The 72089-nt window shown below is 37.8% G+C and overlaps 2 protein-coding genes, 2 long non-coding RNA genes and 1 pseudogene across 5 annotated transcripts; 3 read left to right on the top strand and 2 right to left on the bottom strand.

Moving 5' to 3' along the window:
* Positions 1–19405: 19405 nt before the first annotated feature.
* On the bottom strand, positions 19406–32036 carry LOC110788531 (uncharacterized). 2 transcript variants are annotated; one of them, XR_002533376.2, is made up of 10 exons: positions 31800–32036; positions 31334–31411; positions 31041–31184; positions 30803–30964; positions 21125–21915; positions 20883–21041; positions 20484–20796; positions 20258–20404; positions 20084–20191; positions 19406–20018 (listed from the first exon to the last, which is right to left on the bottom strand). It is a non-coding gene; the product is annotated as an uncharacterized lncRNA (long non-coding RNA). The 2 variants fall into 2 exon arrangements; XR_002533375.2 differs by having other exon boundaries at positions 19407–20008.
* A 10482-nt stretch (positions 32037–42518) lies between these two features.
* On the top strand, positions 42519–43934 carry LOC110788521 (uncharacterized). Its single transcript, XM_021993161.2, has one exon. It carries the CDS (start codon positions 42519–42521, stop codon positions 43932–43934), a length of 1416 nt encoding a protein of 471 aa, XP_021848853.2.
* A 6394-nt stretch (positions 43935–50328) lies between these two features.
* LOC110788522 (probable CoA ligase CCL7) lies at positions 50329–55360 on the bottom strand (annotated as a pseudogene).
* Positions 55361–55644: 284 nt separating this feature from the next.
* LOC130459903 (uncharacterized) lies at positions 55645–57339 on the top strand. The gene is made up of 3 exons (XR_008919630.1): positions 55645–55676; positions 56264–56371; positions 57244–57339. It is a non-coding gene; the product is annotated as an uncharacterized lncRNA (long non-coding RNA).
* A 114-nt stretch (positions 57340–57453) lies between these two features.
* On the top strand, positions 57454–60648 carry LOC130471798 (protein DETOXIFICATION 45, chloroplastic-like). Its single transcript, XM_056842104.1, has 3 exons — positions 57454–57559; positions 57765–57928; positions 60538–60648. Exons 1-3 carry the CDS (start codon positions 57478–57480, stop codon positions 60646–60648), a joined length of 357 nt encoding a protein of 118 aa, XP_056698082.1. The 5' UTR covers positions 57454–57477.
* Positions 60649–72089: the final 11441 nt, after the last annotated feature.

Here is a 72089-nt window from a genome sequence, read left to right as displayed (position 1 = left end):
AAGCACTCTTGCGGACTCTACAGCTGAAGCCGAGTACATTGCTGCCTCAGAAGCAACAAAGGAAGCTGATTGGATTCGGAAGTTCATCGAAGAACTTGGGGTTGTCCCCTCCATTAAAGGACCAATGGCTTTGTATTGCGACAATAGAAGAGCCATTTCCTAGGCAAAGGAGCCTAGGAGCCACCAGAAGTCCAAGCATGTACTGCGGAGATTTCACATACTTCGAGAAATCGTTGAAAGGAAAGAAATCGAGATTTGCATGGTTGGAACTGACGACAACGTCGCGGATCCATTGACTAAACCGTTGCCACAAGTGAAGCACAATGCACATGTACCAACCATGGGAATCAAGCATATTGGAGAATGGCTTTGATTTTCTATGTTTTGTTTTAGAATATCTGTTAGATCTGTGTTTAAAACAATTGGTTTAACCATTTCGTATTTATGAAATTCTTTATTTCATATTCATTTAATTTGGTTTAGTATTAAATGAAAAGTCCAAGTGATTCAAAACATTCAAATGGGATGTCAAGATGGATTCTTTGACAAAGAAACACCCATAAGTGAACTTGAATATGATGTCACAAAGGATCCCTAATCCAGGTCATTGAAAGGTGGACGACCAATGACTAATGAAGATCAGATTGCAAGTAGATTTGTAGTTCGGTTTCTTGAACTAGATTGACTGCAAGTCAGAATCTTTTGCATATATACTTATTGGATCTTGTATTGGATTGACCATGAGAACACTTTAAGAGATTAAAGTCATGTCATAAGCAGTTCTCATTATGGTGATTAGAACCATTCCTCAGAACATGAGTAATTATGATTGCTCGTTTGAGATTAGTTCGCTCTAATGCTCGCAAAACGTCGCACCGTAAAAGGACGCTATAAAAGTAGTTATTGGGCGTACTACGAATTAAAGTGAGTATTCATAGAATGCAAGAATGGATTGTCCTCCTATCTTTGATAGCATATGGTGTTGTTGTGTAACAAGGCCTCTCGGAGAGTTAGATACTGTGAAAATGCATGGTCGTGCTCAGAATGGTGAAGGCTTAACCTTCTGTAAAAGTTTAACAGTTGAACTCAGTAATCCGAGAAACACTTCTGGACCTAATAAGGATGGCTTGGATCTTACCTTATGTTCAGCAAGTAACACTACGCGACAAAGGATTGTGAATGCACACATGTATGAATGACAAGTGGGAGACTGAAGGAAATGTATCCTTCAACCAAGGTGCATTAGTCTAATACCAAGGTTCAGATTAATTACGAACAATTAATTCAGTGAGCTCAAGTGATCGGAACAGCTAGCTGGAGCAATGCTTTCGATCAGTGAGTTCTAATCTATATTAGGCTCACAGCTTACTCTTGACTGAACCTATAAGGTCACACCAATGGCATTTAATAGATCACCGGCTTTTCGGAAATTGGTTTAGAAAAACATAAATATACGATATGACGTTGGATCAGAATCGTATATCGTATCGCGAATATTCGTAAGCTAGGTGAAACGAATAATCGTATCGTACGACGGTGATTCTTCAAGTACGATACGATAAACAATAGTCTTAAGGCGTTGGTCGCGAATACGAGCCGAGACGAGGCTATCGTCCCATCGAGCCAAGCGCGCATGCGCGCAAGGCCTAACGAGCCAGCTGCTCGCTTGCAGCGAGGTGCTAGCCCGCAAGGCTTGGCCGTGTGCGCGCGCGGAGAGCAACAAGGCAACAGGCAAAGCAGCGAAGCCCAAGGCCCACGGCTGCGAAGCCCGCGTGTGCGCTGCTTTAGGCTATGGCGCGTGTGTGTGGACGGTTGAGGCCTTGTGCCTTGGCCGGTCATGTTATAACCTTAGGGTTATAACACACCACCACACACTTATGTTTTTCCAACCCTAGACTAGGCGGATCCAAATGTGTTGTGGACTATCTATGGAGGGGCGACATTTGGAGTGCTAAACTTGTTCTTGTTCGGTTTGGGAGCAGCTAGGGAAGTCACGCATCACATGTATGTATCCTACATTATGCTAACTGACTATGTGGCAATTAATTTGGATTCCTGGCTTTATGGTTTTTCCACATGAAATATATGATTTATATTTGTCATAACCTAATAGTGGTATCACGAGCCTCTAATTAATTCCATAATCAATTATAGTTAACATGGATAAATTTTATAAATTTGCAATGAATTAAAGGGGTGATTAATTTCGTGTATGTAATTAATTGCAAATTCGTGCGATTATTTGATTATGTGTTCGCAGGATTTTTCGGCAGTTTTGTCCATAATTGTCGGAATCTTATAATTTTATAATAAATTTCGCATGTAAACGACGTTTTAAAATTTTGACAAAAATCAAAGATTTGATGCCAAACCCAGAATTCCCAAATTCGAAGCCTAACTATGACTTTTTGGAGGTTTTAGTTTTTCGAACGCAAAATTTGTAATTTTTATGATGTTAAATTAAATATTTGCGAATCTTGTACGTAAATCTTGATTCTATGATTGACCTACTGTATATGTTTAACAATTTTTAAAGCCTAATCTTGTTAATTATACAACCTAATTTGTAATTGTAATTAATTTGTTGAAATTCGAATAATTTAGAATTTGTTTTGATTTTCATAATTAATCAGCAATTTAATTAGGATCATATGATTAAAAACCACCATAAAATTTGTTGAAATTGAAAAAACTTAAAATTTTATGAGCTATATTTGAATCCTTGAGAATAAATATAATTGGAAATTAATTTTCGATTTTCGCCTAAATTTATGAAATTAATATGACCAATTAATTTGTAAATAAATTTAATTATAAAATTTTTGATTTTTATGTAAATCGTTCACGAATCTTGCACGCACGAAGCAATGGAAGCTAAGTGTTACCCTTAAGGGGTGTTGGAATAGTGCGGGCATGCGACGGCGAGCAAGGGAGCTCGTCGCCCATGCGGTACTAGGCATCGAGCAAGTCACGGGCACGCGCGCGGGGCTATGCTCCTGTGCGGTGTGTGCTTTATGCATGTGAGCGAGTGGCGAGACAAAAGGCAACGAGCAACACAGGTCTCGCGCGTGAGCAGCAAGCGCTGGTACGCTCCGGCGAGCGCTGGTTTGCCCAGGGAGCACTGGTACGCTCCAGCGAGCGCTGGTTCGCGCAGGGAGCGCTGGCTCGTCCCAGCGAGCGATGCTTGCTGCGTTCCATGCGTGGCCTGCTCGGCGCTTGTGCTACGACCATCGCAAGTAGCAGGCCAATTGGCGCTGCACTCGTGCACGCGGCCCATGGGCGCTGCTACTACAAGGCTTCGACGAGGGATGGGCGCAAGCCTGTGGCTTTGTCTTAGCCCGTTGGTTCGTTTTAATTTTTCTGTTGAAAACGATTTTGACGAGGCATGGGCGCAAGCCTATGGCTTTGTCTTAGCCCGTTGGTTCGTTTTAATTTTTCTGTTGAAAACGATTTTAATTAAGTTTAATTTTGTATTTTAATTTTTCTCGAAATTTAATTTTGATTAATTTAATTATTATAAATTTATCTATACTAATTATTTTACTAAAATTTAAATCTTGATAAAATTTAAATTAATTAATTTAATCAACTGAAAATAAAAAAAAGGGATTTAAATAATATTTTATATGAGCTTTATATTTTAATTAAATTTGTAAGTTTCCGGATGGACTAGGAAATACAATTTTATGCTTAAAATTTGAAAAGCATGTAAATTTCTTGGTTTTAGTGGGAGCATTTTAGTCATTAAACTCTTGATTAGGTCTACATTCCTTTAAGGTTAAAACAACTCGATTAGAACTAATAAGGATTGAATAATTTGTAGATTATTGGAACCCTTAATTGGTTGCTGCAAATGTTTATGTGATGCATAATATGTTCTACTAACTTGCTGTGTGGGCCATTCATTGATAAATGAGTGGATGAATGGTATATTGTAAATGTACTGTTTTGCAGGTTATGGAAAGTGACTAGTATGGCCCAAATAGGATAGAAAATATGGTCTGTGTACCATTAATTTTAACGTAAAGTTGGTCTAATGCACCAAAGTTTTATTTTAAATATGGTCTGCGTACCATCAAATAGTTGTAATTAGTTTTAATTATAGCATATCCTATTTGAAGAAAATGGCGCCTCCCATGGTGAAATTCAAGACGGAGTTTCCAATCCATTTTCAAGACGGAGTTTGAAGTTGAAGCTTCAAGATGAAGTCGGGCCATACTAGATCACATTTATATCTTATGCATGCTTTAAGTTATTTATTGCTTTAAATATGTCTTAATTATGCATGAGATTATGGCTTGATTATGTTGCATGATTAAGGATTTTGGTTCACTTAAAATCTAACCAACGTAGTAAGAGCCTTAAGTTCAAAACTTTAAAATTGAGTTAAAAGGTATCATACCAAAATAACACTTACTTGGATAACCTTTAAATCAATCTTAGTAATAGTTTTCCCCCATAGCGAGGTGTTACTTATTGATCCTAATGGGGTAAGGTACACAAATAATTGTGAGTACAAGTTAGTTTTGGTGAAACTCAACGATATAAGTAAGGAGTCCTTTTATGTCGTGGCAAATGAGATAGGTTTACCTAATAAGTTCTTAGACGTACCTATCAACCAAGAGTAGCTTCTAGACTATTAGCAAAGGATTTGCTTACCTAAAATATTTTAGAATTGAGTCTAAATACACAATGTGCTTAATTTTTCAATGATTTAAGGATCTTGGAATCATTTTATTCACACCTGCCGGAACACATAACTTGAATAAAATGCTTAAGAAATATTGAATTATGCATAAATTCTAGAATTTAAGTTTATTAAGAGAAATTGTGAATGGTTATTTACTTGTTTATTATTTTCAATTGTAGTTTTAACTATGGTAAACAACAATCAAAACATCATCATGGGTTCTGAACTTATGATCAAGTTTAACCTAAAAAAATTTCTTGAATGGGAAGCTATTCTGGTTGAAGTAGTGAGACTCAATGGATTTGAGTATGTATTGTTCAATCCCATGCCAAGCTACTACGCCAGAGACATGACCCCTGAAAGACATGTCGCCTGGGATGCGGATCTTAAGAAGGTTATGAGTCTCATGCTGAACAACATCCCTGATGATTGGGCTAGGAGTTTTGTGGCTTACGAACCTTTTATGCTCATCAAGAATCTGAGGTATATCTGTCGTGGAAACACGGAGGAAAGAGACCTAAATGTGCATGAGTTGATCCAGTTAATGTCAGGCCTGAAGGTTGATTCTCATAACAGATGTTTTAGGATGGAAGTCCAAGAGACACATGTTCAGGTCCTTCGCACTAAACAAAGGGTTGGTATTCCACTAAGGTTTCATGTTAACTTTATGCTTTCATTATTTGAACGCTTAAGTCTACTAGGATCACCAATAAGCGAAAGGATGGCAGTCTCAATCTTGCTCAATTCACTCCACATTGGATTTGGTCGCTTTAAGCAACTATACATGAGTTAACCAAGAGAAGAAACAGTTGAAGAGTTTGTTCGTCTGGTCAAAAAGGCTGAAATAATACTTGACTGTGAATCCAAGGATTTACTCAAGGCTAAAGGGAGACCCTTCAAGAAAGGTGGAAAGTCCAAGGGCAATGCTGAGTCAGTTCCCAGAAAGAAGAAAAAGCAGGACAAGTCCACATCAAGCTGTCTTTAGTGTGATGGAATTGGCCATTACAAGAGAGAATGTCCAAAATATAAGGAAGATCAGAAGAACGGAAAGGTCGTTCCATCTTCAGGTATTTTTGTTATACACTGTATACTTGCTAATTCAACTTCTTGGGTATTAGATACAGGTTGTGGCTCACACTTATGTTCCAATTCACAGGGACTAAGAAGAAGTAGAAGATTAAACAAGGGTGAAGTCGACCAACGACTGGGAAATTGAGCAAGGATTGCTGCATTAGCTGTAGGAACTTATTATTTTTCGTTGCCCTCTAGGCTAGTTTTGGAACTGGGAGAATGTTTCCATGTTCCAATTCTTACTAAAAACATTATTTCTGTTTCTTGCTTCTATGGTAAGGGATTTTCCTTTTTAATAAAAGACAATAGTTGCTCGTTTTATTTTAAGGAGATGTTTTATGGATCTGCTAGATTAGTCAATGGACTTTATTTACTAGATCACGACAAACAAGTTTATAACATAAATACCAAAAAGGCCAAAAAGGATGATTCAAATCTCACCTACCTGCGGCATTGTCGATTAGGCCATATTAACATGAAGCGCATAGAAAGACTTCAAAAGGAAGGAACGTACTCTAGAACCATTTGACTTAGAGGATTATGATAAGTGCGAATCATGCTTACTTGGAAAAATGACAAAGCAACCTTACTCTAAAGTTGGAGAAAGAGCAACTGAACTATTGGGTTTAATCCATACATATGTATGTGGACCAATGAGTACAAATGCTAGAGGTGGTTTCAGCTACTTTATCACGTTCCTTGATGATTTCAGTAGATATGGTTATGTCTACCTAATGAAGCATAAGTCTGAATCCTTTGACAAATTCAAGGAATTTCAGATTGAAGTAGAGAATCAGTTAGGCAAGAAGATTAAGGCACTGCGGTCTGATAGAGGAGGTGAATATCTGAGCTATGAATTTGATGACCATTTGAAAGAATGTGGAATTCTACCAGAATTGACTCCTCCCGGAGCACCTCAATGGAACGGTGTGTCAGAATGGAGGAACAGGACCTTGCTAGACATGGTTAGATCAATCATGGGTCAGGCCGAACTTCCAATAGAATTTTGGGGACATGTACTAAACACACCGGCACTCACACTAAATAGAGCTCTGTCTAAAGCTGTCGAAAAGTTATAAGTTATGGTTTGGAAAGCCTCCAAATGTGTCTTTTCTTAAGATTTGGGGTTGTTAAGTATACGTCAAACGATAAATTTCAGACAAACTTCAACCGAAATCTGACGAATGTATCCTTGTGGGCTATCCAAAGGAAACAAAGGGGTATTACTTCTACAATACATCTGAGAACAAGGTGTTTGTTGCTCGAGATGGTATCTTTTTGGAAAGAGATCACATTTCCAAAATGACAAGTGGGAGAAAAGTAGACCTCGAAGAAATTCGAGTCGAACAACAAACTCTAGAGAATGCTCAAGATGACATTCAGGTTGAAACTCAGAGATCTTTAGAAGTATCTGGTGAGAATCAAGAACCAACTAGAAATGTAACCCCACGTAGATCGCAGAGATATAGGTCTCAACCGAAAAGATACTTAGGTATTTTGACGAACGAAAGCCACGAAGTTCTATTGCTGGAAAGTGATGAACCTGCGACTTAAAAACAAGCTATGGCGAGCCCTAGCTCCAAGCAATGGAAAGAAGCCATGCAATCTGAATTAGACTCCATGTCTGAAAACCAAGATTAGGATATGGTCGATTTTCCAGATGGCTACCAAGCCATAGGAAGCAAATGGGTTTTCAAACTAAAAAAGGACAAGGATGGGAAACTAGAGGTTTTCAAAGCTAGACTGGTTGCAAAAGGTTACAGGCAAGTCCACGGTGTGGATTATGATGAAACCTTTTCACCAGCTGCAATGCTAGAGTCTATTCGGTTAATGTTAGCAATCGCTGCATATTACGATTACGAAATATGGTGGATGGATGTCAAAACCGATTTCTTAAACGACATTTTAACAGAAACTGTGTTTATTACACATCCTGAGGGTTTTGAGGATCCAAAGAATGCTAAAAAGGTATGCATTTACGGATTGAAGCAAACATCAAGGAGCTAGAATATACGTTTTGATGAAGCAGTCAGTGACTTTGGCTTCGTCAAAAACGCAGATGAATCTTGTGTATACAAGAAGGTCAGTGGGAGAAAAATGGCTTTTCTAGTATTATATGTCGACGACATATTACTTATCGGAAATGACATTCCTATGTTAAACTCTGTCAAGATTTGGGTTGGGAAATGTTTTTCGATGAAGGATCTAGGAGAAGCACAGTACATACTGGGCATCAAGACTTACAGAGATAAATCTAAAAAGATGATTGGACTTATTCAAAGCACTTATATCAATAAGGTGCTTGAAATGTTCAAAATGGCAGACTCCAAGATAGGCTATCTACCCATGTCTCATGGAATGACTCTAAGCAAGGCTCACTGCCCAAAAACACTAGATGAGCGTAGACGAATGAGTGGGATTCCATATACATAATTGATTGGTTCAATAATGTATTCTATGATACATACACACCCGGATGTTGCGTACGCACTCAGTGCTACGAGCAGATACCAGTCAGACCCAGGAGAGGCACATTGGACTGCTGCCAAGAATATTCTGAAGTACCTGAAAAGGCACAAAGATGATTTCCTGGTCTATGGTGAAGATGATGAATTAATTGTTAAAGGCTATACGGATGCAAGTTTCCAAACCGACAAGGATGATTTCAGATCACAGTCTGGGTTTGTCTTCTGCCTTAACGGAGGTGCAGTAAGCTGGAAAAGTGCTAAGCAAAGCACCATTGCGGATTCTACAACTGAAGTGGAGTACATTGCTACACATGAAGCAGCAAAGGAAGGTATTTGGCTAAGGAAGTTCATAGGTGAACTTGGTGTAGTCTCCCCCATTAAAGGACTAATAGCTCTATATTGTGATAATAACGGAGCTATTGCACAGGCAAAAGAGCCTAAACACCACCATAGAGTCAAGCATGTACTTCGTAGATTTCACCTTCTACGAGAGTTCGTTGAAAGAAAAGAAGTCGAGATAAGCAAGATTGGAACTGACGACAATATCTCAGATCAATTAACTAAACCTCTGCCGCAAGCGAAGCACAACTCGCACACTGCAGCTATGGGAATCAAGCATGTTGGAGAATGGCTTTGATGTCCTTAATTAATGTTTTAAAGTTTTAGAGTTTAATACTTTGTAAAACATTTTGGTTAACCATTCATATAAATGAATAGATTTTGCCATTTAATTTTGTGGTTTATTAAATGATGAGTCCCTTCATTTTGACGATATATTCAAGATAGACTGTCAGGACCAGTCCTGTGACTAAGAAATGTCTATCAAGTGAACTTGAATGTCAAAAGTTGAAAATGGTCCCTGGTCGGAAGTTTTCTATAAAGGTGGACGCATAGAAAACGCTAGACGACTATAATGCAAGATGACTAGTAGTTCTGTTTCTTGAACTATGTGGACATGGCAATGTCGCAATCATTTGCATAGATACTTACTTGAGAAGACTAGTATCGGACAGACCTATGAAACTTTACTGTAAGAGATGAAAATCTGTCATAAGTAAATTCCATTACATTATTAGACACTAATCCTAAATACCTGAGTAATTTGAGGTTACTTGTTTGAGAACTGGTTACTTTGACGTTGTCAACCATCGCACCGTAAAAGGAGACTATAACGGCAACGCTCATGTAATCACCTATCAAACGAAGTCTAACCTCATGATCACAAGATTGGGATTGTCTTCCTATAATTCCGGATGAGATGCTGAAAGTTGTACAAGGCCACTCGGAGAGCTAGAAACTGAAAAATGCATGGTCGTGCTCAGATGAATCATAGGCTATGATTATCTGTTTATTTGATCAGTTGAACTCTGAAACCTAGAAATACCTCTAGACATAATAATGATGACTGCTCTTTCCTTATGTTCATGAGCAAGCATCAAGCGACAAAGGAATTAGGCAATGCACACTTGTCCAAGTATGCATTCAATACTAAGCCTAATAAACGCGGTTCATTATTAATTAATTAGACAAGTTACTAATTCAGTGAGATCAAGTGAGCTGAATGCCTATCTAGAGGCCGTTTCAGTTCGAGTAGAATTAATAATATTAATCCACAGCTTACTCTTGACTGAACCCGTAGGGTCACACAAATAGTACGTGAACGGATCAAGTATTTAAGTAAATTAAATACAATATTTATGAATATTCGGAATCGACGGATCTCGAATCCAATGGGAGCTGAAATCGTCAAAAGGCAAAATATGAATACTCCGGAAATGATGATATTGCCGGAAACGGAAATATGGATCGTAACGGAAATATAAATATTATCCAAGTCGTATATGTTGCCGGAAACGGAAACATGGTACGTATCGGAAAATATTATCGGAAATAGATATATTGTCGGAATCGGAAATATTGTCGGAAACGGAAATATTACCGGAATCGGAAATATTGTCGGAAACGGAAATAAATTCCGGAATCGGAAATATTAAATATTGTTCGAATCGGAAATGAATTCCGGAATCGGAAAACGTATCGGAAGCGCGACGTACAAAACAATCGACGGACGAGCTTGCTAGACGCAAGGCCCAGCACGAGAGCAGCAAGGCAAGCCCGGCGCGCGCGTAGCTAGCAAGGCAAGCCCAGCGCGCGAGCAGCGAGCAAGGCAAGGCCCAGCAGCAGCGCCCACGATGGGCCGCGTGCTGCTAGCGCCCAGCCTTTTGGGCTGCGTGGCTGCGAGGCTACGTACGACCAACTCCTTGGTCGTTTAGGATTGTTTGCTTAAATCGTTTTCCTAATTCTACTCGATTTAAATGTTTTGTTAAATTTGAAACACTTAGGTGTTTGATTAAACATTAAATTCTAATGGATTAATTTAACTAGAATCCTAATTGATTTAGTTATTTGAATCCTAGTAGAAATCTAAGTCGGTAATTTCCACCCTATAAATACGTGGTTCATAATCACAATTTATACACAAAAATTCAATAAGTATTCATATAGATTATGTTCCAGTGGGAATTTAATAATTTGTCTAAATTAATAATTAACCTTTCCGAATAAACATAATACCTTAGAGAATATCCTAGTTGGTTGAATTTAAGGCGGATCCGTACGTGATGTGGACTATCTACGGAGGGGCGACATTTGGAGTACTAAACTTGTTCTTGTTCGGTTCGGGAGCAGTTAGGGAAGGCACGCATCACATGTATGTATCCTAAATTATGCTAATTGACTATGTGGCAATTAATTTGGATTCCTGTCTTTATGGTTTTTCCGCATGAAATATATGATTTATATTTGTTATAACGTAATACCTAGATGTTATAAAATTCTTGCCAAGTTGATTTTATACCCTTTTGTGAATCGCATTGAAGCATTTCACATGTTTCACCTTGAGTAAATATAGCCATATTTTCTCAAATTCTTGTGAAATAGGTAAGTCATAAAATCCATCTTTGGTCTATGAACGTAATTGTCTAGAACCTTCTTACAATGGTCCATGTATATGTCATGTTCAACAAGTAAGACCCACGTGTCTTAAAATAATTAACTTTCAAAAATCCATGTCATGGAATCTTAGAATGTTGTCTTGTTGATATGGTCGTATGACATTGCCAAAGATATGTGGAACACATATCAAAATGTTTGATTTGAACCTTTTGAAGTTTGAGTGTAAAGAGATTTGTTTTTTTATTAATCAATCATATGACCTAACGCTTAAATGACCATTTCATTCAAAGAAACACTCAACGAATGTTTTTTATTTACTTTGAATGTGAGTCTTTCTGTTGTCCAAACAGAAATGGTTTATGATGATTAATGGACCATAATGCCATTAAGTTCCAGCCTTTAGAAGGACTTTAAAACAAACATGATGACCCTACAGCTAATGTAGCACGACTTTGCTCCATTTCCCACTTATAGGTCAATAACCAGACTTAGCTACTGGAGTTTGAGTTCTTAACAAGAGTTAGAGCCTCAAGCGGTAATCTAATACCATAGGAGTTTATTTGCTAAGTCGTTTCTCTTTAACGCAAATTTTTAGGTAGAAATTGAATCTTGAATTCATTTCTTCTGTTCCCGTTTCCTATCCTTTCTAGCACCTTTTCTTATAGTCCTAAAGATTTTACTCTTTGCTTAATCTTCTTACTTTGTTATGCCTACAAAGTCCTTTTCTTTTATTCACCTTGAATGACAACATCCAATGAGTCTATTTCATTTATTTAATCAAAAGAAAATTGGTTGTTAACCATTGGTTATACATGAGCCTTTAACTCAATACTTTATTATTCCAAAACTACCCAGTATTCTGAATATATGAGGACCAATTGGTCTACCATTCAAATTTTAGTTTGAAAACAACCATGAAGATCACTATAAGAAAATAGTATTCAAGATAGGCTCTCATTCTCCTTTTCTTTGAGAATCTCTCTCAAAATTTATTTCCAATCGATCGAGGAAATATCGCAGTTCTATTATCCGAACGCAATAAAGTTGAAGATTTACGATTCTATAAAATGAACTAGAAAAGAAAATTTTTATCATACTTTAATAACTTGAATAAAAGCATTCACGCAATCATTAAATCTATTAAACATTTCATTCATGCAAAATAAAACATGGTCCATAATGAATGAAACGAATCCAAGACCCTAAAAGTCTTAAATCCTTAAGCATACTTTGGCTTGTCTTAAGTCTTTTAAGATTCTAGGTAAGCAAAAACCAATTTCTAGTAATCTCCAAATTGCTCTTGGTTAATAAATTAATACCATAATTTATCCCTTTGCCACAACATATGCCATTGTTGGTTGAGTTGGAACCACAATCAACGTGCTCCTTTGGGATGCCTTACCATCTATATCTACTAAAATAACACCTCGCTTTGGCGGAAACCTACTATCTTAGGTCCTTAGATTTTTGTAAGTGCTTGATTTGGAAGGCAATTATAAACTCAATATTACTTTGGACCTACTTGTTTCTATGTTGGTTCGATTATTTAGTGAACTAAATCTAATCGAGCATACAAACAACATTCATGCATAATATACATTCATTCACAATATATATAGTGCATAAATTAATTTTGGTGAACTAGTATGGCCCAAAACTTTGTCTTGAAGCATCCAATCTTGTTCACCTTGTTAGCTTGGCATCGTCTTGAACTTTATTCAATAAGCTAACTTAAAGTTCTAATCTTCCTAGAAATACTTGAAATAATTAAAATTACATCAAAATTTCAATGGTACGCAGACCATATTTAAAACTATACATTCACAGATAAAACGGTACGCAGACCGTATTTAACTATCCCAGATTGGCCATACCAGTCACCTTGAATACCTGCAATACATAAAATATATTCTATGCATTCATCCATGAATGTCCAAAAACGAATGGCCCAAATAAATACGCAAGTGTTTACATGATTTATTTAAAAATCACGTTCACATAAAACGCGTCCAAAAAGTTTAATCAATACCGAATTATTAATCTTTAGAATTATTCTAATCAAAATTTAATTTAATTAAAATAATGGTTCCCAACGAAAATATTTAAAATTAATTATTTCATTTAATTTCATTAAATGGCTCCCACTTAAACCAATATTTTAATTTGGATAATTTAATTTTAAATATTTAAACTACCGCCCGGCCCCAGTCAAATAAAATAAAATAAATCCACCGTTAGGCATTTCATGCAATATTAAGTCTAAAGCCCAAACGAAGCAATTATGCACATATCGATGCATCGTGGGGTAGGCGAGTACCCAGCCTAACGACGTGCAGTGCCTTGTTGCCTCGCACCCACACGAGGGCGCAAGCTCATCGCGCAGGCACAAGCATCGCAGCAGCGCACAGGCCCAATGCCCGCGCCAACTGCCCATGCCTCGTTGCTGCTAGCAAGCCAAGGCCAGCGCTGCTGCCTTGCTTGCTCGCTGCTTCGTCTCTGAGCCAAGGCACTGTTGCTGCCTTGCTCGGTGCTTCGGCCAGCGCGCGCTGGCACGCCCAGCTCGCTTGTTGGCTGCCTCGCGTTACTGCGCCAATGCTACGGAGTGTAGCGCGCATGGGCTACACCCAGCCACACACGCCGCACACCCTATGTTCCGCGCCTTTGGCTCGTGCCATACGAGCCAATTAACCAAAAAATAATAATTTTTAATTTCATAGAACGTTATTTGCATGACGCTATTTTTCTTAAATTAACAAAATTAATCGTTTTATTTTTTGAAAAATAACAAAGTGAATGATTTAATTAATTTTTTCAACAATCCAATTTTGAGAAATTTATAAATATTAGCTAACAACATTCAAATTTAAAGAACGGTCAATATCAACGAAAATTTGAATATGTTTGATAATCCAATCAAAAATTTTAAATCGTTCTAAACATATAAATTTCAGATTTGTATCAAATTTGGTTTAAGTGATGATTAAAATTAATGAATCTAATCAAAATTTTAATCCTATAATTTTAAAAAGCTTCCACTTAATATGAAATTATATTCGTTTTCCCAATTAAACAAATTTTCAGATCTAAATTATTATTAAAATATATTTACGATCTAAAAATCACCAATTTAGGGAAAAATAAAATTAGGGTTTAAACATAACATTTATGGCCGAATAGTTTACCATAATTTTATAATATACCCTAGAACAGTAGGGAAAATTTTCAATTAATTTCAAGTAGTTTAGGTCGAGCAATTAATTAAAAAACTTTCCAAAATTGTTAATTTAATACATTAATTAACAAAAACACCCAAAACCTCGAACTTCGGGGCCTGTTTTTGCGATTTTGTTCTCATGATTTGATCTTAAAACACCGTTTTGAATCCGATTAAGGTCTGAAAAATTGAATTTCTCACAATTTTCGAATTCAGAACATATTCTACGATCTATCCAATAATCCCGAAATATTTCGTAAATTCATGAAAAAATTCAGAAAAATTCGACAGCACTAAAAACATATCAACATGCTAAAAAGTACTTAAATACATGTTGCTCATAATACAGTTAAATACATATTAACGCAGCGGAATAATCCCCAAAGCCAGGAATTGAAGCATGTATAAAGTACAGATTAAGCAAACTTACATTCGTAGCGTGTTTTCCCTAGTTCAACGAATCACGAACACGAACAAAGAACTTCAAATTTCGTTCCTCTACTTGGTTCACCGACACGTTCAAATCCGTCTTGAGATTCGTAGCTTAGACATCACTCAAGATATTTTAACTTTTAGGGAAGAACAGTATGAACGGAGGCAAAGAGAGAATTAGGGTTTCTCTTTGATTAGGTTAAACTGAACTTCGGGAATTAGTTTGTGTGTTGTGTTGGACTAGGAACAAAGCTTCAACCGGCCAGCTACACACGAACAAGCCCACAACAGCGCGCACAAGGCAACGGAGCCGTGGGCCTTGAGCTTCGCTGCTTGCTTGCTTCCAGCGCTGCTGTCCGCGCTCGCCTAGCCGTGGCCTTGGGCTTGCTCTCGCTGTTGGCGAGCTGCTGGCTGGTTGGGCCTTGCGTGCTTGGCTCGATGGGCCGGCAGCCTCGTCTTGCTAGTATCCGCGACCAACGCCTTACGGCTATTGTTAATCTTATAGTACTTGACGAATCAACTTCGTACGATACGATTATTCGTTTCGCCTAGCTTACGAATATTGGCGATACGATATACGATTCCGATTCAACGTCATACCGTATATTTATGTTTTTCCGAACAAATTCCCGAAAAGCTTATTTAATAAATTTCCGATTCATTTAATCCGATGATCTGTTATATGTCATTGGTGTGACCTTATTGGTTTAGTCCAGAGTAAGCTATGAGCCTAATATAGATTAGAACTCACTGGTCGAAAGCATTGCTCCAACTAGCTGTTCCGATCACTTGATCTCACTGAATTAATTGTTCGTAATTAATCTGAACCTTGGTATTAGACTAATGCACCTTGGGTGAAGGACATATTTCCTTCACTAAAGCCGTTCGCGGAAGAACCCGACCTGGTCACCCTGGCCCTGCAAGATGAAAACTTCGATCCAATTCTGCTAATCGCTCCATCACCCCAGGCTGCTACAGGAAAGGAAGGGAGTTGGTGCCAGAATATCAAATGGGTTAGCTCCAAAGGAATCAACTTTGAGATGACGATCAGACAAGAACCAGAACCTTTCGCCGATGAACTTGCAACCGGTCTAGAACCCCAGGGTCCAATCTGAGTCTTAAAGAAACCCGAAATAGCTATTACTTAGGCCAATTTATGTTGTTTTCAACAAATCTCGGATGATGCTTCCCGAGAAAACTTGTTAAACGTACTATTTATGCCCTTTCTTTTTAACAAGTGTGTTTCATATTTCTTTTCAATAAAATTAAACAAGGTTGTTAAATTCTCTACACTATCGGTCTAATTAAATCATAAACTTTGTGAATAAAATAGGGGCCCACTTTAGGCCCAACAAACGGGAACTCACTCAGTCAACCCGTAAACAACTTAAGACCAACAATTATAAACCAAACATACTTAGTACAAATGGGCGAACGGCGAAAGTAATAAATATAGACAAACGATTATTTTGAAGAAATAGGGTTCACGCAATCGCCCAAGCATCGACACATAATATGTCCAGATCTCGCCCATGTGAGCACTACTCACAAAATCGTCTTAAGTCCCAAATGCAGAATAAAATAACGAGTCATTAAGTATTTCACGCATCAGACACAAAAAATTCGCAAAGCATACTTTAAAATGGTTTAAAGAATCCTTAGTACACGACCATACTTTGCAAAATAAGTACACATCAAACAACACGATTCTGCGCGCAAAAGACCTCAAAGCGCTGGAATTTAGCAGCGCTAAAAAATTTCAGCGCTCAACATTTGTGCGCTGAAAATTTCCAGCGCTCGAGCTAAAGTGTCCGGAATTCTTTCTGCACTTTTACAGAAACATTCCGAACACTTGGGGGGTACATAATCGCATAATCTGTGCAGTTTTTTTGTGCAAACTTGAAAAAAAAAAATCTAAGGAATTCACAAAGGCAATTATTTTTTCATTCAGAATTATTTCTCTTGACCCTTATATAGAACTACGCACGACCTGATTCGAAACTAAGTTAATTAAAATCTTAGGGCGGATACGTAGGCAATCCAAAAGCGGATTCGGTCCAAATAATTTGCAAAAAAATACACAATGTTGCTAAAAAAAATACATACTCTTTATTGAATTGGAAAAACAAACACTCGCATCCCGAGTTCAAACGAAAATAAACACATTAACAAAAAAAAGGGACGTAAACTAAAGAAACAACGCAAATGAAAGGGGCACAAACCACCTCAAACTAAGCCTAGAGCATCTACTCTAAATCCTCAGGATCACCAAACAATGCCTTATGGAAGTCAGACGCCTCAGTACAATCCTTTATTGCTCCCACGTCGACCTCCATAGATGTTAAAGCCTCGCTCACCTTATCCACGCTTCCATCAACCACAGCCTAATAGGAATGGCTACAGAAATAGGCGCAGTAGCACCGGGGGCTTCAACAGTTAAGCTTGCAGAAGCAGAAGTCTTCCTGGTCCACGCCTGCTTTTTACCCTTCTCACAACGACGAACCTTACTTGGAACCAATTCATTTTTTACGGGCGCAGTAACATCGCGCCTAGTTAACCTGAGCCTAGGCCGACGATCAGCATAGGGATGCTCAGCTCTATGTTTCCTTTTTGTCTGCCTCCTCTGGGTTCTAGCACCGGCATCCCGAGACCTCAACACAGCTTCCCGATCATACTTGGGCCTATTCTGTGATTGTAATATTTCAGCAGGTTCAGCACTACGAACTTGGGCCCTCTCGGCAGCATCATCTGAACTCATCTAAACCTTGTAATTTTCAGATATAGCAATATTCCCCTTAGTAATAACATTCCAACGGGCCAAGCGGTCATAACCTTCCGCCCACCCCAAGAGACGCTGACGGGAGTAAGAACTGACACTAGGTGGAGTAGTATGCGCAAAAGGGAAGACCTGTCGATGACCGTATTGCCTCATAATGCGGTACGGAAACAAATAGGTGGGACGCACTAGCCCTGCAAGTAATGTAAAAATAGCGCGTCCCGTCCCACCTGTCATGGACTGTAGGCCCCACCACGGAATCACCAACTTGACAGAACAAAGGCCATGGGTAAGATACGAGGTCCACTTGGCCTCATTCTCTCCTTGGTGTAGATAATTCCTACTGCCAAGAGCCTGGGGACAATAGGTCCTAAGATCAGACGGAGCCTCTAAAATCCTAAGTTGTTCCACCAGCCAAATCAGAAAATTAAAACAGTAATCAGTTATCGAGGTTCGCAACAAAACCAATGGGAAAAAAGCGGACAAAAAAATTGCAGCGCCAGAAATTTGAGCGCTCCAAGTCCAAGCGCAGGAATTTTCCAGCGCTAAACATTAAAGCGCTGGAATTTTCCAGCGCTGTTACTGTTCGAAAAAAATTCATCGGCAGATAAAAAAAGGAAAAAAAAAATCGCAAACATGAACGATTTTTATCATAAACTGATTACCTGCAATAAAAAGGGGCTACCCCCGGCAGCCCCGCACTTCACATCCTTTATCAAAGTATCCGCCCAAAAATAGTCTCGGCAACCACCATAGGCATCATGGAGTACCGACTCTCCATCAAGCTGACAATCGTCATCAGTTTCGAGTCTCCAAAAATATTGTCATTGTTATGAAATAGGTAGCAGTTCAGCAGGCAAAAGCATAAGGCCCTACCACTATGTTTCTGTTCAGTTACATTGACGGTAGAGACCCTAAAATGATTAATGAGCACAGACAGGTCAACGGTATCCCCAACCAACATCTCATTGACCTTACTCTCAGATAAACCCAGGAACTCCCCCATCGTCTTTTTTCCCTTATCAGAAGTACTAGGGATTGCAGAAAACGAAGTGACAGGATGGCCTAAAATAGTAGCAAATTCCTCAGGAAGGGGAACAATTTCATTAGTACGGAAAACAAATACAAGGTGATCCGAATCCAAGAAACCCAGGGTAGCATCGAGGAAGCTAAAATCAATTTTTATTTGTTGTAAGCCTAGCAAAGCGTCTAAAGCGTATTCTTTTAACAGCATCTTATCAGTAGGGGAAAGCAAACGAAGCCATTTGCTGACAACTAGTTTCAAAGACATAGAGAGAACATGGGTCGACATGGCGGAAACAGAGAAAAGCAATCAGACAAGTGGGTTCGGGAAAACTTAAGCAATTGGACAAAGCATGCAAGGATGAAAGAATTATAAACGTCGCACCCTCTATTTATAGTCATGCCTAGCAAGAATCCGAGTTGAATCAAAACGGATATACGAATATGTAATTCCGCAGAAAAAGAATCCAGCTTGGAAAATTCCACCGCTGACAACTCAATTCAGCGCAAACTCCATCAGCCACACATATTTAGTTTCTCAAGCTTAATTAAGTTCCTACATTTATGTAAACTCTGTTACAAGACTACCTATTCGAGGACAACTAGGATTGTACTATTTTCATAAAATTTTTGTACTCGAGCTCGTTTCTAAATAAGAACTTTACCTTGGCTCAGATTCTGATAAGCATTGTTGACCCAAAAACTTAAAGCGCATCATTTTTTGTTATGTGCTTTCCGTTTTTTTAGGTGAGTCGGTATACCTGAAAAGGCAATACCTTCGGCAAAGGAAAAAATACTACAATACTGAAAAATGGCCCATTTTTCGCAAAAATCGATGCATGCACAGAGGAACAAAATAAACTTAAAGTATAATAATACAAAGTATGAAGCACGACACGGAAAATGATACATTTCCAAATACGTGTATATCGCCCACTAAGGGGGCCCAGTAAACCCCCGGAAGAAAAGGCTCATTCTCATCATCATCATCATGAGCACCACCACTCGTGCCAGCACCCTGCGAACCCTGCGGACCACCGAACAAAGTCTCGAACTAAGAAGAGTCCCAGCTCTGCGTCTGCGTCGCGGGCACCCACCCGGGACGTGAAGGCTACTGAAATGGCTGAGGCTGCCAGCCGGTCTGAAACGACAGGAATGAAGGGGCCTGCCAACCCATCGGGGACTGAGGCACCCCGAACGGCCAACCATAGCTCATCCTAGGCCCATTTGGACGTTGGTTTGGGCCTCCGACCCAAACCAACGTCCAAATAGCGCAGCCTAACATGCGACCCGGAGGCACCAGGGTCACCCTCAAACGAATAACTGTCCCTCTGAGGTGTCCGCATCTACTCTGGCACACGAGCCTGTGGACCGCCAATCTGCAAAATCCTGATACGAGTCAGCATATACATAACCAAACTGACTAAATAAGGCAAAGTTAGCAGGCGCAATACCGGAGTCGAGCCCGGGTTGCTGCAAGAGAGAGACGCCCGAACCAAGGACAACGCGCCCTTTAACCGGTTGACTATGCGCACCCCCTGGTTGACCTTCCTAGCAGACACCTGGACAACAAAAGTGTTAGCAATTCTACGCAATAAATAGGACTACCAGGCAAATAAATCACATACCACACGAACATCCGCAAGAACCAACGGATGGGGTCCGTCCTCTTCGAGAATCACAGGCACCTCCTCTATGATCCTGGCCTCGCCCGTCGTAGTATAGCGGACCGAACAACCTGGTGGCACCCAACCGCCAAGGTTAATGGGCTCAGGCTGTAACACAGACAAATAAGTCAAAAGACAAATGAAAGAACATACATGCATACCAATAAAATCACAAGGTTAAATGTACCTCGACGACATGCGGAAGAAAAATCCGGAGCTGCAGAAACTCAGCATAGCTGTGGTCGAGCAACACAAAGTCGCCCGCAGGCATACCTTGCCGCAACACTGCCCCACGGCTAACAAGGATGCCCGTAGGGAGCAGCATGCTCGAAGGACGCGATCGGGGCACCGGGATGAGCTCGTAGTCTGCCGGAGTACCCGCTCCCCCAAAAACCAAGCCAGGCCCTTAGGACCCTGGTACAAGATCCGACACCGAGACTGGAGCCGGGCCTCCCTCAACTCCTCGGTCTCTTCTAGTCTAGCCCAGCAGACCAACTCACCTGTTTGCAAAAACGAAAACAAACGGGTCAAGCGACTCGCACGAAACGAGATAAGAATAAGTAAGCAAAAAACTAAGAATACTTACCAAGTCAGGGCGCCCAACTGCAATCATGTCCCTGAAGTACTTTATGGCTGGGCGTTTCTTCAGCTTCCCAGCGGTACCCCACCAAAAGGCAGCAGGGTAACCCCCGACCACTCTACCAAACCAAGGAGCGAAGAAGGGAAAGCGCTCAAAAGCCAACAACTACAAAAGCAAAACAGTAAAAGCACATGAGTGAAAGTAAGCAACTCCTTTTGCACTCCTAAATGATAATATCAAATACGTACCTCAAGAAGTTGCGGCACGGCACACAGAGAAATGGGACGCATGAGCCTATCTGGACCGTCCAAGACCCGTACAGCCACACCAGAGGGGCGGCCCGCCGCTAGAAAATCCACCAACAAGGAGTAAGGCATCCCCTTCCCCTTGTACTTGGCCACCTCTACTGCCAAGTCTTCCCGAATACACTCCCTAACCGTCTCCTGAGACGGCATAGTAGTCTCTCTAGCAACATTAACGGGCCTACCCGTAAAGGAATGCCCCGTAAGAGCAGTATAGTCCTCAGGGGTGACAGTCATCTCCCCCAAGGAAAGTGAAAAGTGTTGGTGGTATCCCACCACCACTCAAGAAGCAGGCGCACAAACCACGTAGATACATTAGGGCCCACGACCTCCCTAAAGACCCGCACCGTCGGATACAACGAACACGCCTCCACATGAACACGAGTCCGCTCATCCAGCTTCCCCAAGCGCTCAATGAAGACCGACCCCCGTAAGGTCGACAAGCCGTATCTGTCCCAGCCTTTCCGGTACGAAACCGGGACACCACGTGATGCTCCAAGTTGTGGTGCAAGTCAAACCCATCATACTCTATGGGGTCCAAACAAAGAGGCCCGTCCTCGGGGTCAGAACCCCCTCCGGACTTCAACGGAGGAGACGGAGAGGCATCCCTCATCCTCCGAGAACGTCGAGCACGGTAGGTACCCTCTCGCCTCATCGGACGAGAAGAAGCAACCCGAGGCTGCAAGCAGTAGTCCGAAGTATCCCCCTCGGTGGAAGATCCACTACCATCCGACATGCTATATTTCGCAAAAATACGAAAACATTAGGAAATCATACCTCAAAACCAACAATGCAAAACAGTTACATTCTAAAATACCAAATGCAACAAATTATTTGGCATCAAAAAATTATGTTCCCTAAATGGGTATATTACTAAGTTCGCAATTAATGACAACAGTTTATACAGAAAAAATCAACTATGGACTAATCCAAACGTCAAAACGATGCATTTCCTATCACCCATAGGCTATGTAATGGCAAGAAAAATAACGAAAATCACCTACATTGAATTCTAATGTTAATTCGTAGGCACCCTTGGGGGCTAGTGTTGAACAAGCACAAAATCACCCAAAATAAACGTACTTGCAAAAATTAACATGTTTAGGCACTTATACATGCTATAAACATCACATACAATCAAGCAATTGCAAGAAATTGGGGCAACACATCAAAAACCCCAATTTATTTTGAGCATGAAAAACATATGAAATTCTACTCAAAATCAAGCTAAAACGCAATTAAAACTCGAAATTACTTACATATATGCGGTTTAGATCGACTTGGGAATGATTTTGGTAAAAGAATCGTGCAAAATCGAGCAAAAACGAGTAAAAACGAGTAGGAGGAGTGAGAAAATGACGAACGGCAGCAACGAGAAAAATGGCGAAATGCCTCGAACTGTTCGAATTTAAAAAGGACATCCGCTGGAAAATTCCAGCTCTCAAAGTCAAGCGCTGGAAAATTTCAGCGCTCCAAATATTTATTTCCCTCCGACAAAATTTAGGGCCATTCAGCCCAAATCTTATCAAATAACCGCTTATGTTTCTTCCGTTTTGTTTCCCGCGGAAAAGTAACGGTTTTTCAAATCATTATATTCAGTGGCCCACTAACAGGAAACTATGTCAGAAACCGCCGTATCCCACCTACGTACAGTTATTTTACTCAAAAAAATAATAATAATACTAGTTTTCAAAAAATGCGCATTTTTTAAAATAAGATATTTTACAAAGTTTTAAAAGGTTTATTCATTCCTTACTAAAAAAATGTCCAAGTTTTAAGTGTTTATTCATTCCTTGGTAAAAAAATGTCAAGGTTTTAAAGGTTTATTCATTCCTTGCTAAAAAATGTTCAAGTTTTAAAGGTTTATTCATTCCTTGCGAAAAAAATGTCAAAGTTTTAAGGTTTATTCATTCCTTGCTAAAGAATATCAAAATTTTGTGTTCCTATTCCGATTCCCGTTTTAAGGTTTATTCATTCCTTGCTAAAAAAATGTCAAAATTTTGTGTTCCGTATTCCGGTTCCCGTTTTAAGGTTTATTCATTCCTTGCTAAAAAATGTTAACATTTTGTGTTCCGTATTCCGGTTCCCGTTTTAAGGTTTATTCATTCCTTGCTAAAAAATGTCAAAGTTTTGTGTTCCGTATTCCGGTTCCCGTTTTAAGGTTTATTCATTCCTTGCTAAAAAATTTCATTTCATTCCCGAAAATTCGAAGCTAAGTGTCCATTTTCGAAAATCTCTATCTATCAAAGATGAACGTTCAAGTCAGTAAGTTCCCAATGACTCATGAGGGAACTATTGACATTTTCGGTGATGACCCTTCAGTCAAATGTTATCACTCGGGGGCTCGCGAAACCCTCGTCAAAACCTAGTTTCAACCAAGCTAGGTCACAGATGTTAGGTTAGAATAATACAATAATATAATTCATGCGGAAAAACCATAAAGCCAGAACGCAAATTAATTGCCACATAGTCAATTAACATAATTTAGGTTACATACAATGTGATGCGTGCCTTACCTAGCTACTCCCGAACCGAACAAGAACAAATCTTTCGAGCCGCAAACGTTGCCCCTCCGTAAAAAGTCCACAGCACGTTCAGACCCTCCTTAGGTTTAACCAACTAGGATTTTACTTAAGGTTTTACGTATTCGGGTTAGGCTATATTACGTTCTCCCTTGAACACAATGTAAGAATATGATTTTCAATGTATAAAATTATGAGGGCCTAGCCTCATATTTATAGGGTAGGAAATAAGGAATTTGTGTCTTACTAGGAAAAGAATTACCAACCCTACTTGGATTGAAATTCTTATCCAATTAGAATTGTAACATTAATTAAACTCTTAATTAAACCAATTCTAGTAGGACTAGGAATACTTAATCCCAAAGTTACTTGACAACTAAGTAATCGGACTTTTCTTGGAGCCACAATGGGCCACGCTGGTGCACGTACCTGCCTGGGCCCAACCGCAGCCGCAGCTCGCCAGAGGCCCAGCGCGCTGCAGCCTTGCCTTGGCGGGCTGCTGCTTGCTTGGCGGGCTGCTACGATGTTGCTGCCTTGCTTGGCGGGCTGCTATGCTGCTGCTGCCTTCCTTGGTGCTCGCGGCCCACTACGCTTCCAGGGCCATCGGCTGGGCATTGGCGCTGGGCTTCGTGCTCAGTGTTATGCGCTAGGCCTTTGCTTGTCGAGCGATGGGCTGGCTCACTTGCCGGCTTATCGCTCGTCGAGCTTCCGATTCGTTTTTCGATTCCGAAATCCATTTCTGTTTCAAACAAATATTTACGTTTCCGTTAATATTTCTGATTGCGCAAATAATTTCCTTTTCCGACAATATTTACGATTCCGGTAATATTTCCTTTTCCAGCAATATTTCCGATTCCGGCAATATTTCTATTTCCAATAATATTTTCCTATACGAAGCACGTTTCCGTTTCCGGCAACATCTACGACTTGGATAATATTTATATTTCCGTTATGAACTATATTTCCGTTTCCGACAATATCATCATTTCCGAAGTATTCTTTATTTTTTCTTTTTGACCATTTCAGCTCCCACTGGAACCGAGATCCGTCGTGTCCGAATGATCATAAATGGAGTACTTGATGAATAATATATTCACTTAAATACTTGATCCGTTCACGTACTATTTGTGTGACCCTACGGGTTCAGTCAAGAGTAAGTTGTGGATTAATATTATTAATTCCACTTGAACTAAAGCGCCCTCTAGCTAGGCATTCAGTTCACTTGATCTCACTGAATTATTTAATCACACTAATTATTAACTTGTTAATTAATATTGAACCGCATTTATTAGACTTAGCATTAAATGCAGACTTGGACCAAGGGAATTATTTCCTTCAGTCTCCCACTTGTGCATTTCCTAATTTCTTTGTCGTTTGATGACTGCTCATGAACATTAGGTAAGAGTAGTCATTCTTATTATGTCCATAGGTATTTCTCGGTTTCAGAGTTCAACTGATCAAATAAACATATAATCATAGCCTATGATTCATCTTAGCACGGCCATGCATTTTTCAGTTTCTAGCTCTCCGAGTGGCCTTGTACAACTTTCAGCATCTCATCCCGATTTATGGGAGGACAATCCCAATCTTGCGATCTTGAGATTAGACTTCGTTTGATAGGTGATTACCTGAGCGTTGCCTTTATAGCCTCCTTTTACGGTGCGACGGTTGGTCAACGTCAAAGCAACCAGTTCTCAAACAAGTAATCTCAAATCACTCAGGTATTGAGGATTAGTGTCTAATAATGTAATGAAATTTACTTATGACAGATTTTCATCTCTTACAGTAAAGTTTCATAGGTCTGTCCGATACTAGTCTTCTCAAGTAAGTATCTATGCAAATGATTGTGACATTGCCATGTCCACATAGTTTAAGAAACAGAACTACTAGTCATCTTGCATTCTAGTCGTCTAGCGTTTTCTATGCATCCACCTTTATAGAAAACTTCCGACCAGGGACCATTTTCAACTTTTGACATTCAAGTTCACTTGATAGACATTTCTTAGTCGCAGGACTTGTCCTGAGAATCTATCTTGAATATATATATTGTCAAATTGAAAGGACTCATCATTTAATACTGAACCAAGATTAAATGGAATATGAAAATATATTTCATATATGATAAATGTTCAACCCCAATGTTTTACAACCATAGGTCTTTAACCCCTCTTAAAAACAACTAATGGAATTCAAAACTTTGTTTGACCTCCAGTGCCACAATGTGAGTGTTGCTTCTTACTTGTTCCATAGGTTTAGTTATCATGCTTTGCCAATCTTAATATACTTTTCATTGAATGAATTCGAGATAGGATGATAAGATCTTTTGAGTATGTTTATTTTGTGATCTAGAGTTAAGCATGAAGGACCTTGAAGAGGTGCCTTCACCTTATATCACATGGCAATGCCAAGATTTTAGCAAGATTCAGTGTCTCTTGAAACAGAATGAAGCTAAAAGTTACATGGATGGATTTTAAAATGCGAATGGTTTTTGCATTACAATCAATCATGTATAATGTGATATATAGATCGCCAAGATGACTCGTGAACATTGGATCGTGACGAGTTTATACCAATCTCTATTGATCTGGATAAAAAATCATTGGAACAGTATCAAGAACGTCCAATACATTTGGATATGTAGGATGAGCACTTGATAAGAGGAAGTGAAGATAACTAAAGTTTTGATGCTAAATGAATTTGCCTAAGCAAAAGTTGAATCTTGTTGGTAGGCAAACCACAAATAAACAAGGGCAATTAGGCGTCGTGATTAAAAGGTGGTTACATAGGTTCTAAACCATATGTGATGCATGGGAAACTGAATCAATGATTAGTTTCCAAGTTTTCAGTTGAAAGATGTATCTCCCACATCTATGTGAACTAGTTGGAGTATTCCAAAAGGGAAGCATCATTTTAAATTCTACATAATTGAAATGAATTCATTATTGCCAAAGAAGCAATAAAAGGGAATTATTTTTAGTGGGAGTTCTTCAGTGAACTCAAGTTGATCACAAGTCTGCTACCTGGATGATTTTCTATTTTAGATATGATTATCATTCTAAACAGCAACGAAAGACTAGATCATTCTAGAAACATATTCAAAGATCTTTTCATCTTACATCGAAAGGCTTTCGATAGAAAAGATTCTAAGGATAACAAAGTATGATAAACTAAACCTCTGCATTGAATGATACACAACATTCATATGCAGATATGGAATGAAGTTTGAGTTCTATGAATGTTTTAAGTATTGGATGAAAGGCCTATATCTGTAAAACGTTAAATGCTTGATTTTGGGTTAGAGGCCCACAAATTGGTAAGCATTTGGTTTAAACATTTATCATTTATGAAATTATATTTCATAGTTCATTTAATGTTGGTTTAGTATTAAATGATAAGTCCATGTGATTCAAATCATTCAAATGGGATGTCAAGATGGATTCTTCGACAAAGAAACACCCATAAGTGAACTTGAATATTGAAGTCACAAAGGATCCCTAATCCAGGTCATTGAAAGGTGGACGACCAATGACTAATGAAGATTAGATTGCAAGTAGATTACTTAGTTCTGTTTCTTGAACTAGAGTGACTGGATGTCAGAATCTTTTGCATAGATACTTATTGGATCTTGTATCGGATTGACCATGAGAACACTTTAAGAGATTAAAGTCATGTCATAGGTAGTTCTCATTAATGGTGATTAGAAACCGTTCCTCAGAACATGAGCGATTATGTCTGCTCGTTTGAGAATTAGTTCGCTTTGAAACTAGCTAAACGTCGCACCGTAAAAGGAGGCTATAAAAGCAGTTATTGGGCGTACTATGAATCAAAGTGAGTGTTCATAGATTGCAAGAATGGATTGTCCTCCTATCTTTGATAGGTTATGGTGTTGTTGCGTAACAAGGCCTCTCGGAGAGTTAGATACTGTAAAATGCATGGCCGTACTCAGAATGGTTAGGCTTAACCTTCTGCAAAAGTTTAACAGTTGAGCTCTGTAATCCGAGAAACACTTCTGGACCTAATAAGGATGGCTTGGATCTGACCTTATGTTCAGTAAGTAACACTAAGTGACGAAGGAATGTGGATGCACACTTGTCTGAATGACAAGTGGGAGATTGAAGGAAATATGTCCTTCACCAAGGTGCATTAAGTCTAATACCAAGGTTCAGATTAATTGCGAACAATTAATTCAGTGAGATCAAGTGATCGGAACAGCTAGCTGGAGCAATGCTTCCGATCAGTGAGTTCTAATGAATATTAAGCTCACAACTTACTCTTGACTGAACCTACAAGGTCACACCAATGGCACGTAACAGATCACCGGATTAAATGAATCGGAAATTCATTTAATATCTTTTCGGGAAATTAGTTCGGAAAAACATAATTATACGATTAAACATTGGATCGTGAAATCGTATATCGTATTGCGTATATTCGTAAGCTAGGCAAGACGAATAATCGTATCGTACGACATTGGATCGTCAAGTACGAAACGATAAGTAACTTGTCGAAGGATAATTTAATCGTAATACGAAAGCAACCCACGAGCCGGAGCGCACAAGCGCAAACCCTAAGGATGAGAGAGAAACCCTAATTCTCTCTTAGCCTCCATGGATGTGTTCTTCCCAAAAGCACAAACTCTTGATCGATTGTCTAAGCTGCCATAATCAAGACGGATCTGATCGTGTCGGTGAACCAAGTAGAGGAACGACAAGTGGAGTTCTTTGTTCGTGTTCGTTGACATATTATTGTGGAAAACACGCTTCGAATGTAAGTTTGCTTAATCTGTGCTTTATACATGTTTCCTGGCTTTGGGGATTGTTCCGCACATGTTATTATGTTTAACTGTATTCCCCTACAATTAGTCCCCCCACAACAACTTATGAGAGACAACAGACAACTCTCCTAGATTAAGGTTCCACTAATAACGACATTAAAACTGCATATAAAATGCCACCTCACTGAAAGGTCATTTCAGAAACCTACTACAAGTGAAAGTTACAATTCAATACATAATCCAAATGTAATAAGAAAATGATACTCCGTACTTAATCAATCAGGATTGCTACTCAAATTCGGTTGTAATGATAAGTAAAAAAACTATCAAGGAAAAAACATGGAAATACTACATTGTTGCAAAATCAAAAATGAACTACGGAGCACCCACATTGATGCAAAATCATACCTCATAGAAAGGTTTCCAATGAAAAACGCAGAAAGTGGTCTCATAAACTTATAACTCAGACATAAGGGAAAGGCACAGAACATACATCAGATGGTAGGACAATCTTAAGATGTTAGCTCTAGCCTGGTCTTTGCTTATATTTTACCATCAAGCTGTCATGTAGAAAAAGCACTTCTAGGTGAATATCTCAATTCTCAAATCAATCATGACAAAATATAGACAAATCTTGTAGGTAATATGATCAAATAACTTGATGTTGTCTTCTTATCAGAAATAAATAAAATCTTGATGCTCTCTAGAGAATCACAACTATTTTCAGCAAAAGAAATTAGTTTCCTTGAGAATTTTTTACACCTGTCAAACTCTTTTGAAATTGACTTTCTTGGTTTAGCCATTACTTAGCAACGTCAGAAAATAGAAGGAATAGAAATTTTGGTACATCAAGAAGTGTCACTATAGCAATAATAAGATAGATAATAAACACAAGATAACATAATCACGGTCCAAAAAATATCAGAAAAACTACATTCTCTGTTATGATAAAAACCCCCTTGATAAAATGATCCTAAAGACCAGTTCCCTCTTTGTATTTTTCCTTTAGCAGTAACAAGGGGAAAGGTGTGTACGTCCAACCCCGCCTTAATCTGCTTGTTGCGGTAGCCTCTTTGAAGGAAATGGGGTAATGACAGTGATTAGTAACAAAAAGAAGGTTTCCTGTTCAGTTTAATTTTTTGATTTTGTGGAAGTCTGATAAATCTACCTCCAACGATTCTTAATTAAATAAAACACGGCCAACATTCAAAACAATTATTCAACAAACCCCTTCTCAACCTCATTTCAAAGTAATAATCAAACCATTCACATACTAAATAGTGTAGATCTGTATTAAACTATAGCAGGCGAGACAAGCTCAACCAATCATTAGAAACTGCATATCCTTCAACAAAACACGGACCGACTTTCTTGTAGCAGCTTCTCCTTTTTTTATATATAACTATTGCAATTATTGACTTGTAGCGATTCTGTAGACTTTGTCATCTGATAACTATTTATGTTTTATCAGAATTCAGAATTTCAGATGTCCTGAAACTCTGAAAGTGAGTTTATTATGAAATTGTTGAGGTTTAATCATTAACACTAATCAACAATATAACAAGGTAGACGATAGTTACATCTAGTTTAAATCTAAATTCGTTTTTAGTTGCCTCCTTTCTCCTTCCTAATGTAGAGAGCATACCCCATACGTATTATTTCGAATTTTTTATATTGGGTTCTTATGTACTCTTCAATGGATACTCAAGCGACATAGTTCGGGAGCTAATGAAAGAAAAGTGTACATTTTTCTATATCAATTCAATATCTCTTATAATCTTATATTATCACTTGTGTATACTTCATATTTTTCTTTAGAAAAAAGTCCATTGAACAGTCCGACTGTCCGAGAATGATAATAGTTAAGTTTTTAATAACCGAAACACCTTTAATGATATCAACAAATGTACTTTATATAACTGATGATGGGAATTGCAAATATTGTTGTCAACCGAGTACAAAATAACGACATACTCATTCAACATAGATGTTTGAACACAACTTCAAAACTCCCCTAGCATAATACTAACCAAAACACGTTTAATCACAACTCTTCACACGAAATCAACTCAAAATTGATAGTGAACTCCTAGACCCATACACGAATTCTAATCTATTGAGTATAAAACCATGGAAATCAATCAGCCTACATGTTTGGACACAACTTAGAAACCCCGAGAATTATACTATCATAAGGTTTTTCCTTGAAACTCTTCACAAGAAATACTTACTGATTCTACAGTATAGTTTAAGCTTATTATACATATCCCTCCTTAGGGCTACAACAGTTACTTTAGAAAAAACAAGACAGTTTCAAAAAGACGATACCTGTCTCATTACAAGATCAGTGCGGATGTGCGTTGGCCAAATTTTCTGTTGGTAACAAATGCAAGGTATTCATAAACTGCAGCTCAGACAGTTGGTTATGCTCCTCAAGCTCTGGAGGGATGGTGTCTTTGAAGTTGTTGTCAGTTTGTCACTAAGTAATCTCTAACAAAATAGATAATGGTTATTTATTATAGAAATACGAAAACGTATCGGTAGAAGATTTCATAACGGCACTCACATTCGTTCCAGTGACTCCATGTTTGCAATCTCTGTCAGAACCAATCCAGTCAAATAATTACCACTCAAATCCAGTACCTCAATCTTGGTAAGACATCCAAACTCTACTGGAATGGCAGCTGAAGGGTGTTTTTGTCGGAGTATTCTATTCAAATAGTCAAAAGAGAATCACACAACATCAAAAGAAAACTGTAGCGCATAAAGAAACCAACACTTTCTTTAATTCGGGACATTTATAAAACGATCTGAAGTGTTTGATAATTTGAACCACAATAAAACCATTGAAATACTCACATATATAGCTCTTAAATTGTCAAGGTACCCAAGCTCAAGTATCAGAGTTCCTCCAAGAGAAGTTCCACTCATTCATGTCTTTGCAGGGAAAAGAAAAATTCATTCAATAGTAAGAATATCCCAACATGACTTAATTGCAAAGAGAAATTAATTCAATAGCTTAATTGCCGAGGGAAAGTGGCAAATTAGTGTCTTGCCAAAATCATTCTTTCACTGTTTTTGACGCCAAAACAATAATAAAATAAGTGAACCAAAACCAAATTCAATGCAAGCGAAATTAAACCCTGACATTCAAGATCTAGGGAAGGAATTTTGGAGAAAACAAATAAGATAGAAACCCTAGAAATCTATTCCACTTATCTCCTAAATTAAACCTTAAAAATACAGACACTAAAGTAGTAGCACCATCTTCTACAAATTAAACTCAATTTATATCACAAAAAAAACATGAGAGGTAGACAGATACCTTTTTGCTAGCCGGCCTTTGTAAAGAAATGCGACAATGGAGGAGAGAGAAGAGCACGATTTCAATTCTCCAAGGATGAAGTGGGAGGAAGAGGGTGGTAGAAGAAGGGAGCGAAGGACTGTCTAGAGCAATTCAGAGGAAAGAAGAGAGAGTAGAGATAAGAAAGAATGTCCTCTAAAAATGAATGGTGCGGAGGAAAAAGAGAAGAAAGGAGAAAAGGACGCACGTGAAAAGGGAATATAGTATGCCCTTCTCACTTCATTCAAAACACAGCTCTATATGTTACTAATTTGTATACATGTATATATTAAATATAATTTTTAATTGCGAGCTTCTTAGGCAATAATTACTTTTACTACAACTGTATAGGTTTCCAGTGATGCTTTGTTTGGATTTTCTTATCCAAGCAGTTCACAGATATGTGGAAGACTTTCCAGTTGTATCTTATAACATAGAAATTAATATTTAATATCCCACGCAACAACTCATGTTCTTCAATCCATGTTGCCATTTCAAACCACGATGCATATAGCTCGTCCTTGCCAATGGTTAACTCCAAAGGGATCTTGCTTGATCCTTTGCCAATGTTTATGCGTGTAGCATCAATATTTAGCATATCTTCATTTCCTTGAATCAAGAACTAATCCTATTTACCTATTCAAGTACCATAAGTTTTTCTTGATCTCAATCTAGTTGATCTTTACTTAGATCAATAGAGATTGGTATATGTTCGTCATGCCTAAAGTCATACGATACATTTTTGGCGATCCTCATATTATATCATACATGATAAATTCTTTTGCAGAATAATTCCAAATTGAATTCTATTCATGTAACTTTAGCTCATTTAGTTTCAGTAGATACTGAATCCGGCTAATTTCTTTAATATATAATATAGGTGAAGAATCTCATTTAGATCCTTTGATGTTTAACTTACTAAATGCTTATACATAGTTCAAACATTGTTTACTTAGATTAATTCATATGGGTCAGATATCTCAAATGGAGTCTTTCGTGTTTGATTTAATAAATGTTATTACTTAATCTAAAACAATACTATAAGATCTTATTAAATAAATCTTAATACCCAGTATGTACTAAGTTTCGCCTTGGTCCATCATTGATGAATAATTTCAAATCTAAGTCATTAGCATTTGAATGTTATTTCAGAATAGAGAGATATATGTGTGATAAACATATGACCAATTAAGTTTTAAGTACTCCCACTAAACTTCTTATATATCTATAAGAATCATGTACATTTTATGAAACTAAAATACTTATTAGCTTCACTAAAATATAGTTCCAATTCCCAATTGCTTGCTTAAATCCATACCCTAATTTCATAAGCTAGCATTTGTTTTGAGCATTATTTGGATCCGCAAATCCTATGACATACCATGTACATAGTTTCTTCCAACATTTGATTGAGGAATATGTTTTGTCATCCAATTTCCATATGTACCAATATGCAATCATTGCTTGATTTATAGACTGGAGCATTACGATTTTGCATGATGTATCAACACAATCCACGCCATGAATTTGCTTGATACCTTTAGCAACTAATCTAGTTTTGTGTGAAGAGACACTTCCATGTTTGATAGTTTTCATCCTAAAACCAATTTGCAACCAATAGGTGTTAATCTATTCTTGCAAATCAACAAATTTTCAATTTTGTCATCAAAACATTAATTCTGTTTTATGGCCTTTAACCATCTAAAACATTTGAGTCTATATATGGCCTCTAACCATTTTAGGGAATCTAGGTTTCGTCATAGCTTTCTTACAAGTAACAAACTCAATAATCTACATGATAATAGTTTGATTGCAAGTTCTAGGTTTCTTCATTATCTAATTGAAGAATCTCATAGTTTCTGTGACCTGGATTCTATGCCTACATGGGTTTAGAACATCAAACAATAGAATATCAATAGCCACTTGAAAGTCCTTTGAATATTCTGTTCTCCTTGAAGCACTTGTAAAGTCTTCTAAGAAATGTATGTTCTTTAAAGTCACTTCTAAAGTCCTTAAAGAATAAGTGTTCGGATTTTCTGAAAAACTTCGAAAAGCCTCCGGAACGTCCGTTTATTTTTGTTGTTCGCCTCCAAGACTTTCGAGGTCTATTTTCTCCCACTTGTCATTTTGGAAAAGAATCTCCAAAAGGACACTATTTCGAGCAAACAAACATTATGTTCTCAAAATTCGTGGTAGAAACAATACCCTTGTGTCTCATTTGAATAAATCATAATGAAACATATATCTATACCTGGGCATTAGTTTGTTGGATAACAAACATTAAGCTCCCACTGAATTTAGGAACTCTTTAGATATATTGAAAAGATATTCTTAAATTACTTTTCAATAGCTTTGACGAATTTGGTTTAGTTTGGTGGTAGTTGAGAGTTTTGTTTAAAAATTATAGGAAAAATCTTTATGATTCATCATTGATCGAATCAAGTACTAATTGAATTCGATCATTCCAATTTAGATAAACCGTATCTTATGGAGCTAATTGTGAAATTACAACACACAATCATTGATGATCATTCTTGGTATAAGTAATCATCAACATGATCTAACCTAGATCTTTATGATTTCTTGCCAAATGGACGTTTTTATACTTTTCTATGAATCTTTGAACTAGCCAAACAGATTCAAACTTATATCACTTTGAGTTAATAAATCCATATTCACTCAAAACCATGTGAAATAATAAAGTCATAAAATCTTTCTTTAGCTTTAAACTCTATTGTCTAGGTGTTCTAACAATTGGTCATTTCCTTTTGTTATTTTCAACAAGTAAGACTAGTTTGTCTTGAATGATTTAGAAATCAATCAACTTTAAAAAGTCCATCAAAATAGAGCTTTTGAATGTTAACTTGTTGATATGGTCTAAGTAATAATGCTAAAAGTTAGTGGAACTCAAATCAAGAGATTCATTTGAACCTAGTAAAGTTCTTATTGTTAAAGAGTTGTTTGTTTTAATCAAGCATATATGACTCAACCCGTAAATGACCATTTCATTCAAATAAACAAACAAACGTTTTTCTTAAAAGTGAGTCTTTCTGTGTTTGAAAACAGAAATTTAGGTATGCTGATTATGGAACAAAATAGCCATTAAGTTCCAGCCTTGAAAGGACTTAAAACAAACTAGATGACCCTACAACTAATGTAGCATTGCCATGCTTTATTTCCTACTTGTAGGCCATTAGTGTAGCCTAGCTTCCATCGTTTGAGTTATTACTGAAGTAAGAACCTCAAGCGGTATATGATACCAAGGAAGTTTGATTGCTAGGTTATCTTTCTTTAAACATAAACTTATAGGTAGAAACGGAATCGTAAATTCCTTTTCACTTGTTCCTTGTTTTCCTATTTCTTGTACCCTTTCTTATAGTCTTAAGAATTGACTTCTCTAGTGTTGACTTTTATACTTTGTTAGACATGTCCAATGTCACTCCAAAAAGTTTCTTACCATTTTATTTAAGTTGAATATTTTGTTCAACAAGATGATCTTACTAGATGCTTGTAAAGTTCTCTAAGCATCGATCTATTCGAATGTCTAGGGACTAGACCCATTCGAGAATTAAATGGACAAAGATATTAAGTTGTTAACCATTGGTAAAGTTGAGTGTTAAACTCAATGCTTTATGATCACAAAACTATATTGTATTTTGAATCTACAAGCACCAATTGGTTTGCCATTCAACTTTGTTATTAAAAAACAACCATAAAAGTCTCTATCAGAAACGTACATTTTAAATTGCTCATTTTCTCTCATTTTCGTGAATTGTTCTTGGATTCACTACCAATCGAGGAAATTTACTGTTACCTTTCTAAAAGGATTTATTGCAGTAAAGATATTTAATAATAAACAATAATTAAAAACATACTTTGAAGCATGCAAAGTCTAAACATTTATCATTAGTAATAACTTTAAAAACAAACATGCAATTTAAACAAGTCATTGGCATTTTATTCGAAATATTTTGTTCCGGCAGGTGTGAAATAAATGAATCAAAGACACTTAAATCATTGAAGAATTAAGCACATTATTTTTGATTCAATTCTTAAATATTTTAGGTAAGCAGATCCTCTGCTAATAGTCTAGAAACTACTCTTGGTTGATAGGTACATCTAAGAACTTATTAGGTAAAACTATCCCATTTGCCACGACATAAAAGGACTCCTTACTTATATCGTTGAGTTTTACCAAAACAAACATGTACTCACAATTATTTGTGTACCTTACCCCTTTAGAATCAATAAGTAACATCTCGCTATGGCGGAAAACTATTACTAGATTGATGTAAAGGTTATCCAAGTAAGCGTTATTTTGGAATGACACCTTTTAACTCAATTTTTAAAGTTTGGAACTTAGGGCTCTTACTATGTTGGTTAGATTTTAAGTGAACTAAAATCCTTAATCATGCAACATAATCAAGCCACAATCTCATGCATTATTAAGACATATTTAAAGCAATAAATAACTTAAAACACGCATAAGATTTAAATGTGATCTAGTATGGCCCGACTTCATCTTGAAGCTTGAACTTCAAACTCCGTCTCGAAAATGGATTGGAAATTTCGTCTTGAATTTCATCATGGGAGGCGCCATTTTCTTCAAATAGGATATGCTATAATTAAAACTAATTACAACTATTTGATGGTACTCAGACCATATTTAAATAAAAACTTTGGTGCATAAGACCAATTTTACATTCAAATTAATGGTACGCAGACCATATTTACTATCCTATTTGGGCCATACTAGTCACTTTCCATAACCTGCAAAACAGTACATTTACAATATACCATTCATCCATTCATTTATCAATGAATGGCCCACATAGCAAGTTAGTAGAAAAAAATCATGCATCACATAAACATTTGCAGCAACTAATCAAAGGTTCCAACAATCTACAAATTATTGAACCTTATTAGTTCTAATCAAGTTGTTCTAACCTTAAAGGAATAAAGACCTAATCAAGAGTTTAATGACTAAAAGATCCCACTAAAACCAAGAATTTACATGCTTTACAAATTTAAAACATAAAATTGTATTTCCTAGTCCAACCGGAAACCTACAAATTTAATTAAAATTAAAAGCTCACATAAAATAATTTTAAATCCCTTATTTTATTTTCAGTTGATTAAAATTAATTAAATAAATTTTACCAAGGTTTTAATTTTATTAAAATAATTAGTATAAAACAAATTATAATAATTAAATTTATCAAAATTAAATTCCGAGAAAAATTTAATTACGAGATTAAATTTAATTAAAATTGTTTTCAACCGAAAATTATAAACAAAACGAAACAAGTTAATTGGCCAAGGCAAGGCACATGGGCGCAAGGCCCATGCCTCGCCGAGGCTTGCAGCGACGCAAGAGCCAACCGCACGCATGGCCGAGGCCATCGCACAGCCAATCCCTCGCCAGCGCCCATTGGCTCGACGCCATCGCTGGCTTGCTGCTGCATGCTTGCTTTCTTTGCGCGCATGGCACGAGGGTATCCATTGATTCCTAGTCGCCATCGCTGCTGGGCACAACGCGGGTTGGCAGACGTGCACGGCTCGGAAGCCATCGCACGATGCCTCGACGCCAGCACTGCTGGGTGTGTGCATCGTTGCCCATTCGCCTTGCTCGATCACTCGCACAACACACACTGCACAGTGGCTGTCCCCGCGCGCGTGGCTCGTGCATTCCTCGATGCCTTGTACCGCATGGGCGACGAGCTCCCTTGCTCGTCGTCGCATGCCCGCACTATGCAAAACCCCTTAAGGGTGACACTTAGCTTCTATTGCTTCGTGCGTGCAAATTTGTGAACGATTTATAAAAATTAAAACTTTTATATTTAAATTTAACGACAAATTAATAATTCATACGAAGTATTAATTTCACTAAATTTAGGCGAAAAAATCGAAATTTTATTATTCAAATTAATTTCCGATTACATATTTTCTTAGGAATTAAAATCTAGGTCATAAGATTTTAAAATATTTCAATTTTAACAAATTTTATGGTGGTTTTTAATCATAGGATCCTAATTAAATTATCAATTAATTATGAAAATCAAAACAAATTCTAAATTATTTGAAATTCAACAAATTAATTATAATTACAAATTAGGTTGTACAATTCACAAAATTAGACCTTAAAATTGTTAAACATATACAGTAGATCAATCATATATTCAAGATTTACATACAAGATTCGCAAATATTTAATTTAACATTATAAAAATAACAAATTTTGCATTCGAAAAACTAAAACCTCCGAAAAGTCATAGTTAGGATTCGAATTTGGGAATTCTGGGTTCTGTATCAAATCCTTGATTTTTGTCAAAATTTTAAAATGTCGTTTACATGCGAAATTCACTATAAAAACATAAGATTTCGACCATGATTGACAAAACTGCCGAAAAATCCTGCGAACATATAATCAAATAATCGCACGAATTTGCAATCAATTACATCACGAAATTAATCAATCCTTTGATTCATTGCAAATTTATAAAATTTAATCCATGTTAACTATAATTGATTATGGATTTAATTAGAGGCTCGTGCTACCACTGTTAGGTTATTAATAATACAATGATATAATTCATGAGGAAAAACCATAAAGCCATAATCAAAATTAATTGCCACGTAGTAAATTAGCATAATTTAGGTTACATACAATGTGATGCATGCCTTCCCTGCCTGCTCCCAAACCGAACAAGAACAAGTCTTTAGAGCCCCAAACGTTGCCCCTACGTAGAAAGTCCACAGCATGTTCGGATCCGGCTTAGGTTTAACCAACTAAGATTTTACTTAAGGTTTTATGTATTCGGGTTAGGCTATATTATGTTCTCCCTGTAGGGAAGAAAATAAGGAATTTGAGTCTTACTAGGAAAAGAATTACCAATCCCACTAGGATTGAAATTCTTATCCAGTTAGAATTGTAACATTAATTAAACTCTTAATTAAACCAATTCTAGTAGGACTAGGAATACTTAATCCCAAAGTTACTTGGCAACAAAGTAATCGGACTTTTCTTGGAGCCCAAGACGAAGCAACCAACGCAGCCACAATGAACCACGCTGGTGCGCGTGCCTGTCTGGGCCTAAACGTAGCCGCAGCTGGCTAGAGGCCCAGCGTGCTGCAGCCTTGCCTTGGCGAGCTGCTACGCTGCTGCGGCCTTGCTTGGCGGGCTGCTACGCTGCTGCTGCCTTGCTTGGTGCTCGCGGCCCACTGAGCATCCAGGCCCATCAGCTGGGCGCTAGCGCTGGGCTTCGTGCTCAGTGCTATGCGCTCGGCCTTTGCTTGTCGAGCGATGGGCCAGCTCGCTTACCGGCTTGTCACTCGTCGAGCTTTCGATTTGTTTTCCGATTTCGGAATCCATTTCTGTTTCGAACAAATATTCACATTTTCGTAAATATTTCCGATTCCGGAAATAATTTCATTTTCCGACAATATTTCCGATTCTGCTAATATTTCCGTTTCCGGCAATATTTTCGATTCTGGCAATATTTCTATTTCCGATAATATTTTCCGATATGAACCACGTTTCCGTTTCCGGCAACATCTACGACATGGATAATATTTATATTTCCGTTATGAACCATATTTCCGTTTCCGGCAATATCACCATTTCCGGAGTATTCTTTATTTTGCCTTTTGATGATTTCAGCTCCCACTGGAACCGAGATCCGTCGTTTCCGAATGATCATAAATGGAGTACTTAATGAATAATATATTCACTTAAATACTTGATCCTTTCATGTACTATTTGTGTGACCCTACGGGTTCAGTCAAGAGTAAGTTGTGGAATAATATTATTAATTCCACTTGAACTGAAGCGGCCTCTAGCTAGGCAAGGCCGCTTCAGTTCACTTGATCTCACTGAATTATTAACTTGTTAATTAATACTGAACCGCATTTATTATACTTAGCATTAAATGCAGACTTGGACCAAGGGCATTATTTCCTTCAATAGACGCATTCCGTCTACCAATACTTTGATTGTCGTCTTGCTCAGACTCAATCAAAGTGGGGGCTACACTACTAGAATTCGCAGTTTTAATGACAACCTATTAACTACGAAATGAATTTTTTGTCGTTAATAATCTATTTGCACTATGTTACTACGACAAGCCCTATTGTTGGAAGTAATTGGTTAAAACTAAGAATACCAAATTTAATGAGACTGTCGTTAATATGAACAAGTAAATAATAAAAAAATGGAAAAAAAACAAGTCGGCGCTAATACTCCAGCACAGCGCGATTTATTTTGGTGAAGCGGCAAATTAAATTTTCAGAACTTAATTCTCAGAATCTACAACGCGCAATTTTCTGAAAATCTTTGAAACCCTACATCCTTTCCTCATTTTTCTTCAATCATCTCCTTCCTAAAACCTAATTACAAAACTCACGATTCATATTCAATTGGAAAAGAAAATTAATTTGAAGAACAAAAAGAGAGACATAGGGGGAACGATATCAGGGGATTAAAGCTGCTATAGTTGGAGTTTGCTACAAAATCTACGAAATTGAAGGTTTAATCATCCGAATCGGTATGTTTCGAAATTAGTTTTGGGCGTTTTTTATGGTTTGGTGATGTTCATATGTTCATTGTTTCTTTATGGTTTATTGATGTTCATATGTTCAAATATCTACTTGATTTAGATTCCCTTGTTACCAAATAGGAGGCCTATGTGCTGTTAATTTCAGACCTCATGCTTTGAATTTCATAGTAATATCTGCAGTATTCAATTGGCAATGGAAGTTCCCCTCGATTCTTCCCTGCTTTGGTAAACTGTATTATGACATCTGGTTTGCCTTCAAGCGCATATTGGTATATATTCTTGATATGTTATATTGTAAATATTGCTTTCTTGCTTGTTGGAGATTATAGTAATTGATAATACATTCAGACAAATTTTACAAGAAGTTCAATCCCAGCAAGGTCAATTTGCGGTATGCTCTGTAATCTGTATATAACAAAATTACATAGAAAATTTTCCAAAGGTTTCAATATATACAATGTCCTGGAAACTCCATCATCTATGGACTTTCATATACGAGTCAGAACCTGCTTCTTGACAAAATGGTTACTCTCTGAGTCATGTGTGGCATTGGTTTCTTTCTCCCAAGGCTTGTGTTATGTTAGGAAATTTTTATTTGTTGTTATTCTTTTTTGAGTCTATTTCTAGGTTAAGCTTCCTGGTATGCGTACTCTTTTCTGTTTTTGGGCAATTTGTTAAGATTCAGAGTGGTTGGTAATTTGTTTTTTTAATTTTTTATATTTCTATTCTTGACTTGTGGTTAGTTTTTATTGCTAAATATTTGCTGATGTCTGACAAGTATGACTGGACCCGATACTGTAGAATAAACATCCTAGATATAATCTATGTATAAGCTTAAAATTGAGTTTAACCTAACTCATAATCCAGTTTAACCTTCTGCCCTCTGTGATCCTATATTTAAAATTGCAAGAAAACAGAACAAAAATATTAAAATGAATAATAAATAAATTCCAGGATTAAACTGATCCTTGACTGAATTAACAAGTTCTGCCTATATTCCATGATCACTTACACCTAAAGTAGGACACAGGCTGACAGAAAAAAGTTAGTTGATACAGAAAAGCGAAAATCCCACATTTTGGGCCCTAATGCTTTAGGAGTGGTAGTATACAACATTTCTGATCTTATTGTCTAAAACCTGATATGAAGCTAGACATAGTGATAAGAAACCTCTGCAACAACCCGATACATCTAAAAATCTAATACACCCTTCAGTTAGGTTTGATTCCCATCCAAAGTTTGAAAAAATATAGTATTGTCGTTTTCCCATCCTAAGAATTAGGCTTGTATGCGTATAATATTTTTCATAAAGTTTTATATACTTTTAAGTGTATTAGACCTTCCTTGGTTGACTTATATGACCAAGAAATCTAGTCGAGTCAGTATTCATTGACTCAATATACTATTTGTGCGAAATTTTATGCTAGCCTGTATTTGCTGAAAATTGTCGTATTAGGTGTTGGATTATTGTACCTCTTACATTTATCATGATCGTGGACCGGTTTTTTTAAAATAACATATTCTTGTCTTTGTTGATTCTCTAGGTAATTTTTTGGTGCCATTTTATTATTATACTTGGTGAAAATGACTCTCTGTAAGGATTGGATTTCCATTAAAGATTACATTGGTGATCCAACATATGCCGAGGGAGTTAATAATTTTTTAGACTATGCTTTTCAAAAGTTGAAAACTGAGACAATTCATTTCCCTTGTACCAAATGTATGATTGGAGAATCCGGTGATTGTGAGAAAGTAAGGGAACATCTACTTGTTTTTGGAATAATTAAAAGATACACCTTCTGGTATCATCATGGTGAGGGGTTGGATGAGTCAGAAATCGTGTCTGAGGGAGAAGACCATGATGAAATTTTTGATATTCTAAGGGATTTATATCCTGCGTTCAATGATGCTAGTCCCTCTGTTGATGTCAATGATGTCGAGGAGCCAAATGCGGACGCTAAAAGTTTTTATAACCTATTGAAGGATTCACAAGATCCTGTCTATGAAGGTGCTAAGAGTTCTACAATGTCTGTAATCTTGGAGCTTCTTCATATTAAGACTCTTGGTCGTTGGACCAATGAGTCTTTTAGCATGCTTCTCAAATTTTTGAAGAATCGGCTTTTACCTACAGAATAGGCTTTTACCAATGAGTCTTTTAGCATGCTTCTCAACTTTACCAGATTCTTACAAAGAGTCAAAAAAGATCATGAGAAACCTCAGACTTTCCTATGAAAAGATCGATGCATGTGTTAATGATTGCATGTTATATTGGAAGGAGAAGGAGAAGCTAGATGCATGCAATATTTGCGATGCATCGAGATGGAAAACTAACAAACACAGTGGGAAAGACGAGTGTAAGTCAAATGGTAAAAAAATACCTCACAAGATATTACGCTACTTCCCACTAAAACCGAGGCTTCAAAGATTATTCATGTGTTCAAAGACTGCTTCTTTGATGAGGTGGCATGATGGTAAAAAGAAGAAAGATGGTACGATGCGACATCCTGTTGATGCAGCCGCGTGGGAGTCATTTGACAAGGAGTTTCCCGAGTTTGCATCAGATCCTAGAAATGTTAGGTTGGGGCTTGCCAGTGATGGTTTTCAACCCTTTGCAAACTCGAAAACACCTTATAGTATTTGGCCTGTAGTACTTATGCCATATAACTTACCTCCATATCTTTGTATGAAGCAGTCTAATATACTTCTTTCGATGCTTATTCCTAGTCCTAAAGGACCCGGTGATGCAATTGACATATATTTGCAACCATTGATCGAGGAATTAAAAGATCTATGGGACACTGGTGTCGAGACCTTCGATCCAGCAACTCAACATCATTTTAATTTACGTGCAGCACTAATGTGGACCATTAATGATTTTCCAGCATATGCCATGTTGTCAGGATGGAGTACTAAAGGGTATTTGGCATGCCCTCGTTGCCTTAAGGATACACGATCAATGACACTATCTCATGGGGGCAAAGAATGCTACATGGAGCATAGATTTTATTTGCCAAAGAACCATAGATGGCGGAAGGATAAGGATTCATTTGACGGAAAAGTTGAGCATGGTCTACCTCCTGAACCTTGTTCAATTGATGAAATTCTTCTTCAACTCGAGGATCTCGAGAACATTGTTTTGTCCAAGGATCCACATGTGAAGACGAAAATAAATCATGAGCTTAGGGGTGATAATTGGAATAAGAAAAGTATTTTCTTTGAGCTTCCATACTGGAGGAAACATTTGTTACGGCACAATTTAGACGTGATGCATATTGAGAAAAATATATGTGATAGTGTTCTTGGGACAATTATGAACATCAAAGGGAAGACTAAAGACACTATAAAATCACGTCATGACTTGGAAGCTATGGGGATAAGGCCCACATTGCACCCAGTCAAAGAAGGGGACAAATATAAGATGCCTCCAGCACCGTTTACTTTTTTTCCTGCCGAGAAGCAAAGATTTTGTAAATTTTTGAAAGAGTTAAAAGTACCTGACGGTTTTTCATCGAATATATATGTTAGTGTGTCAACACTAAGGAAGGAAAAATTTCAGGTTTAAAGAGCCATGATTGCCATGTAATACTCAAACATTTTCTTCCTTTGGCAATACGTGGTCTACTCACACCACTTGTACGCGAAGCACTGATTGAGCTATCAAGGTACTTTACCTTATTATGTGCTAAAGTACTTAAAGTGAGTGAATTGAAGCAACTAGAGACCCAAATTCTTATCACTCTCTGAAAATTAGAGAAGGTTTTTCCTCCCTCGTTTTTTGATGTGATGATGCATTTGCCAATTCATCTAGCCAATGAAGCTATGATCGGAGGTCCTGTTCAGATCAGATGGATGTATCCTATTGAACAATATATGTATATGCTTAAATCTTATGTACGAAATAGGGCTCATCCAGAAGCTTCAATTGCGGAGGGCTATTTAGCAGATGAGTGTATGACCCTTTGCTCAAGGTATATGCATAATATAGAAACAAGATTTAATTGCCAGGAACGAAATATGATAATGCAAACGGCAGTGATGTAGCCTTGGATATTTTCAGCCATTCTGGAAGAGGTTTAGGAGCTCCAACTGTTATAAGTGTTCCCAGGCGTAAAATGGATCAAGCTCACGATTACATTTTGAAGAACTGCGACGAGGTTCAACCTTTCCTACAGTAAGAGCCTAAGAGTAAATATCTTTTCTTCATATTCACAAAAAATTTCTTTATATATTTATATACTTTTTTGCTTACAGAGAGTATTCTGAAACTCATCCAATAGATGATTCTGGGATCACCGAAGAGGAATGGAGCGAGAATTTTAGAAAATGGTTTAAGGATGAAGTAAGGAATATATTTTAATACTTCGTATTTGATTTCCAAACAAGTGAATTTTTTTATTAATTACTTTTTTTCATTATTTAATTTTGGTAGGTTGCGCTCTTATATGAGAATAATAAGAGCAAGGAAATGGAAAATCTCCTCTCACTTTCACGTGGACCAACTGAATATGTAACATCTTTTATTGGTTATGTTGTAAATGGATACAGATTTCGTACACAAAACCGTGATAAGAATTTGAGAACACAAAATAGTGGCATGGTTGTGTTAGGAAATACGGGTGATGGAGATGAGAACATGGATTATTATGGAGTTGTAACAGAAATTGTAGAGATACAATATCTCGGAGGAAACCGGATTGTGCTATTTCGGTGTAACTGGTGGGATGTATTTGATAAGGTAAGAGGAATCAAAGAAGATGAATATGGAACCATTAGTTTTAATTACAATAGGCAATTAAAAACCGATGAACCATTTATCTTAGCTAGTCAAGCAAGACAAGCTTTTTATGCCACTGACAACATTAACAAAGGTTGGGTTATTGCATCAAAGACTCAACCGCGCAACTTATTAGATGATGACAGTGATGTTGATGAGCAAAGTGAAGCATACCAACATAGTGAATTTGATAGACCAACATATGTTGCATCCTCCTTTACAAGTGCAAGCAGTGAAATCTGTAGAAGTCGGGCTGGCATAGATTCCATTATTGTGGAAGATATTTCAATCAAAAGTGGATAACAACAAGCTCCTGTGAAGAGGAGAAGAGAGGAATGATTGATTACCTGTTGCAGTTGGTATTATTGTGGTGGTTTAGTTATGTGTCAATTTTAGTTTTTTGTGGGGGGGATTTAGGTTTATAATTTAGATTTATTGGTCAATTTTCTGTTTGCTTTTTCTTTCCAAAATCTTGGTCACCTGACTATTCGTTCCGTAATTGTATTTGTTGTGGTTTTATTGGATTTTTTGTTTGATGTTTTGGTTTTAGGAGCTATTTTTCCAACTAAAAAGTGGTTTGGTTGAATAAGAATGCTCATTGTAGTTGCGACTTGCTGGAATTAGGTTTTTATGAGTATAGATCCGATAAATTTGGAATAATTCGGGTAAGTAAGCATGATTTATGTGTAAGAATGACCAGATGAAAATGATGCTATAAAAGCCATGATAGTCATCGGTGCGAAAAACTTCTTTTGCATACAAATGACCAAGTACTCGGATTATTCCGACCACCATATGACATTTATGACCAGACTCAACGCCCACCTCAAACACACTATAGATTAGTTTTGGTATTTAGAATAGACATGGGTTTATTCACTGATCTGCAGGTGTATTGATGCACTGCTTCTGGTGCTACAGGCCTGCTGTCATTGTTGATCTGTAGGCCATTTTCTGTGCAACCGTTCTGCTGTTTGCTCTGCTGCAGTCCTGCCCACCTCAAAACTATTTTTATGACTTCATTATGTTACTGTGTTTTACAAACTATAGACACCTACTTTTGTCCCCGTTCCCGCAAGGGAAAGGTTCGATGATGAAAGCATAAAAACTCCACTTGACAACGCATCTCCTATAAAATAAACGAATCTCGATTCCCCATTTCATTTCACCCGAAACCTGCTATTTATGGAAAGCTGCTAAAAATAGTAATTGTCGTAAAAGGTAGCTTCTAAAAGTGGCAAATCATAAAGGATAGAAACCTGTCAGAATTAGGTGTTGCAGTCCAACATAAATCCTAAATGAGATAGAAAACTGCGAGAATCCTATTCCTAATATGATTCGGAAACAAGAGTTACGTATTAATTAAAATCCTAACGAGCCTAGAGTTCGTAACGGGCCCAGACGCATTCCGTCATAAAATTGATACGCGCTAAAAGACTCGATTAAGTCTCAAACTCTACGGATTACAGGAATCCGAATCTGACCAAAGAATTCTGCCAGACCCTATTTTCAACGCCCAGCCCTGGGCGCCGAAATTTCCAGCGCCCAGAGCTGGGCGCCGAAAGTACCTGGGACGGATTCTTTTCCTAATCCGTTTCGTATTCAAATTCCTGAAAAACTATCTTTCTACGCCACTTTTTCCTATAAATAGACCCCTAAGTTCGACGTGAAAAGAACACACAACAACACATAATTATATTCTGAGTATTGACTCCAACCCTTAGCCTAAGCCTCTCGCTGCGAAACTGTTCACGCGTTCTGTCGCAATCGATCCATAAATCGAACATAACGTATCCTGTCCCATAACTGAGATTCGTTAAATAAAAAGGAGAAATAGCAAAGTCAAAGTGGTTAGTTTTCTGAGAACCGTGACGCACCTCTCAAGGGTGCGTCGTAATATGTCCCTTTTCGATGATTTAACTGCTTTCCTCGCCCTTTTTATGAACTGTTAAACTAACCTAATCTGATTGTTCTATCACGCCTAACAAATATAATATTTTTGGGAAATCGGATTATCATGCTAGGTCCCTTAATGTTATTTAAATCAGATAATCATGATCGAATTAGTATTATATGTTGCATATTGCTAAAATCAATTCAGATTAGTTTAATAGTTAACGCATGTCCCTTCAATTATTTATGCTGAGCTAGTAAGGATATCCTGCCTCTGGAGTTATCGATGAGCAAATTACTCCTCTAGGTAGTTACAGTCCCCCGAACCCTCAATCTCTACCTTGCGGGTGTATATTGAGAGATCCCCACACCAGGGATCACAAGGGAACCTACGGCCGTCGTGGTCAAACATAATTACACTCCCTTTATGTCACGATAACTGGGTTTTGTCAGTTTTTCTCATTGTCGTTAAAAACTGAATGGCGACTCCTATATTACTAGTCAATTGGGTGTATACTCACAGGAAATCCAATTACACTTGATTGAATAAAAAGAATCGTCACACCCACGAGGGACAAGGTCACGCATTAGCCTCGCGCTTTTTCGACCCCCTCACAGTGGAGACTCCACTGGGGAATAGTGAAGGAAATACTCGTGCTTGTAGGTAGTCAAAATAGCCGAAGGGTGAAACGATCCTACCCCGCGTTTATTTCCCCATCAAGTTGGGACGACCTGAAAATCAGCATATTAATGTGAACGGGCAGAACATCATAATGAATCTCGGCTCCCTCGGGAGTTGGGACTAAGGATACCTTTTTCGCCAATAGGGGGGTGCATACGCCGCGCATGTTTCCCACTCGGTACTTGTGCAGGTAGTACACCTATCCCGAACCCAATCGCTCGCTCATTAGGTCCCTCTCGCCTGCATTCCCCCTTGGCTTGCACTTGCGGGTTGGCCTCTTGAGCGAAATTCGTCTGTTGAAGACACTACCTCGACCGGGGCATGTGTTGGATCCACGATAGAAGCGGTACCAAGCCAGGCGCAAATAAACTACCCATAGAAGCCTATCATAAACTACATGGCATATTTAATTTTCAAATCCATGTTTGTAATGTAGTTGTGTGTAGCGAAATATGTGATTGTGTGTGACAAACTATCCTAGAAAACCAACGACCTTAAAAAACTGCCCAAACATTCATAGACTAATTTGCCAAAGAGTTATACCGAAACACGTGTTCCGCAAGCCCGAACGATCGCCACAAAAACAAGCGACGCTCGGGATGGCCTGTAACGAATCCCACAAACGATGCACAAGGCGTAAGGACGTTATTAGGCAAGCACGCAAAATCGAAGTCGCATAAACAAAAGTAGACGCAAACAGAAAACGAGAACCAGCCAGGGACGCATTTTCAACGCCCCTGGCTGGGCGCCAAAGTTTCTCACGCCCACTGCTGGGCGCTGAAGTTGCTGCCTGGCCTTTTGGTCAGGCACAGCAGCCTCGGTGCCCGCGCATGAAAAAATATACGTAGCAAAAAAAAAACTTTTCGTAAAAATTGCTCCAGGGGCGTATGAAAAGGCACTCGACTCTAAAGGCGACTAAAAAAATAAAAAATAAATAACTCTTTGTGTCGTTGTTAAGCCTCCTACCACGAAAATGCTCGGCACCAAAACCGAGCATGCTAATTAAACGACCTTGAATGTCACATGGGCAAAATATTCAAAAAATAATGTTCGAATAAAAGTCTTCAAGAAAAAAATAAATGTTCAAATAAATCCGAGTCTAGACTAGGTTATGCCGAAGTACAATCTAAATCCTAAGTCTTAGTTGTCCTATCCATAGAATCGGTCCTAATGCTTGGTGTCGTTCTGCAAGTCAAAAGGTTAAACCATATTGATTCTCCCTTCCTAACATTTAAATCAATGAGTACCCATATGTAATTGTCATGCCTTACTAGGAATCCACGGCCTCAATACTCTCTCGCCCACAAAAAGAATATGTTATGTATTTGCAAAATGGAAACGGTCACATTCTGAAAATCATTCCCACATAGTCGCACAACCCCCAAAGTGAACCTAAGGTATCAACACCATTGGCAAAGAAAAGAATTAATGGCCTCAAGGCTTATAATCACATTGGGTCACGACTATCATAGTCCTCTCGAGTCACTCGCTCCCTGAAATACTACTAAGTACGGACTAAAAGATTTTCCATGAATGCAACATGACCAACCATGAAAATACCCAAATCGGCATACCAATAGGGTTACCATTGGGGTAAAGCAATACACACTAAGAGAGAAGCCGCACTAATGATTCTAGTCTTGCAAAAATAAAAATTCGATCTCCCCAATTAACTACCTTGCCAACATTAAACAAAATGGCGCATGACAAATGAATACCCAAGGGTTAGAATCTAAAGTGTCAACCAACGAAAGTTATGGTCCAATTAGCCTAAGTCTGAGAGTCGCTTGGTCAGGTATTATACGCTTACGCCATGTCATTATTTTGAGTCTAGGCCACCTCCTTATATTCATACACGGGTTATAATCAGAAAGATTAATGAAAGTTTGAGTTTAAATCACAACTTCCAATTAAATCCCAGAAACTGGAATCTGAAAAGAAACAAAAAATTACTTTCGATGTAATTCTTTCGTTAAAGTTCAATAAGGTAAAAACAACATTTTAAATCTACGCTATTTGCACATTTTAAGAAACGACTAAATACGCTTGCAAAGTAAGACAATTTAAAAGGTCCACCCTAGGCCCACTAAAGCTAAAGGTCACTAGTGGAAAAAATACCTGTTGAGGGGGGCATTTTGGGTTTATTGAGGCGAACAAGGCCCGCTGCGACAGACGTAGCTTCAACAGCTCAGTGATCTGTTGAGGCGGGCTTTGTTCGCCTCAACAGGTGATCTGTTGTGGGGGGCTTTCAAAAGCCCGCCTCAACAACCTCTACAGAAACGCGAAAAATAAGGACCTGTTGAGGGGGGCATTTAAGAAGCCCGCCTCAACAGCCTCCTCTGTTGAGGCTCACTTCTTAAATGCCCCCCTCAACAGGTCCTTATTTTTGCGCCATAAATTCATATGTTGTTGAGGCGTACATTAAAAGCCCCCTTCAACAACATTAATTTTTTTTTTCCAAATTCTTTTAAAATATAAAATAGGCGGCAATAACCACAACTAGATATATACTCCATTGAGTATTGAAACCTGTACCCAATCAACACCAAAATAGCAAAGGTATGAATCTGCTTATCTTTGATAAATAAATCATTACATTAACTTCATTTATATTAACCCAACAGAGCAAAGCGTATATATAGTACGTATGTTTACAATTTTTAAACACCTAGCTAGTCTAACAAATTACAACTAATATTAACAACTAAAGACAAAAGGCTAGAGAGCTAATCTAACAAATGTCTCTAATCCAGCCACTTAGGTCCCTTTAGATCATGCATTACAAACCTTAAGTAAGGTCGTGTTGACTTTCTTCCAATCGACTCGATCCCTAGCCTTCAAGTTGCATGGAAGGAAAATATATATGAGTACCAAAGTTTACACTCACAATATTGTCTTTACATTCCATTGAAGCATAAAATTAAAAGATATAGTTGCAGACTATAGAGATAATTAAGTACGTTGTTGACCTATAACGACCTGATGAGCCTTAAATGTGTATAAATAGATTTGAATGAGTTTTAGAAAGTTAAAACTATGCATATTAGTCATGTAATAAGAATCAAATGAGTCCTTAGGTTCTTTAGTTCAAAGTTGGGAGCGGAAATGTCATTTTAGCTCTAAATATGACCTATAACGACCCAATGAGCCTTAAATGTGCATACGTAGATTAGAATGAGTTTTAGAAAGTTAACAATATGCATATTAGTCATGTAATAAGAATCAAATGAGTCCTTAGGTTCTTTAGTTCAAAGTTGGGAGCGGAAATGTCATTTTAGCTCTAAATATGACCTATAACGACCCAATGAGCCTTAAATGTGCATAAATAGATTAGAATGAGTTTTAGAAAGTTAAAACTATGCATATTAGTCATGTAATAAGAATCAAATGAATCCTTAGGTTCTTTAGTTCAAAGTTGGGAGCGGAAATGTCATTTTAGCTCTAAATATGACCTATAACGACCCAATGAGCCTTAAATGTGCATAAATAGATTCGAATGAGTTTTAGAAAGTTAAAATAATGCATATTAGTCATGTAATAAGAATCAAATGAATCCTTAGGTTGTTTAGTTCAAAGTTGGGAGCGGAAATACCATTTTAGCTCTAAATTGTGTTCTTTCACTTAGTTCTTAATGCTAAAATCAGAATAAGTGTCTATATTTTTAGATGCACGGATGTATGCTTGGATTTCATGGAAATTCCTGATAATCATCCATGTCTCAGGAACTAACACCGCCAGGTTAAATAAACATATTGTACAATTCTGGTAATGCATAGCATTCTATTTACCATTTCATGTTCTAGGAACCGAACCACAGAAATCAGAAATAAAAACAGGATGCTAATTATGCTATTATTCAAAATATGCTCATGCAAGAACAAACACCTGAAAACCCTTGTATTTGATGAGCTCTTTCAGCCTGTCAACCACATAAAGCTGCCCTTCATCATCGAAGTACCCAAGATCTCCTGTATGTACCCAGCCTTGATTATCAATAGTCGACTTGGTGGCTTGTGGATTATTAAAGTAACCTGCAAATGACACAATAATGAGTACTACGTTGGGAAACTATAACCAAAACAGAAAACAGAACAACATTGTGCTTCACCTTATCTCATCGCAACAATTATCTAAGGCCATTAATATTAATGCATTTGCAAATAAATGCGATTAAACTTGTAAAACTATTATTTGTCCACAACTTCACTTTTTCTTCTGTGTAAACGCTGGTTCTATCCCTCTCAAAGCTTCATTTTTTGACCTAAAGTATACACTACTGTATAACCAAATATTAGTTGCATGTACAGCTTTCCAAGAACAAGAGCTAGACTGTAAACATATTATTTTTCGGAAACTGCCTAGCTTCTAAACATAGTTTTATTTATAGCTTCCCGGCATAAATCACACAATTCTGTAAACCTACCATTTAAGGTTTCAGATCATAAACATGATAGTAACTTTCCTAGGATCAAAGCAGCTCAGAGTAAAATGCTTACTGATAATCTTCAGTCTACGCAAACGAATATGATAAGGAAAATGTGTATAAAGTCCTTTTTCAATGGGAAAAACAGTAAAACTAATCATTACCTTTCATCATATTACGCGGACCCATATTTCACCCAGTTGCTTAGGATGTATCTACTTTAATTATCTGAGCTCAATACCTGCAACCAACATTCCAGTTGAGCCAGAATGTCGACCACCTAGTCTTGGGTGTTCTATAGAGATGACTCCACATGTTCCTGTCATACCGTACCCCTGAAAGGCACAATGTGAGTCGTATCAGAGAACAGTTTACCAAATAAACCCGCAAGCGCTAACTAAGATGCGAAAGTACATCCGTAAAGTAATACTAGTCAGTTCCATTAATAAGTAACAAGCTGCGGTAGATACTCTACTTCCAATTATCAAATCTTAAGAGTATTATCATCCACGAATTCATGATCATTCACCGTCATAAAAAGCCTAGACGTCTATAATTTCAATATTTCATCAACAGGACAACGTCAGGTGCTAAGTTGCTAACTGCGAAAGTTATACGGGGATTAAGTCAAATATCTATTCTACAAGGGAACACTTGACCTGTTAAAAAAATAAAAAAAACAAGGGAACACTTGACTACTTGAGATCCCTTGTGAAATTGAAAAAGATAATGTCTAAACAAAAATATTGAATCTTTTTATTTATCAAAGCAATCACATACTTCGTTGACCTTTGTAGTTCAATATACCTGAACTATCATAGCCTGAGGCATAGTGTTAGAACACTCTGCATCATCTCCTTCCCCAAAGGCGCAGCCCCAGAACCAATCCGCTTCAAAGATGAAATATCATATTTCTTGACAGCACCATGCTTAGCCAATGCAAGCATAATTGGAGGAACAACCCACAATCTAGTAATCTTATACTTCTCAATAGCTTTTAACATCAACTCGAAATCAAACTTAGCCATACTAACAACTGTATATCCTTTCTGCAATTGAGCATACAAAATCAAAGCCAGTCCAAACACATGAAACATAGGAACCACACACAAGAACACATCATCGGTTTCGCCCTTGAATTCTTGATCACTTGTCATCATCAAAGACGCAGCAATGAAATTCTCATGAGTTAGTATAACACCTTTACTGATACCAGTTGTACCAGATGAATAGAACAATGCAGCAGTATCACTTTGTTTTATCAAAACCTTTTGAAATTCCACAGTAGACCCATTAACCAAATCATTGAAATATACAACTTTAGAACTCGAATTTAAAACCCCTTTTCCCTTAGACCCTAGAATCAAAGCAGACATATTAAGACCCTTAACTTGTCCCAAAGTTCTGGAACTGTGACAACTAATTTGGGCTTACAATCATCAACTTGTTTCTTAATCTCTGAAACTCTATATATTGGATTCACAGTAGTTGCAATTGCACCAACTGCAATAACACCCAGAAAAATTACAAGGTATTGGATAGAATTTGGGGCTAATAATACTAATTATTCGATCACTCAGTTAGAAAATACCGAACTTCTAATCAAGTTGAACCCTACAAAAATTTATCTGAACTAGAAAAACCACAAAAAATTAACCTAACTTCTATTTTGTAACTGAACTAGAAAAACCACAAATATCAAACCCTAATTTGTAAATTCATCAAATATTGGAACATTAGCCTAAATTCTCTGCATAATCAACTCATTATGCTCAACTAATTGAAGAGAAACTGAATTTTAAGAACAAGCAAAACAAGAATCAATTATAAACTAACCTTGACATATATATTGCGTCACTGTGTGAAACAGAGTCAACCGAGATAGCTAGAAAGACGACGGTCGGCGGCGACTGTTATGGAAGAGGAGTCGAGGAAGGTGGTGGTGGAGCCGCGCGGTGAGGAGCCGGCAGAAGCGTTGGAAGGTTCTTGCAATTGATTTGTTCGAATAGAGATTTGAAGAGATTTGTACGTGTTATTGGTGAGAGTAACTTAATTGTTTTAAATTTTGTTTTGTGAATATCTATTGAAGCGAACAAAACGAAGCCCCCTTCAACAGGATGCTACCTATTGAGGCGGGCAACATAAAGCCCCCTTCAACAGGGTCTATAGAAGCGAACATAACAAAAGCCCGCCCCAACCTGTTAGTTAAACTTTTGACCCGCGTTGACTAAGTGGTTATTGAGGCTCACTTATATACGCCCCCCTCAACAAGGGGGCTACAACAGGGGTTTTTTCCACTAGTGGGTCCACCCTAGGCCTACTAAAGTTAAAGGTCCACTATAGGCCTACCAAACGAGGCTCACTCAGTCTCACCTCGTGACTCAAAGACCACAACCATCTACCTTTTAGCCCAAACAAAAAATTGATTGAAGGATTTATGTTGGGGAGAAATCCCAAGCAAAAAGGAAAAAAATAGAAAGAGAAAAGGGAGAGCGAAAAGAGCAAGCCATGAAATGCTTAAAAAAGAGAGAGAAAAGGGAGAGCGAAAAGAGCAAGCCATGAAATACTTAGCCCGTACCTCCCAAAGTGCGAAATTTACCCAAGCAAACGAAGGAAAAGAATTGAGTCAACCAATCCAAATCATAAAATTCTACGATGTCTATCCTTTCCAATCCTTATGTTCTTAGACGCTTTCGCTCTGGGGCCCCTGTTCAGCTCATTTAACCCGTCCATGTTCTCATCACCATAACCCAAGAAAACCATTACCTCGACTCTTGTTCTCGAACTTGTTGTCAACCGCAAACCACGCACGGCCATTGACACGTGCGTCATACCCATTATTTCCAAAGCCCAAACCTGCTCTTACACCACCATTAGCACAAGGACACTAGTAGAAAAAACCCCTGTTGCAACCCCCTTGTTGCAGCGTACATGTGTTAATACGCTTCAACAACCAGTCGGTCAACGCGGGTCAAACCCTTTAAAGGGTTATTGCAGCGTACAATTTAATTGTTCCCTGCAAAAACGTTTGTTGCAGCGTACATTTTAAAAGCCCGCTGCAATAGCTCGTTTTTGTTGCAGCTTACTTGTTAAAGCCCCCTGCAATAACCCGGGTAAAAAGAATTTCGTTGCAATATTCGTTGAAACTAATTCAAAACAAATTAAGCATCTCTCACTCTCAACTCCCTTCTTCTCCCTTAACTTTCCCTGCGTCATCCCCTCAAAAAAAAACCCTTTCTCTTCGTCGGTGGTTCTAGCCTCCTCGCCAGAGGCCACCTATTAGCTTGCTCGGCCGTTTTGATTCTGCCTATCATTCTGCCTTTTGATTTCGATTCCAATTTCACAACTAGGTTTTGGTATTGTAGATGTCGAGTTGCAATTTCTAATCAATTGGAATTGCGGAACTTGATTTTGGTGGATTCATACATTTAATTTTTTTTGTTTGTTTGAGTCCTATTCTTGATGTGCGGAAAAGGAAGGCGGTTCGATTGAGCAATGATGTCGACTCCAAACGTCGCCAAATTAACAATGGGTAAAATTTTCTCTTAAGCACCTTAATTTATGCACAATTTCAGTTTTCTTTGTTGTTGTTGTTGTTGCTGCGAATTTGAACATCATTAACTGGGTTTTTCCATTAAGTAATGATAAAGTGTGAGCTACTGTATAATTGAGTTGGTTATGCTTGTGAATTTGTTTGTTTTGATTGAATTTAAAGCCTTTTATGTGGGGGGGATTGGCAAAGGAACCATGGGTCAGCTTTTAATTGGGGATTCAGTTCATAGATTCGATTGTATGGTTTGGTTAATAGAGGATCTCATTTTCATGTGTTCTTTTTCCTATGCTAAGAAACTCCTGAGCAAAGATAATTACATGTTGCAACCAGTTACTGTGTAGAAAAGCAAGGAATTCTGGAAATCAAATATATACAAAATTTTTGTAATTGGTTCCATTAGATAGTTGGATTTCATTGTTCTGCATTCTAATGCCAATCTTTTCCTCCATTTATGTGATATTTTTGTTTATTTGGTAGTCTGTGTATCATGAATGTAATCATTGTTTATTATAAGACGACTAGTAATTTGATTTCTTCCACAAGTATATTTGGTGTGGTCTTATTAGATGTGGGATTGGATAATGAAACATGAGCCGGTGGTTTCAAGAAAGAAAGTTGCTCGCGTCCTATTTTCCGTCAACCTCTTCGCCGCGGCTACCTGTCCCCTCTTTTAGGTTTGCTCGATTCGTTTACCTGATTTTTGTTTTAAGATTTAGGGTTTTTCAATTCGTTTTTAGGGTTCTTTGCGTTTGTTCAATTCTTTTTTAGGGTTTGTTCAATTCGTTTCTTCAATTCATTTTTTCAATTCGTTTTTAGGGTTCAATTCGTTTGTTCAATTCGTTTTTAGGGTTTGTTCAATTTGTTTTTACGGTTTGTTTAATTTGTTTGTTCAATTCGTTTGTCCAGTCACTATAGCTAGGCCTAACATGGTAGGAGTATGTGAGAGACACTGACAAAATAAATCAATGTAACAATGCAACTATTTTCTATGCGCATCCTCTGCTAGATTTTCCTGTATATAGACTTAGTGAGGTAGTGTACAGTTGTTGTCACTGACTCATTGGTTTGGCTTAACTTCCCTTGCTTTATTCCAAATCATATTTTGATGACGAGTTCTGGTCTTCCCGTTATGATTATATTTTGGCCTTCATCTCTGTTCCACATTACAAGCTTTTTGCTTAAAAGACATCCTAATTTGAAAGTGTAACAATTTTTTTCATGAAAGTACTATTCTTAGAGGTCGTACCCAGTTATTCTCATAAAGTTGTGAGATCTCGGTAGAGTCCAAGAAGTCAATGATCTCTTTGCAGCTACCATTTTTCCATATGATATGTAAGGTCGGTTATTAGTTTGTTGTAGTGTAGATTCCGGGTGATAATCATTCTGGCTTGTGAGTATAATTTTTAGGTCAGCATAGCTTCTTCATCCCTGAAAATAAATCATTCGTGATAGCCTCAATCTCAAAATAGTATAATCCCCCCCCCCCATTTGTATATATGTTTTAAGTTTTTAACAGAAGATTGATTAGTTAATTCGTCTTTGGTAGGCTGTCGTTCATAGAGCTAAGAACTCAAAATATTCAGCTGATGAGGATATGGAGGAGACAGATGTTAAAGATCCAAATTTAAAGCAATCTCTGGAGTTTGCTACTTCTCAGATTAGCCAGCTAGCTCTTTCTAATAGTCCTACTGGTAAATCTTCACTGAATTCTATTGTGGGATCAGATACGGCCAATGCAGGTGTAGATATTGACTTTTTGACTTTTTATGTCTGTACATTGATGATTTGGTTTCTTAGCAAGAGAGTAATATTATTACCTCCAAAATTTGGAGATCTGAAGTTTGGGGTCTATTTAAAATCTGGTGAGTGTCAGAGAAATGTTTATGGTTATTTTCTGTTTTTGATTCTTTATCCAACACATTGATTTTAATAACCTTCTACTTAATAATCACCATTACAAACTTCTTAAATTAGTCTGCTTAAGTGGCCATTGTTTGTACCTACTTAAAGTGTTACTCGTACATGTTTGGATTGCCGTATGTTTCCTTATGTTTACCTTTTTTCCAGGTGGATTTCTGATTGGAAGAACTGTGGCTGTTTTGATAACTATGACGATTGGGACCTCGATGGCTGCTCGTCAAGGTCCTCTAGCTATGGCTGCTCATCAAATCTGTATGCAAGTGTGGTTGGCTGTCTCTCTTTTAACTGATGGATTGGCCGCATCTGGTCAGGTATGAGCTTTCATCTAACTAGGAGGTTCGATATCCAGGCTATAGGTTTTTCAGGCATCTAGACTACCTCTATTCTACAGTGCTTGTCCATTATGATTTATGATTATCACAAAAGTTGAAGATTGTGAATAATGTGTGGGTTTTAACCAAATAGGAAAAGCTTCTTGGATTAATAAGCATTTGTTGTTGTCCAAAGATCCTGATTTGTGAACAATAAACCAAATAGGAAAAGCTACATATTTTCTCAGAGTATTACACTTATTACATGTTTAATATGAATAGTTTTAACTTTCTAACACTCATTCCAATCTACTTATGCAAATTTAAGGCTTGTTTGGTCGTTATAGGTCATATTAGGCTAAAATGAGGCTTTTTTGCTCCCAAATATGAAATAAAGAACCTTAGGACTCATTTTAAACATATTAAATGTTTTATATGATTAGTTTTAACTTTACAAGACTTAATCCAATCTATTTATGCACATTCATGACTTCTTTGGCCGTTATAGGTCATATTTAGGCTAAAATGACATTTTCGCTCCCAACTTTGATCTAACGAACTTAAAAACTAATTTCAAACTTATTACATGATTCATATGATTATTTTTAACTTTTCAAGACTCAATCCTATCTATTATGCACATTTGAGACTTGTTTGGTCGTTATAGGTCCCAACTATGAACCAAAGAACCTAAGGACTCATTTTAAACTTACTAAATGTTTTATATGCTTATTTTTAACTTTCTAGGACTCATTCCAATCCATTTATGCACATTTAAGGCTCATTGTGTCGTTATGGGTCATATTTAGGCTAAAATGACATTTTCGCTCCCAACTTTGAACTTAAGAACCTAATGACTCATTTTAAACTTATTATATGATAAATATGCTTAGTTTTAAGTTTCTAAGACTTATTCTAATCTACTTATACCCATTTAATGCTTGTTTGATCGTTATAGGTCATATTTAGGATAAAATAAGGCATTTTCGATCCCAACTTTAAAATAAAGAACCTAAGGACTTATTTTAAAATTATTACATGTTTAATATGCTTAGTTTTAAGTTTCTAAGACTTATTCTAACTACTTATACACATTTAAGGCTTGTTTGGTCGTTATAGGACATATTTAGGCTAAAATGACATTTTCGCTCCCAACTATGAACCAAAGAACCTAAGGACTCATTTTAAACTTACTAAATGTTTTATATGCTTATTTTTAACTTTCTAGGACTCATTCCAATCCATTTATGCACATTTAAGGCTCATTGTGTCGTTTTAGGTCATATTTAGGCTAAAATGACATTTTCGCTCCCAACTTTGAACTTAAGAACCTAAGGACTCGTTTTTAAATTATTATATGATTAATAAGCTTAGTTTTGAGTTTCTAGGACTTATTCTAATCTACTTATACCCATTTAATGCTTGTTTGATCGTTCTAGGTCATATCTAGGCTAAAATAAGGCATTTTCGCTCCCAACTTTAAAATAAAGAACCTAAGGACTCATTTAAAACTTATTACATGTTTAATATGCATAATTTTAACGATCTAAGACTCGTTCCAATCTATTTATGCACCTATAGGCTCATTGGGTCGTTATAGGTCATATTTAGGCTAAAATGAGCATTTTCTCTCCCAAATTTGAAATAAAGAACCTAAGGACTCATTTTAAACCTTTTAAATGATTAATATACTTAGCTTTAAGTTTCCAAGACTCGTTCCAATCTATTTATGCACATTTAAGGTTCATTGGGTCGTTATAGGTCTTATTTAGGCTGAATTGACATTTTCGCTCCCAACTTTGAACTAAAGAACCTAATGACTCATTTTAAACTTTTTACATGTTTAATATGCATAGTTTTAAATTTCTAAGACTCATTCGAATCTATTAATGCACATTTAAGGCTCATTGGTTCGTTATAGGTCATATTTAGGCTAAAATGATATTTTCGCTCCCAAATTTGAACTCAAGAACCTAAGGACTTATTTTAAACTTTGTACATGATTAATATGCTTAGTTTGAAGTTTCCAAGACTTATTCCAATCTATTTATGCACATTTAAGGTTTGTTTGGTCGTTATTGGCCATATTTAGGCTAAAATGAGCATTTTCTCTCCCAAATTTGAAATAAAGAACCTAAGGACTCATTTTAAACCTTTTAAATGATTAATATACTTAGCTTTAAGTTTCCAAGACTCGTTCCAATCTATTTATGCACATTTAAGGTTCATTGGGTCGTTATAGGTCTTATTTAGGCTGGATTGACATTTTCGCTCCCAACTTTGAACTAAAGAACTTAATGACTCATTTTAAACTTTTTACATGTTTAATATGCATAGTTTTAACTTTCTAAGACTCATTCCAATCTATTTACGCACATTTAAGGCTCATTGGGTCGTTATAGGTTTTATTTAGGCTAAAATGACATTTTCGCTCCCAAATTTGAGCTACATAACCTAAGAATTCATTTTATACCTTTTACATGATTAATATGTTTAGCTTTAAGTTTCCAAGACTATTAGGACATTGTTATTAGTTGCTTGAATGTTAAAGTGTGATATTTAATTTGAATTTAATCTAATGCTTAGTTGAAATTTCTGTTTTTGTAAAGGTCTACACTCCGAGGAATGCGCCTATACTAGTGAGGAAATTGATGTGGTTCGTGAGCAACGGGCTAAGTGTTTTAACCGCAAGTATTTACTATTGGCTTGAGCGCGCTTGATCGAGGTGGTTTAGTTGTTATAGAACAATCGTTTCCATTAAAATGTATGCGTACATTGAAATTGGAACGTATATTTGAATGTAGTACGTGCACTTTGGTTTTGGGATATATATATGTATACAAAACACCAGTTATTATTTTTTATATTTGTTCTACAGGTTGCGATATTTTATTTATTGTTGTTGACAGGTTCCTATATTTGGTGCAAGACACCCTAGCTATAGATAAATAAAACTAAAATTTTCCCGCCAAAAGCACAGCTTTGTTGCAGGGGGCATATACTTGTTCGCTGCAACAAGTGTGTAAAATTAGGCAAAAATCAAGACTTGTTGCAGCGTACAAAATGATGTACGCTGCAACAGACTGGTTTGTTGCAGCGGGCTTTTATTTGTACGCTGCAACAAACTGGAGCGTACAAATAAAAGCCCGCTGCAATAAACCAGTCTGTTGCAGCGTACATCATTTTGTACGCTGCAACAAGTCTTGATTTTTGCCTAATTTTACACACTTGTTGCAGCGTACATGCAAATGTACGCTGCAAAAAAGTACTTTTCGCAGCGTACATTGTACGCTGCAACAAGTCAATACTTGTTGCAGGCCCCCCAGTTGCAGCATACGATGTACGCTGCAACAGGGGTCTAAAAGCCCGCTGCAACAAGGGTTTTTTCTACTAGTGGGACCATATAACTTATTTGGATACATCCTGTTGATATAACCTTAAGCCGTCCCCGTGCTACTCATTGGCCTTGGTTGATGTAAATTCATGACACTAGCTTGAGGCTGGAAATTGTGAGTCCTAAAAGATGTAATCCTTATGCTTGACCAATACCTATACAACTCAACTTATCCTATCTCATTCAACCCATCTTTCAAACCGTCTTGAGTCACAAATAAAAAAGAGACAAATGAAAAGTACATTCTACGCTCAACGTAAAAATAAAAAAAATAAAAAAAATGTAAAAAAGGAAAACTTTGCAAAGCGCCTTTAAAAGTTAGTCTAAAAAGAATAAGAAGCATTTAGCGCACCAAAAAATATCCGCCCGGAAATAATTTTCAGCGCCCACAGTTGGGCGCCGAAATCATTAACGCCCCAGCCTGGACGCTGAATCTCTCTGCTCGCCAAATTTTGTCCAGAAGTGCTCGTCATTTTATCCGCATATACACGGAAAAATAACGAACACTTGGAGGGGTACAACACGTATTCAGGTATACGTACCAAAAAAAAAACACATGAAAAGAAAATACATGTAAGCAAAAATATAAAACAAATTTTTTGGCTTACGGCAAGGCAGCAGATTTAAATAATAATAAACTTCACTTATTCTACCGTTTCAAATAATATGTTTCCACCTCAGAACATACTTGTTTAAATTCGGCATTCTATGAAACCATTTTCTAGGATAAGAACTACGCAAGACCTGATTCCAAATTAAATCTATTTAAGGCGGATACGTAGGCAATCCATGATTCGGTCCAACCAATTTGCAAAAATGTTAGAGCCTATAGAATAACAAGAATAAGAAATAGAGTCCCTTATTGAAATTTAATTACTTGCAATCCAAGTCGAAAGAAAAATTTAAGTCAAAGAAAGAATCCAAGTCGTCAAGATGCGAAAATGAGCACACATCGAAAAATAATAAAGGGCACGTACCCTTGCCAGAAAGAGCACTCACACTCCTAGGCACTTAGCCAAGACTCAAAAGACCGCTTTGCCTCAATTGAATGGGGGCTAGCGCAAGCGTCCATGACCTCTAAAATACTCGACTTGACCCTCCCTAAAGCGAACTAACTCACTTAAAGACCTTCTTTCACCCCTAGACACAGTCATAGTCGCCGACAAGTAGTAAAGGCAGTAAGCTTGCAATAGAGAGGATTGTTCTACGGCATCACCCCATCGTTCCTTCGAACTCAGGGCACCCGTTCATGGTAATTCAAATGCTTGCTAATCCCCTTTGGAAAAAATAAGACATTGTCAATAGGACTTGGCACTTAACCGAGGCTCACCCTACTCAGACATATGACACGGGCATCTAAAATCGAAATCTGAAAGCATTATTAATGGGAAGACATAACAGCAACTGGGGGCCAAAAATTGAAATGAAAGAGCTAGGGAAAGAACTAAGTATACATTGACCTTTTGTGCAGACATACACCAAGTAAATCTAAGTCAATTTGAAAACGGTTTATATTCCCACAATTCTGGAAAAGATGGCCTTAAAAGCCTAAAGCATATGCCAAACGGGCACAAGTATATCTTGACGCCCGCACCCTGGCTTCCAGCAAATCCTTAGACAGCATTCCAAAAATCGTAACAGTATTCTGATGCATTCATGTAATCATGTACGAACCCTTCTATAAGTCAACCTACTTGGGACACCTCGGATTGTACACAGTAGGACTCGGATTTTAAATAATTTTCAAATGATTTTTAAAGACTTCTTCGAACATAATAAAGTGTCGTTGGTTTAATCTAAATATGCGTTTTGCAAGTGAGTCAAAGATATTTCTAAATATAATTATGGGTAAAGAAAGGCACCTAGCTTTTGGTCAAGGCACACTCAAACATGTGACTACCTTGACCATGGCAATATCGCACAATACGGCATTTACAAGAGAAGTAGCAAATCACTACTCGAACATACCCCGCACAAAACGAGTCTGGTTCAAACTATTCATGATCCGTGTCACCATGAATGCATAAAAACGTATGCAAAGCATTATAGCACCAAGTCAATCCCGTAGCTACAATTGGGGGCTTGAGAAAAACACTCTAAAAATAGTCGAAATGACGATTTTATCGCAAATTCTCGACCCTAATGCTATACGTACGTCATAGGGGCACAATCCTAGGGTTTGATCATGTAAAACGAACCTTAGAATGGCTACAACCCCTCCCAAATTCTAAGCACTACTTAGAATATATAAAGTCACCCCACTAACAAGGGTAACTGAAAATCGCGAGTCACCAAAACTCCGATCAAACCACTGCACATAACGCTCACCCTATAAAGCGCCCGTTACACAGTCTACATCGTTCCAAAGCAAAAGCGAAAGAAAAAAAAAGAATAAAAAAAAACCGTCAAAATTCTGCCCAGGAATCATTTTCAACGCCCAGAGCTGGGCGCCGATATCTTTGACGCCCCAGCCTGGGCGCTGAATCTTTCTGCTAGTCACGTTTTGCCCAGATATAAAAAAAAAGGGGAGAAACACCTATGAATCCTCGCATCGAACAAAGTAATAAGCCGTGCAAACCCACGCAGAAGATACTACACTTGTTCGAACACCTGAACGAGGCATGATGAAGTACTCCAATGCAAAAAATAATAATATCCCAACACCTGGAGGAATGTTCTAAGACACGCCGTTAGGCCACACAAGCCTACGTTGCACCATAAGTTCAACCATCCCACAGTACAAGTCTAAAAAAGTAAGGCACATTGCACTAATGAAAGCACGACCAAGAGTAAGAGGCAAAGACTACTTATCGCCCAAATGCAAGCCACACGACTTCTACATTAAGGATTAAAGGTAGCATCCCAACATGCATACTTGGGGGCTCCAAGCTACGAAACAACCATAGCAAAATAAAAAATCTCGAAGCAAATGTTTGAACAATTATAGGGTACGATGTTTGAGCCCACTTCATGAATGGGCCTGATCCCTATCAAGCTTCTAAGCAAACTATTCAAAATCAGTCGTTGCTCAAAAAAAATTGAAACAATTCAAGCAATCTGATTAATGGACCGCACACAACGGCCATTCTATGAACGCTCGTTCGCACATACATATCATCATTCACGAACACGTTCAAAAAAATATAAGAGCGATCAAAATCTTACACCTCAAGGTATGTTCCTCGGGCCATATAGACTCGCCCAACTATTGCAATAACTGTACGCCTTAAGAGCAACAGCAACAAACACCGTAGTCCACCAATCGGCTACGGCTTCTCAAGAAAATCATCACGTTCTAAAAACAAAGAAAAAAACAAAAGACAAGAGAATACATAGAACTTCCAAGTGAAATAAACGAATGAGCAAGAGGCCAACTTTGTCATCAAAAGACCAGCCCAAACAACACTTTCAACGCCCCGCCTGGGCGTGAATTATTTCAACGCCTAGGCCTGGGCGCCGAAAATGAATCCAGGCTCAAAAGGCCCTAACTTCTATTGGGCCCTGCCATATTTCGGCTTGAAAATTGCCGATTTCTTCCCTGAAAGTCGCACCTCACGGCTTTGTTAAGAGTAGCACACTACTATAGAAGGTCGCTCGCACATACGAGCATGACCCCAAACATGGTTACAAGATGCGAAAAACAACCAACGAGCCCTAGTGCTTGGGGGCTCGCGAAAAAATAGACTTCAACGAGGAGCACGCGATCAAAATCACATTTCCAGACTGCGCCATACACCATATCATGTTTGGATATCTCAAAAAAAAAAAATATTGTTAAACAAAAATATACACAGTGTGGACCCACTTATAGGACACATCTAATCAGGAAATATTACGACCCACCAACAGGTTGTAATCACAAAAGCCCTTCTACATAGGGAAAATAAGAAATTCAAAATAGGCTCGCCATCTTCAGCCGGCGGGGTCTACGTCACAAACCGCGTAGGTCCTTACTTTCAAAAAAGCAAAATAAATTTCAAAATAGATTCGTCCACTTCTATCGGACGGGGTGTCCACCCTTAGCGGACAGGTTCGCCATCTTCAGCCGGCGGGGTCTACATCACAAACCGCGTAGGTCCTTATTTTCAAAAACATCAAAACAGATTCGTCCACTTCTATCGGACGGGGGGTCCACCCTCAGCGGACAGGCTCGCCCACCTTCAGCGGGCGGGGTCTGCGTCACTAACAGCGCAGGTCCTTAGTCGCTGCAGCGATAACTTTTATCGGTTTTCCCTTTTTCCGAAAATTAAAGGATCGGTTTTCCCTTTTTCCGAAAATTAAAGGATCGCTTTTCCCTTTTTCCGAAAATTAAAGGATCGGTTTTCCCTTTTTCCGAAAATTAAAGGATCGGTTTTCCCTTTGTCCAAAAATTAAAGGATTGGTTTTCCCTTTTTCCAAAAATTAAAGGATTGGTTTTTCGTTTTTCCAAAAAAGAACGATGTGCTGGATTTTTCTTCGTTTTACGTCCTATAAAAACAAGGGGGTTTTCTCGTTTAGCTAGCCCTGAAAATGAGAATCTTTAAAAACGTTTTACCTCGTGATTGGGCTTGGCCAGGCCCAATTACACTTTACAGCTTTAATTTCGAAAACATTTGTAGCTACTCCCAATGAAAAAGTGAGGGAGTTTCTACGCATCTTTAGATCCTTCCAATGACAAAGTGAGGAAGTTTCTATACTATCAGTTGACAAATCCCAATGACACGTGAGGGATATGTCGACACTTCAAGTGATGACCCTTAAGTCAAATGTTATCACTCGGGGGCTCGTGAGACCCTCGCAAAACAGGTCACATACACCATGGCTTGTGTGAAGCACTCCGTCTAATACTTTGACCATCGTCTTACTCCAAGACTCAGTCAAAGTGGGGGCTAACTGTAGACACCTACTTTTGTCCCCGTTCCCGCAAGGGAAAGGTTCGATGATGAAAGCATAAAAACTCCACTTGACAACGCATCTCCTATAAAATAAACGAATCTCGATTCCCCATTTCATTTCACCCGAAACCTGCTATTTATAGAAACCTGCTAAAAATAGTAATTGCCGTAAAAGGTAGCTTCTAAAAGTGGAAAATCATAAAGGATAGAAACCTGTCAGAATTAGGTGTTGCACTCCAACATAAATCTTAAATGAGATAGAAAACTGCGAGAATCCTATTCCTAATATGATTCGGAAACAAGAGTTACGTATTAATTAAAATCCTAACGAGCCTAGAGTTCGTAACGGGCCCAGACGCATTCCGTCATAAAATTGATACGCGCTAAAAGACTCGATTAAGTCTCAAACTCTACGGATTACAGGAATCCGAATCTGACCAAAGAATTCTGCCATACCCTATTTTCAACGCCCAGCCCTGGGCGCCGAAATTTCCAGCGCCCAGAGCTGGGCGCCGAAAGTACCTAGGACGGATTCTTTTCCTAATCCGTTTCATATTCAAATTCCTGAAAAACTATCTTTCTACGCCACTTTTTCCTATAAATAGACCCCTAAGTTCGACGTGAAAAGAACACACAACAACACATAATTATATTCTGAGTATTGACTCCAACCCTTAGCCTAAGCCTCTCGCTGCGAAACTGTTCACGCGTTCTGTCGCAATCGATCCATAAATCGAACAGAACGTATCCTGTCCCATAACTGAGATTCGTTAAATAAAAAGGAGAAATAGCAATGTCAAAGTGGTTAGTTTTCTGAGAACCGTGACGCACCTCTCAAGGGTGCGTCGTAATGTGTCCCTTTTTGATGATTTAACTGCTTTCCTCGCCCTTTTTATGAACTGTTAAACTAACCTAATCTGATTGTTCTATCACGCCTAACAAATATAATATTTTTGGGAAATCGGATTATCATGCTAGGTCCCTTAATGTTATTTAAATCAGATAATCATGATCGAATTAGTATTATATGTTGCATATTGCTAAAATCAATTCAGATTAGTTTAATAGTTAACGCACGTCCCTTCAATTATTTATGCTGAGCTAGTAAGGATATCCTGCCTCTGGAGTTATCGACGAGCGAATTACTCCTCTCGGTAGTTACAGTCCCCCGAACCCTCAATCTCTACCTTGCAGGTGTATATTGAGAGATCCCCACACCAGGGATCACGAGGGAACCTACGTCCGTCGTGGTCAAACATAATTGCACTCCCTTTATGTCACGATAACCGGGTTTTGTCAGTTTTTCTCATTGTCGTTAAAAACTGAATGGCGACTCCTATATTACTAGTCAATTAGGTGTATACTCACAGGAAATCCAATTACACTTGATTGAATAAAAAGAATCGTCACACCCACGAGGGACAAGGTCACGCATTAGCCTCGCGCTTTTTCGACCCCCTCACAGAAACTAAAGCATTTTGTCTCTTTGTTAGAATTTATTGTCAGGGTAAATACGAACTTGATACTTTAGCAATATATTCAGTACTATTGACTAAAGCATTTTGTCTCGTTGCTATGTTTGTCATAAACCCAAATTTCCTCTTCTGAAACATCATTTTAGTCCCCATCCATGTTTTGTCCAATGTTGATGTGTTTGGTGTTTCTAGTGCTTCTGTTTCTGTCCAATGCTTCTCCATTTCTTCCTGTTCTTTTAGGCCTTGCATGCACATAACTTCCACATGACTGCATCTTCTCTTTCTCTGTCTTGTTTGTTTAGTATCTTGAGTTGCAGCAGTTAAGCTATTTTTCGGTGTTGTTTGTTTAGTATCTTGAGTTGTGGCAGCAGTCAAGCTGTTTTCTTTGAACTGCTGAACCATGGTGTAAACCTGCAGCCATGTACTGCCCCTAGCTAGTGACATTCCTGAGTGTATTCTGACCCCTGGAGCAGCTGCTGCAGTACAGCACAGCTCGCAGATTTGTTGGTGTTTCAATTTGTGGGTATTGGATAGTGCTTAAATTGTGATTTGTTGGGGTTCCAAATTTCTGTGTGAGTTTAATTGCTAATTTTAGGGAAATGATGAATGTGAATTGTTGGTTAGCTTATACTTGTTATACATTGGTTAATTGTGGAAAACTGGAATGAATGAGAATGTTTGGTGAATGAGAATGTTTGGTGTTCAGGATATAACTCAAGAATTAGTTCATTGCCAAGAAATAGAGAATGCAGATATACCATGTAATTATAAGTAGTTTATCATCCTATACCAAACAGGCCAGTAAGGTTTGCTAGCTAAAAACAATTTCTTGTAAGTTGCACATCAGCAGTATGCATCGAAGATTAGAAGGTTAAGCATGATCCGATTCTGTGATGACTATTGTGTTGTGCTAGCTGAGTGCAAAGTGTTAGGGTTCAGTCGTCAGCTAGCACATTTAATGTCTGACATTCTGGTTTTGCTTAGTGTCTGCTTTTCTTTGTTGTTGTTTTTCTGGTTGTACAAATTAGATTTTGACCAAAGTTGACTTTGGTTAACTTTGATGGTTTTGTTAGTTTTTTATTTTCAATTTTGTGGGTTTTAGTTATTTGGTTGTATAGTATGACTTGACTTTGACCAATGATCAATGCAGGAGAAAATGGTTCTTCCCAATGGGTCTGCACAACAATCTTCTATGGTAAGATCTAAACGCGAGTACGACCACCTCTTATGCTGGCAAGGGGTCGTGGAAAGAGGTTAGCTGATTTGTATTCTTCCAAAATAAATGCTGAAACCAATGCCTCCATTGGAAAGGAGAGTAACCTCCCTAGTCATCCTGGAAACAATTTTTTACCGTCAAAGAAACGCCATCTTGCTCATTCTGAAGCTCGCACTGATTTTGTCATATTAAACAGAAATGATATGTCTTTTGTTGATCCATAATTGTTTCCAGTCGTTGTTATGGTCCTAATGCAGAAAGTCATTATTTAGATGAAGATATACAATTCGAAAGAGACTTTGTAGAATATGCTTCTGATGAGAACGAGGTTGAGAACGAGGCTGAGAAGGAGGCTGCCAATGATAATGAACATGGTGATGAGTTTGATACGAGAATTCATGAGGATGTCAATGATAATTATCATTGTGATGATCCTGGTGAGAACATTCATGATAATGTAAATGATAATGAAATAGAGATATCTCCGACCAACACTATTCAAGAGGATGCAGATGGTAATAATTTAACATTCAATTTATTCCTTTGAATTAGTCTTTTTTTTTATGTTAATCATTTTATGTTTTTAAATTGTTTGGTTGAAGGTGGTGGTCAATCTACTACAAAGAAGAAAGCTGATAATGAAAAAATGAGGGGAAGAAACAAGTGTAAACAGATTGCTAAACTGAAACCTAATGAGAAGCTGCAAATTTAGTTCTTTAACAATCGGGCAGTAGGGGATAATCATAATGTGTTTTCCAGACATCTTGGTATTATAGTACGAAATACTAATATGTTTCCTGTCAAAGTGCACAAATGGGGAGATATTGGAGACAAAGAAAAAGAACACATGTGGGCTGCAGTCACGGTAACATTATTTTTATGGATTTGGTTATGTTATTGGGGTTTCCATTTTTAGTCTGACATTTCACTCTTTGATTTTTTTTTTTTTTTACTTGATTCTAGGATTCCTTTACTAACGAAAATATGGAGGCCTACAAGGAGCATGTTTTTGACCATATGAAGGAGTTGTGGAGAAAATGGAGGGCAGACTTGTTAAGGTATAAAATCATTAATAAGAAACTCACTTTAAAAGCTGCATACAACGCTCCGCCACCTGATGGGCTTAATAAGAGTGAGTGGCAGTGGCTTATTAAGGAGATTTTTTCAAAGCGAGAATTTAAGGTAAAATCATTTACCTATAATCCCTTTTCCTTTATAATATGTCCGAAAATATAATTTTTTCAAATTTCAGGAAAGAATTGCCAGAAACTCTAATAATCGGGCTTAGTATCTTAAAGAGTTAATGCCTCGAACTGGGAGCAAGCCTTTTAGGCAAGTAATTTGGGATGATTTGGTGAGAAACAATGATTATTAATACATAATTTCATAGGTTCACGAATTTTGGAATTTAATTCACATGACAACTGATTATTTTCTTTGTTATGCAAGCGAGGAAATAAAGGGAAGAAGCCGAATTTGGTTGATGTTGTTAGGTTATGATACATATGACAATTCATAAATCATGCGGAAAAACCATAAAGCCAGGAAAGCATATTATTTACACATAATCATTTAGCATAGTTTAGATGCATACACTTTGTTGCGTGCCTTCCCTAGCTGCGCCCGAACCGAACAAGAACAAGTCTTTAGGACTCCAAATGTCGTCCCTCTGTAGATAGTCCACAGCACGTCCGGATCCGCCTTAAGCTTGACCAACTAGAATCGCCCTTAAGGTACTTAGAATTTTCGGCTAATGTGGGCAATTATATGACTGAATTTTTGCTCTCAAAAATCACTTTGAATACTTGAATCGTATATACAAATAATGACCCTAGGCCCTTATTTATAGAGGTATGGAAAAGGAATTGTAATCCTACTAGGATGTGGATTTGTTAATTAGAACTTTATTAGGACTCTAAATAACAAAGCAAATCTAATAGGATTAGGATTTTAATCTTTGCACGAATCCTAATAGGATTAGGATTTCCCGCACACGCATCGTACAAGTCGTGCACCCGCGCAGGCCTTGCGGCCCACGACAAGCGCACAGCCCATGTGCGGTGCTGCGCGCGCGCGCGCCCTTGGCTGGGCCTGGCCTTGCGCTGGGCCTGGTCGAGGCGTGCGTTGCTGCGTGCGGCTCGCTGGGCGATGGCCTGGCTTCGTGCTGGGCCTTCGTCTAGCGGGCCTCGTCCGATGCTAATTCGTACGATACGCTTCCGATTAAATTCCAGATTCCGGAATTCATTTCCGATACGAACAAAATTTAATATTTCCGATTCCGGAATTAATTTCCGTTTCGAACAAATATTTAATATTTCCGTTTCCGGAATTATTTTCCGATTCCGATAATATTTCCGATTCTGACAATATTTCCGTTTCCGGCAATATTTCCGATTCCGGCAATATTTCCATTTCCGATAATATTTTCCGATACGTACCATGTTTCCGTTTCCGGCAACATCTACGACTTGGATAATATTTATATTTCCGATACGATCCATATTTCCGTTTCCGGCAATATCATCGTTTCCGGAGTATTCATTTCTTGCCTGTGATGATCTCAGCTCCCACTGAAACCAAGATCCGTCGATTCCGAATATCAATAGATGGAGTATTTAATGCCATTAAATACTTGATCCGTTTACGTACTATTTGTGTGACCCTACGGGTTCAGTCAAGAGTAAGCTGTGGATTAATATAATTAATTCCACTTGAACTGAAGCGGCCTCTAGTCAGGCATTCAGCTCATTTGATCTCACTGAATTATTAACTTGTTAATTAATACTGAACCGCATTTATTATACTTTAATATTATATGCATACTTGGACCAAGGACACTATTTCCTTCAGTCTCCCACTTGTCCTTAGGGACAAGTGTGCATTTCCTAATTCCTTTGTCGCTTGATGCTTGCTCTTGAACATAAGGTAAGAGTTGTCATCCTTATTATGTCCAGAGGTGTTCCTCGGCTTCAGAGTTCAACTGATCAAATAAGCAGATAATCATAGCCTATGATTCATCCGAGCACGGCCATGCATTTCACAGTTTCTAGCTCTCCGAGTGGCCTTGTACAACTTTTAAGCATCTCATCCCGATTTATGGGAGGACAATCCCAATCTTGCGATCTTGAGATTAGACTTCGTTTGATAGGTGATTACCTGAGCGTTGCCTTTATAGCCTCCTTTTACGGTGCGACGGTTGGTC

Source organism: Spinacia oleracea, chromosome 4, assembly GCF_020520425.1.
Source record: "Spinacia oleracea cultivar Varoflay chromosome 4, BTI_SOV_V1, whole genome shotgun sequence".
NCBI classification, from domain to species: Eukaryota; Viridiplantae; Streptophyta; class Magnoliopsida; order Caryophyllales; family Amaranthaceae; genus Spinacia; species Spinacia oleracea.
The sequence above is the reverse complement of the archived record's forward strand: the minus strand, read 5'-3'. Positions and strand labels throughout refer to the sequence as shown.

Coding starts and splice junctions, on each gene's coding strand:
- LOC110788521 (XM_021993161.2), top strand. CDS start 42,519: ATGAGTCTTTTAGCATGCTTCTCAACTTTACCAGATTCTTACAAAGAG.
- LOC130471798 (XM_056842104.1), top strand. CDS start 57,478: ATGATTTGGTTTCTTAGCAAGAGAGTAATATTATTACCTCCAAAATTT. Junction 57,560..57,764: donor TGGGGTCTATTTAAAATCTG/GTGAGTGTCAGA, acceptor CCTTTTTTCCAG/GTGGATTTCTGATTGGAAGA. Junction 57,929..60,537: donor GATTGGCCGCATCTGGTCAG/GTATGAGCTTTC, acceptor GTTTTTGTAAAG/GTCTACACTCCGAGGAATGC.